General features: G+C 40.7%; 1 protein-coding gene and 1 pseudogene across 1 annotated transcript; one reads left to right on the top strand and one right to left on the bottom strand.

Moving 5' to 3' along the window:
* The first annotated feature begins 33,380 nt into the window (after positions 1–33,380).
* Positions 33,381–34,118, top strand: LOC132651563 (uncharacterized; annotated as a pseudogene).
* Positions 34,119–34,353: 235 nt separating this feature from the next.
* LOC110542587 (transcription initiation factor TFIID subunit 1-like) lies at positions 34,354–70,462 on the bottom strand. Its single transcript, XM_060376811.1, is given in 27 exon segments — positions 34,354–34,410; positions 39,868–40,033; positions 40,528–40,738; positions 41,057–41,235; positions 41,886–42,061; positions 42,304–42,423; positions 42,595–42,744; positions 44,175–44,252; positions 45,527–45,657; positions 45,992–46,133; positions 46,268–46,468; positions 52,487–52,591; positions 53,116–53,289; positions 54,127–54,300; positions 54,397–54,504; positions 54,605–54,732; positions 55,604–55,780; positions 58,074–58,281; positions 58,818–59,036; positions 59,439–59,474; positions 59,476–59,658; positions 61,221–61,462; positions 62,917–63,039; positions 67,621–67,734; positions 67,873–67,987; positions 68,588–68,819; positions 70,308–70,462. Coding segments are annotated over 27 exon segments (4,104 nt in total).
* Positions 70,463–72,089: the final 1,627 nt, after the last annotated feature.

Here is a 72,089-nt window from a genome sequence, read left to right as displayed (position 1 = left end):
AATGACAGCTGGGTCAGAGAAGAAATATAGAAAGAAACTAAAATCTTCTAGAAATGAATGAAAATGAAGACACAACATACCCAAACTTTTAGGACACAATGAAGGCAGTGCTAAGAGGAAAGTTCATAGCATTAAGTGTCTTCAAGAAGAAATTTGAGAGAGTGCATTCAAGAAACTTAATGGCTCACTTAAAAACCCTAGAAGAAGAAGAAGTAGACACACCAAGAAGGAGCAGACGGCTGGAAATAATCAAACTCAGGGCTGAAATCAATCAATTACAAACAAATAAAACAATTCAAAGAATCAATGAAACCAAGAGCTGGTTCTTTGAGAAAATCAACAAGATCGACAAGCCCTTAGCCAAGCTAACTAAAAGGCAGGGAGACACCACCCAAATCAACAAAATCAGAAATGAAAAGGGGGACATAACTACAGACACTGAGGAAATCCAAGCAATCATTAGGACTTACTTCAAAAGTCTATATGCCACAAAATTTGAAAATTTAAATGAAATGGACAATTTTCGTGATCAATTCCACTTACCAAAGCTAAATCAGGACCAGGTAAATCAATTAAATAGTCCTATATCCCCCAAGGAAATAGAAGCAGTCATCGAAAGTCTCACATCCAAAAAAAGAACAGGACCTGATGGTTTCAGCGCAGAATTTTACCAGACATTCAAAAAAGAGCTAACTCCAATTCTCTTCAAACTACTCCACAAAATCAACAGAGAAGCAACATTACCAAACTCATTCTAGGAAGCCACAGTCACCTTGGTACCTAAACCTCACAAAGACCCAAACAAAAAAGAGAACTTCAGGCCAATCTCCCTTATGAACATTAATGCAAAAATACTCAACAAAATACTCGCAAACCGAATACAAGAACACATCAAAGATATCATCCACCATGACCAAGTAGGCTTCATCCCAGGTATGCAGGGGTGGTTCAATACACGGAAATCCATCAATGTGATCCAGCATATTAACAAACTGAAAGAAAAAAACCACATTATAATCTCCCTAGATGCTGAAAAAGCATTTGACAAAATCCAACATCCATTCATGTTTAAAATATTGGAGAAAACAGGGGTAAAAGGTACATATCTAAATATAGTAAAGGCAATATACAGCAAACCTATAGCCAACATCAAACTGAACGGAGAGAAACTTAAATCAATCCCACTGAAATCAGGGACAAGACAAGGCTGCCCACTCTCTCCATATCTCTTCAACATAGCTCTGGAAGGCCTTGCTAGAGCAATAAGACAGTTGAAGGAGATCAAGGGGATACAAATTGGAAAGGAAGAAGTCAAATTATCACTATCTGAAGATGACATGATAGTATACATGAGTGACCCCAAAAACTCTACCAGGGAACTCCTACAGATGATAAACACCTTCAGCAAAGTGGCCGGATACAAAATTAACTCAAATAAATCAGTAGCCCTCCTGTATACACAAGACAAAAGGACTGAGAAAGAAATTAGGGAAACAACACCCTTCACAATAGCCACAAATGACATAAGGTACCTTGGAGTAACCCTAACCAAGGAAGTTCAAAGAGTTGTATGAAAAAAATTTCAAATCTCTGAAGAAAGAATTAGAATAAGATATGAGAAGACGGAAAAATCTCCCATGCTCATGGCTTGGCAAGATTAACATATTAAAAATGGCCATCTTACCAAAAGCAATCTACAGATTCAATGCAATGCCCATCAAACTACCAACACAATTCTTTACAGACCTGGAAAGGAAAATTCTCAACTTCATATGGAATAACAAGAAACCCAGAATTGCTAAAACAATCCTCTACAATAAAAGATCTTCTGGAGGTATCTCCATCCCTGATCTTAAGTTGTACTATAGAGCAACATTTTTAAAAGCTGCATGGTGGAGGGGCAAGATGGTGGCGCCCGGAGGACTCATTCTGAGCAGCAGCACAGTAGGATCAGCACAGTGAACAGCAATCAGAACTCTCAGCCATAAAACACAGTCATTGTGTTTCCCAGGTGAGAGGAAACCCCACGGTGGGGGATTCAATCAGCTTTTAACTCACCCAGCTAATCCGCAGAAGAGATCCTGGTTCGGCCAGAGGCTTGGCTGCCTGCCACCAGCCCCAGCCCCAGCCCAGAGCCACAAGCCAGTGTCTCTGGTCACGGTCCCAGACTGAACCTTGGGCACCACACTATCAGAGACTGGAATTTTCAGTCAAGAGATAACCCCAGGGTACAGGAAACGATTGGGACCAGCCTTAGGTCACCCAGACATCCCCTGGAAAAGACTCGGGCGGGTTCCATGGGCACCCCAGGAGCCAGCCCGGAGCCAGAGCCGGGGACCCAGGTTCCGGCACAGAGCCCTGCCTGCCTGCGCGCCTGATTCGCCAGCGGAGATAGAAACGGCAGGTCTGATCTCAGAGCACTCAGCTCACCCCCAACCTGAAAAGGTCCCCGGAAAATTACCCAGCTTAGGGAGCCACTCAGGCTCCCAAAAGCCGCAAAGGCAGACACAGGCAGTTTCTGCGCACCAAAGAGCTGGCAGAGACTGAGCCGCCATCACACAGCTGTACTCCAGGCACAGGCAAATTTCTGTGGCCAGCCAGCTGGCGGACACTGAGCAGTGTGCACCGGGGCAAAAAAAGACACTAGGAGTCCGTGTCTCCAGAGAATCCACGGGGAAGGAAGGAAACTGTACTGATCTAAATCATCCAATCCTTCCCTAGAAAAAGTCTAGCAGTCTAGTGGGGCCGAGGCGCCAGCACTCAGCTGTGCTCCAGACACAGGCACAAACAGTTGATGCGCGCCTGATGTCCAACTGGGTCACAGCAGCTGACCATTAAATTTACAACAAGAAACCCAGAAACAGGGCAGCTGCCCTCAGGACTTCCCTGGGTGAGAGGAGAACCCTCTCGACTAACAAAGACCACAGTTACCACTCAGGTCTATATCCCTGAGGTGAGCAACTCCTGAAAAAACACCAGCCATCCAGGGACTATACCCAAAAAGCTGAGAAGACATCCTTCAGGAAAAATCAGCTTTCTGCAAAGGGGATTCTCTCCACCACAGGATCCCCAGGAACCACCAGAAAATAACCCCAAACTCCTAAGATAACACAATGGGTAGAGGCCAGCGTAAAAGCTCAAGCAACAAAAGACAGAGCAATATGGCATCTCCAGAACCCAGTTACCCAGGGGCAAGTAGCCCTGGGCACCCCACCATAACTGAAATCCAAGAAGATGACCTAACAAGTATGCTCATGCTGATGATAACAGAGGAAACAAATGAGATTCGTAAGACATAGAGGAAGATAAACTCAAACAGAATATTGCCATCCATAAAGAAATAGAGGAAGCTGCAGCCAAACAGTTTATGGCCTTTAGAAAGGAAATGCTTAAAACACTGAATGAAATGATAGAAACAGAGTTGAAGGAACTAAAAGAAAAACAGGAAAGTACAATCAGACAGGTGAAGGAAGTAAACAAAACAACTCAAGACCTGAAGATAGAATTGGAAAAATTAAAGAAAACACAAATGGAAGAAATAATGGAAAGGAAGAATCTAGGGAACAAAACAGGAACTACAGAGGTAAGCATAACCAACAGACTAAAAGAGATGGAAGAAAGAATCACAGGTGTAGAAGATACAATGGAAGAAATCGATGTATCTGTCAAAGAAAATGTTAAATACGAAAAATTCCTGACACAGACCGTCCAAGAAATGCAAGACAATATGAAAAGACAAAACCTAAGAATAATAGGTATAGAGGAAAAAGAAGACTCCCTTCTCCAAGGCCCAGAAAATATTTTCAACAAAATCATTGAAGAAAATTTCCCCAAGCTAAAGGAGAGGCCAATTAGAATACATGAGGCCTACAGAACACCCAACAAATTTGACCAGAAAAGAAAATACTCCCGCCACATAATAATCAAAACAGTAAGTATACAGAACAAAGAAAAAATACTAAAAGCTGCAAGGGAAAAAGGCCAAGTAACATATAATGGCAAACCCATTAGAATCACACCTGACTTTTCAACAGAGACTATGAAAGCCAGAAGGGCCTGGACGGATATCATGCAGACCCTAAGAGAACACAGATGTCAGCCCAGACTACTATACGCAGCAAAACTCTCAGTCCTCATAGATGGAGAAAACAAGATATTCAATGACAAAAACAAATTTCAACAATACCTACAAACAAATCCAGAATTACAGAAGACACTGGAAGGGAAAATACAACCCAAGAAAGCTAGCTGCATTCAAGAAAACACAGGAAATAAATAACCTCACTTCAGTAAAACAAAAAGCAACCAAGCACACAACCTGATGACCACAGCCAACATCAAAATCAAGAGATCTAACAGCCACTGGTCATTAATCTCTCTCAACATCAATGGACTCAACTCTCCAATAAAAAGACACAGATTAAGAGAATGGATACGTAAACAAAACCCAGCAATCTGTTGCATACAAGAAACACACCTAAGACACAAAGATAGACATTACCTGAGGGTAAAGGGTTGGAAGACGACTTTCCAAGCAAACGGACCCCACAAGCAAGCAGGAGTAGCCATTCTAATATCTAATAAAATAGACTTTCAACCAAAATTAATCAAAAGACATGGGGAAGGACACTTCATACTCATCAAGGGAAAATTTCACCAGGAAGACATCACAATCCTGAACATCTATGCCCCAAATACAAGGGCACCCACATTTGTGAAAGAAACATTGATAAAATTTAAAGCACATATAGATCCACACACATTAATAGTGGGAGACTTCAACACCCCACTCTCAACAAAGGACAGGTCAACCAAACAGAAATTATACAAAGAAAAAGGGCTCTGACAGAGGTCATGAATCAAATGGACCTAACAGTCATTTACAGAACTTTACACCCAAACACAAAAGAATTTACCTTCTTCTCAGCACCTCATGGAACCTTCTCCAAAATAGACCATAGAGTGGGTCACAAAGCAAGCCTCAACAGATACAAGAAGATTGAAATAATCTCTTGTATCTTGTCTGATCACCATGGAATAAAGCTGGACCTCAACAATAACAGAAATAGCAAAAAGCCTACACACACATGGAAACTGAACAACTTGTTACTAAATGACAGCTGGGTCAGGGAAGAAATAAAGAAAGAAATTAAAGTCTTTCTAGAAATCAATGAAAATGAAGACACAACATACCCAAACTTGTGGGACACAATGAAAGCAGTGCTAAGAGGAAAGTTCATAGCACTAAGTGCCTTAAAGAAGAAATTCGAGACAGCTCATTCAAGCACCCTAATGGCTCACTTAAAAACCCTAGAAAAAGAAGAAGCAGACACACCAAGAAGGAGTAGACGGCTGGAAATAATCAAACTCAGGGCTGAAATCAATCAATTGGAAACAAATAAAACAATTCAAAAAATCAATGAAACCAAGAGCTGGTTCTTTGAGAAAATCAACTATATCGACAAACCCTTAGCCAGGCTAACTAAAAGGCAGAGAGACACCACCCAAATCAACAAAATCAGAAATGAAAAGGGGGACATAACTACAGACACTGAGGAAATCCAAACAATCATTAGGACTTACTTCAAAAGTCTATATGCCACAAAATTTGAAAATCTAAATGAAATGGACAATTTTCTTGATCGATTTGACTTACCAAAGCTGAACCAGGACCATGTAAATCAACTAAATAGACCTATATCCCCCAAAGAAATAGAAGCGGTCATCAAAAGTCTCCCATTCAAAAAATGCCCAGGACCAGATGGCTTCAGCACAGAATTCTACCAGACCTTCAAAGAAGAGCTAACACCAATTCTCCTCAAACTATTCCACAAAATAGAAACAGAAGGAATATTACCAAATTCATTCTATGATGCCACAGTCACCTTGGTACCTAAACCTCACAAAGACTCAACAAAGAAAGAGAATTTCCGGCCAATCTCCCTTATGAACATTGATGCAAAAATACTTAATAAAATACTTGCAAACCGAATCCAAGAACACATCAAAGATATTATCCACTATGACCAAGTAGGCTTCATCCCAGGTATGCAGGGGTCATTCAATATACGGAAATCCATCAATGTGATCCACCATATTAACAAACTGATAGAAAAAAACCACATGATAATCTCCCTAGATGCTGAAAAAGCCTTTGACAAAATACAACATCTATTCATGTTCAAAGTATTGGAGAGATCAGGGATACAAGGCACATATCTAAACATAGTAAAGGCGATATACAGCAAGCCTATAGCCAACATCAAACTGAATGGAGAGAAACTTAAAGCAATCCCACTGAAATCAGGGACAAGACAAGGCTGCCCACTCTCTCCATATCTCTTCAACTAGTGTTGGAAGTCCTTGCTAGAGCAATAAGACAGTTGAAGGAGATCAAGGGGATACAAATTGGAAAGGAAGAAGTCAAGTTATCACTCTTTGCAGATGATATGATAGTATACGTGAGTGACCCCAAAAACTCTACCAGGGAACTCCTACAGCTGATAAACACCTTCAGCAAAGTGGCAGGATACAAAATTAACTCAAAAAAATCAGTAGCCCTCCTGTATACAAAAGACAAAAGGGCTGAGAAAGAAATTAAGGAAACAACACCCTTCACAATAGCCACAAATGACATAAGGTACCTCGGAGTAACCCTAACCAAGGAAGTCAAAGAGTTGTATGAAAAAAAATTCAAATCTCTGAAGAAAGAATTAGAAGAAGATATGAGAAGATGGAAAGATCTCCCATGCTCATGGCTTGGCAGGATTAACATAGTAAAAATGGCCATCCTACCAAAAGCAATCTACAGATTCAATGCAATTCCCATCAAATTACCAACACAATTCTTTACAGACCTGGAAAGAAAAATTCTCAACTTCATATGGAATAACAAGAAACCCAGAATTGCTAAAACAATCCTCTACAATAAAAGATCTTCTGGAGGTATCTCCATCCCTGATCTTAAGTTGTACTATAGAGCAACAGTTTTAAAAACTGCATGGTACTGGCATAGAAACAGAATGGTGGATCAATGGAACCGAACAGAGGACCCAGAAATAAACCCACACACTTATGGACACCTGATCTTTGACAAAGACGCCAAAACCATACAATGGAAAAAAGATAGCATCTTCAACAAATGGTGCTGGTCTAACTGGATGTCTACATGTAGAAAAATGAAAATAGATCCATACTTGTCACCCTGCACAAAACTGAAGTCCAAGTGGATCAAAGACCTCAACATAAAACCAGACACATTAAATCGGCTTGAAAAAAAAGTGGGAAATACCCTAGAACTCATTGGTACAGGGGGAAACTTCCTGAACAGAACACCAACAGCACAGGCTCTAAGAGCAACAACCAATAAATGGGACCTCATGAAACTGAAAAGCTTCTGTAAAGCAAAGGACACATTCATCAAAACAAAGCGACCACCTACAGATTGGGAAAGAATCTTCACCAACCCTTTATCAGACAGAGGACTCATATCCAGTATATATAAAGAACTAAAGAAGCTGAAAAGCAGCAAACCAAGTAATCCACTTAAAAAATGGGGAACAGAGCTAAACAGAGAATTCTCTGTAGAGGAAAATAGTAAGAGGGAAATAGTAAGAGCTGGAGAGGAAAGGGTCTCCACAAGGAGAGCAACAGAACAAGAAAATTTGAACATAGGGAACTTCCCAGAGACTCATACTCCAACCAAGGACTATTCATGGAGATAACCTAGAACCCCTGCACAGATGTAGCCCAGGGCAGTTCAGAGTCCAATTGGGTTACATAGTAATGTGAAGAGGGACTGCCTCTGACATAATCTGATTGGCCTGCTCTTTGATCACCTCCCTCTGGGGGGGGGGGGGAGCAGCCTTACCAGGCCACAGTAGAGGACAATACAGCCACTTTTGATGTGAACTGACAGACTAAGATCAGAAAGGAGAGGAGAACCTCCCCTATTAGTGGACTTGGGGAGTGGCATGGAAGCAGAGGGAGGAGGGAGGGTGGGATTGGGATGGGAGGAGGGAGGGGCTTATGGGGGGATGCAGAATGAATAAAGTGTAATTGATGAAAAATTTAAGAAAAAAGGGAAAAAAATAATTTAAGAACTTTAAATGACTTTCAAAATTGGAGGAAAACATGGAGTTAGTCAATTGGCATGGAGCACGTCTCGCCCTTGGGGGCAATGGTCTCCTGAACCTACTCAGACCTCGGACACCACCACTGCTAGTTCTAGAACTGACGCAGGATGTTCCAACGAGGGGTTAAGGCTTCTCATAATATTTCCTATAAGCCCACACCTGGCTGTCTATATCCCCCATTTTTATTCATTATTAGCCAGATAGAGCCAAGTAATTGTGGTAATGATACTTGCTTTTTTTTAAGCCTCAATGCTAGTAAAGTTAGGTATGCCCTGGTTACTCGCATGCCTCACTGGGTGCCTATGCCCATTGATGCCCCTCACGCTATGACTCTCTTCAGACAGAAAAGGGATCTTGGAACTACAGCCACCATTGTTACTACCATCTCATTGACGGCTGTTGGAGCTACCACCAGAGCATTAGCCATGAGTCATACTGGGCAGACTGCTCAGACCCTGAATAATCATTTAGCCAATGTAGCTCATACCTTAGTTGTACATAAAGGAATTAATGCTCAACTAAAAGGAAGCTTGAAGGTGTTCAATCAGAGGATTGACCTCTTGCAGGAGCAAATTGATACCCTATGGCAAATCGCTCAACCTGGCTGTCAATGAAAGTATGCTGGACTTTGTGTCACTAGCATACAACATGAGAATTTTTCCTGTGCTGCAAATCTGTCTAAACAATTGTCGAGCTATATTTTAGGTAATTGGACTGGAGAATTCGATACTACGATGGAGCAGCTGAGAGTGGCCATTGTCACAGTAAATTCTACCGGAGTGGACGCAGGACTAGCCACAGGATTATCAACATGGATTGCTGCAGCCATGAATCATCTGAAGGAATGGGCGGGCATGGGAGTGTTAGCAGGCCTTCTGGTGTTGGCCTCCTTGGTTTGCCTGTGGTATATATGCAAGATTAGAGTCTCACAACACTGTGATGCAGCCATGATCATTCAGGCCTTTACAGCCATTGAAGCAGGACATTCTCCCCAAGCATGGTTGGATACCATAAAAAGCTAAAATGATACGCTCAGGATGTGAGGCTAAGCACTGCACTGAGGGTCATCCGCTTTGGACCCAGAGAAGAGCATGTCTGATTGCATGCGGGTTGATGCCCCAGGTCCCGCCTCTGGAAAAAGGTATCGGACGGGTCCGATGCTCTTTGGGTGGATGACACCTAAATGAACATTTGTACAAAGTCCCAATTTATTTCTAATATCAGAGATCAGACCTCTACTCTTGCCTGATGCGTCTAAAACAAAAAGGGGGAACTGTAGAGAGCTGCGGAATGCTATGCCTTAAAGATGGAGCTGGTTTCCGCCTTCCACCTTCCCGATGGTGAGTGCTCTCTGTCACGAACAACTCCACATTTGGCTAAGGCCGAGGATCTGGCTTGCTTCCATGTATGTGGACCTATCTGCATTGCCCCCGTGGCACGCCTGGGTTGGCTACCCAGAGGCTATTTAAGCTGTGGGCTGGCTTTCCCCGGGGTCCGAGGATTGTTCAATGTTCCTGAATAAACTGCATTGAAAAAAAAAAAAAAAAAAAAAGAATCTTCACCAACCCTTTATCTGACAGAGGACTCATATCCAGTATATATAAAGAACTAAAGAAGCTGAAAAGCAGCAAACCAAGTAATCCACTTAAAAAATGGGGAACAGAGCTAAACAGAGAATTCTCTGTAGAGGAATACCGAATGGCAGAGAAGCACTTAAAGAAATGCTCAACCTCACTAGCCATTAGGGAAATGCAAATCAAAACAACCCTGAGATTTCACCTTACACCCATGAGAATGGCCAAGATCAAAAACTCAAGTGACAGCACATGCTGGAGAGGTTGTGGAGAAAAAGGAACCCTTCCCCACTGCTGGTGGGAATGTAAACTTGTACAACCACTCTGGAAATCAATCTGGCGCTTTCTCAGACAACTAGGAATAGTGCTTCCTCAAGATCCAGCCATACCACTAATGGGCATATATCCAAAAGTGGCTCAAGTACACAAAAAGGACATTTGCTCAACCATGTTTGTAGCAGCTTTATTTGTAATAGCCAGAAGCTGGAAACAACCCAGATGCCCCTCAACTGAAGAATGGATGCAGAAATTGTGGTACAGCTACACAATGGAATATTACTCAGCAATGAAAAATAAGGAAATCATGAAATTTGCAGGTAAATGGTGGGATCTGGAAAGGATCATCCTGAGTGAGTTGTCCCAGAAGCAAAATGACAAACATGGTATATACTCACTCATATAGACATACAACATAGGACAAACCCACTAAAACCTGTGCATCTAAAGAAACTAAGCAAGAGAGAGGACCCTAACTAAAACGTCCAATCCCCATCCAGAAAGGCAAAGAGGATGGACATCAGAAGAAGAAGAAAACAGGAAACAACCTAGGAACCTACCACAGAGGGCCTCTGAAAGCCTCTGCCCTACAGACTATCAAAGCAGATGCTGAGTCTGATGGGCAACTGTTGGGCAGAATGAATGGAATTTTATGTAAGTAGTGGGAAATAATAAGAGCTGGAGAGGACAGGGTCTCCACAAGGAGAGCAACAGAACAAGAAAATTTGAACATAGGGAACTTCCCAGAGACTCATACTCCAACCAAGGACTATTCATGGAGATAACCTAGAACCCCTGCACAGATGTAGCCCAGGGCAGTTCAGAGTCCAATTGGGTTACATAGTAATGTGAAGAGGGACTGCCTCTGACATAATCTGATTGGCCTGCTCTTTGATCACCTCCCTCTGGGAGGGGAGCAGCCTTACCAGGCCACAGTAGAGGACAATACAGCCACTTTTGATTTGAACTGACAGACTAAGATCAGAAAGGAGAGGAGAACCTCCCCTATTAGTGGACTTGGGGAGTGGCATGCAAGCAGAGGGAGGAGGGAGCGTGGGATTGGGAGGGGAGGAGGGAGGGGCTTATGGGGGGATGCAGAATGAATAAAGTGTAATTGATGAAAAATTTAAGAAAAAAGTGAAAAAAATAATTTAAGAACCTTAAATGACTTTCAAAATTGGAGGAAAACATGGAGTTAGTCAATTGGCATGGAGCACATCTCGCCCCTGGGGGCAATGGTCTCCTGAACCTACTCAGACCTCGGACACCACCACTGCTAGTTCTAGAACTGACGCAGGATGTTCCAACGAGGGTTTAAGGCTTCTCATAATATTTCCTATAAGCCCACACCTGTTTGTCTATATCCCCCATTTTTATTCATTATTAGCCAGATAGAGCCAAGTAATTGTGGTAATGATACTTGCTTTTTTGCCCAATGCTGGAATGCTAGTAAATTTAGGTATGCCCTGGTTACTCGCATGCCTCACTGGGTGCCTGTGCCCATTGATGGCCCTCACGCTATGACTCTCTTCAGACAGAAAAGGGATCTTGGAACTACAGCCACCATTGTTACTACCATCTCATTGACGGCTGTTGGAGCTACCACCAGGGCATTAGCCATGAGTCATACTGGGCAGACTGCTCAGACCCTGAATAATCATTTAGCCAATATAGCTCATGCCTTAGTTGTACATAAAGGAATTAATGCTCAACTAAAAGGAAGCTTGATGGTGTTCAATCAGAGGATTGACCTCTTGCAGGAGCAAATTGATACCCTATGGCAAATCGCTCAACCTGGCTGTCAATGAAAGTATGCTGGACTTTGTGTCACTAGCTTACAACATGAAAATTTTTCCTGTGCTGCAAATCTGTCTAAACAATTGTCGAGCTATATTTTAGGTAATTGGACTGGAGAATTCGATACTACGATGGAGCAGCTGAGAGTGGCCATTGTCACAGTAAATTCTACCGGAATGGACGCAGGACTAGCCACAGGATTATCAACATGGATTGCTGCAGCCATGAATCATCTGAAGGAATGGGCGGGCATGGGAGTGTTAGCAGGCCTTCTGGTGTTGGTCTCCTTGGTTTGCCTGTGGTATATATGCAAGATTAGAGTCTCACAACACTGTGATGCAGCCATGATCATTCAGGCCTTTACAGCCATTGAAGCAGGACATTCTCCCGAAGCATGGTTGGATACCATAAAAAGCTAAAATGTTACGCTCAGGATGCGAGGCTAAGCACTGCACTCAGGGTCATCTGCTTTGGACCCAGAGAAGAGCATGTCTGATTGCATGCGGGTTGATGCCCCAGGTCCCGCCTCTTAGAAAAAGGTATCGGACGGGTCTGATGCTCTTTGGGTGGATGACACCTAAATGAACATCGGTACAAAGTCCCAATTTATTTCTAATATCAGAGATCAGACCTCTACTCTTGCCTGATGCATCTAAAACAAAAAGGGGGAACTGTAGAGAGCTGCGGAATGCTATGCCTTAAAGATGGAGCTGGTTTCCGTCTTCCACCTTCCCGATCGTGAGTGCTCTCTGTCATGAACAATTCCACATTTGGCTGAGGATCTGGCTTGCTTCCATGTATGTGGACCTATCTGCATTGCCCCCGTGGCACGCCTGGGTTGGCTACCCAGAGGCTATTTAAACTGTGGGCTAGCTTTCCCTGGGGTCCGAGGATTGTTCAATGTTCCTGAATAAACTGCATTGAAAAAAAAAAAAAAGAAAACCAAACACACAAGATAGCCAAAATTACCCAGAGGAGTAATTATTAAAAATGCTGGGAGTGTGGCTCCATCCCAGATTTCAATTTGTACTATAGAGCTAATTATAGTAACACCAGCATAAAAACAGACTCATTCATCAATGGAATAGGACTGAGGACGCACACATGAGCCCGCCCTCCTACAGCCACCTGAGTTTTGACAAAGACCAACAATACACATTGGAGAAGTGACAGGATCTTCAACAAATGGTGCTGGTCAGACTAGATAGCTGCATGTAGAGGAATGAGCCTCCGTCCTTATCTCACATCCCGCATAAAACTCAACTCAAAATGAATCAAGAACTTCAACGTGAAATCTGATACCCTGAATCTGATAGAGAAGTACTAAATGACTATGTTCAAAATCATTGGCACAAGAAAGGGATTTTCTGAACAGGGCCCTGATATCACAGGCATTGACCAACAAGTAATAAATGGGAGCTCACGAAACTAAACAACAAAAGCACTTTTTTCTATAGCATCATTAGAACTAGAAGAACACTGTTTCCAGCGAAGAGGCAGCCTACAGAATGGGAGAGCGTCTTTACCAGCTACACACCTGGCTTAAGAAACACTGGGGAGAGTGAACACTTAGTCACCACTAGTACAAATAAAAAGTGGTGTGCTCACCACACCAGAGTGGGGGTTCCTCACAAAGCTGGAAATAGATCTGCTCTATGATCCAGCTATGGCATATACCCAAAGAACTCTCTGTATTACATATTATCATGGAGATGCCTGGTCATCCATGTTTATTGCTGCTCTATTGGCAATAATCAGGAAATGGAAACGGCCAAGATGTCCATCAAGTGATGAATGGATAATATGGCATATTTATTTACACAATGGAATGTTGATCTGCTGTTAGGAAAACAAAATTATGGAATTCTCGGTTCATTGAATGGAGCTGAAAATAATTGTCCTGAGTAAGATAATCCAGACAAATACTGCATGTTTTCTATCCTTTGTGAATGTTAGCTTTGAATCTTCTGATATATACGGTTCGTTTGGAATACCCACAGAGGTCAAGAAATTAGTGAGGGGCTGTGGAAGTACTTTCAAGGAAGGAGAGAGAGAACGAAGTGGTTTGAATACTTAAAGGGGATCGATGAAACAAGGAGGGTAAATTGTGCCAAGGGTCCAAAGGGCAGCATAAAGGAGAGACTATGTGGGGAGACAACAAATACTAAAGTTCAGCTGTACATATACAGTCATAGCGACTGTGACAGCATGTACAAACCCAGCTCAAGCTCAAACCAGACCAAATTCCTATAAGACGAGGGGGTGTGGGGACAATGTCCTACCCTTAACTGAGGAGCTATTGATGATTGACAGCTTCTGGGAGAGGAAGAGCCCGTTTTCTTTAAGTGTTGGCCCAGGTAAGTCCGTAACACTCCAATAGAAGGCCATACATTCAAAATATATGGGCAGTTAAATTGGATTTGGTTGGTTAAAAAAAAAAAGTTATGTGGGTAAGGAACAGAGATGTGGCTCTGGGAGAAGAGGGGACAGTGAATGTTATCAAAATGCATCGTAGGAAATTCTGGAAGAATTAATTTAAAAAGAAATTATATTAAAGTTTTCTTTATATTGAAAAAAAAAAATAAAAACTGCATGGTACTGGCATACAAACAGAATGGTAGATCAATGCAACCAAACAGAGGACCCAGAAATAAACCCACGCACTTATGGACACTTGATCTTTGACAAAGATGCCAAAACCATACAATGGAAAAAAGATAGCATCTTCAACAAATGGTGCTGGTCCAACTGGAGGTCAACCTGTAGAAAAATGAAAATAGATCCATACTTATCACCCTGCACAAAACTGAAGTCCAAGTGGATCAAAGACCTCAACATAAAACCAGACACATTAAATCGGCTTGAAAAAAGAGTGGGAAATACCCTAGAACTCATTGGTAAAGGAGAAAACTTCCTGAACAGAACACCAACAGCACAGGCTCTAAGAGCAACAATCAATAAATGGGACCTCATGAAACTGAAAAGCTTCTGCAAAGCAAAGGACACTGTCATCAAAACAAAGCGACCACCTACAGATTGGGAAAGAACCTTCACCAACCCTTTATCTGACAGAGGACTCACATCCAGTATATATAAAGAGCTAAAGAAGCTGAAAAGCAGCAAACCAAGTAATCCACTTAAAAAATGGGGAACAGAGCTAAACAGAGAATTCTCTGTAGAGGAATATCGAATGGCAGAGAAGCACTTAAAGAAATGCTCAACCTCATGAGCCATTAGATAAATGCAAATCAAAACAACCCTGAGATTTCACCTTACACCCATCAGAATGGCCAAGATGACAAACTCAAGTGACAACACATGCTGAAGAGGTTGTGGAGGAAAGGGAACCCTTCTCCACTGCTGGTGGAAATGTAAACTTGTACAACCACTCTGGAAATCAATCTGGCGCTTTCTCAGATAACTAGGAATAGCGCTTCCTCAAGATCCAGCCATACCACTCCTGGGCATATATCCAAAAGAGGCACAAGTACACAAAAAAGACATTTGCTCAACCATGTTTGTAGCAGCCTCATTTGTAACAGCCAGAAGCAGGAAACAGCCCAGATGCTACTCAACTGAAGAAATGATGCACAAATTATGGTATATCTACACAATGGAATATTACTCAGCAATAAAAAACAAGAAAAAAATGAACTTTTCAGGTAAATGGTGGGATCTGGAAAAGATCATCCTGAGTGAGCTATCCCAGAAGCAGAAAGATGCACATGGTATATACTCGCTCATATACACATATAATATAGGATAAACCTATTACAATCTGTATTAAAGAAACTAATCAAGCAAGATGGTGGCGGCTAGTGTGCAGCTTAGCTGAAGGGGAGAGGACCCGCAACACAGAAATTGGTGAGTGAAGTGGATGATCAACCCAGAACAGAGTTATCTAGACATCCAAGAAAAAAGAGACTAACCATGATCTGAGTCCCATCTAGAATCAGGTCACGGCAGACTCCTCAGGGAGGAGACACCCTGAGAGGTGATCCCCAGACACTTCCCATCACCCAAAACCTTTTCGGAGGAGGCAGGAGGCATCCAGCAGGATCTACTGCAGACCACACTGTCTGTAGCCAAGCCCCAGCAAGAGCTGCAGCTCCCACCAAAAAAAAAAAAAAAAAAAAAACGAGATCAGGGCTGAAAAAAAAACCCAATCCTTTTGGGCACTCCTCCGAGAACCAGAATGCCACCATAACCCTGCCATGGAAGAATGGAGGGATAGAAAGGCACACATCAGCTTCACAGCGCCCGGACCCCAGTGCTGCCAGCTGCTCCTAGCAAACAAACTTCTGGGACTGTGGTCAATCAACACATCCTGAGAATCTCCCTGGTCCACTGCAATAAGGTCTAGCACCAAGTCCTAACACCAGTGTCCACCCCACCCCCCTGCCCCAACCTCTGGCAGGGTCAGGCTCAGGATCGGGACTGAGAAGTCTCAACCCCTTCTACCACTCCCCTGAGAGTCCTGCCATAAGCTTGCCCAAGCGGAGGAGAAGGTCAGGGTAAGGACAGAGAGGCAGCCTGCCACAGGACACAGCACTCCCTCTCCAGCTCACCCAGCAGCCCCTGGCAGAGAAACCCACACTCTGGATCTGAGGACACTCAACCATAAGTGGTACTCTCTCAGAATCAGGAAACATAGGTTCCAGGCTGCTTCTGGCAGAGAGATCTGGGCCCAGGATCTGGATTGAGAACACTCAACCTAACTCATTCCCGCGCTACCCCAGAAACAGTCAACATAACCCCTCCTGGCAGAAGGAAAGGACAGAGAGGCAGCAATCAGGAAAGGTGGACATGGAGTCATGCAGCCACAGTGCCACAGAGCTGACTGTTAGTCTACCCCCACATTTTCCGCAGCAGGGCCAAATCAGAGAGTAGAGAGCAAGGGGAACCCCTGTGCATTCCAACTGGTCCTGCAAGAGAATGAGTGAGCCTTCTAGGGAGAGATGCCCCAGACCAAGGGCCTCTCCACAGAAGCAACCAGACAAGATCCCTGCTACCCACAACCCTAGAGTGGGCATCATAGGGATTCTTGGGATAGCGACCCCATCGTTGAAGCCTCTGCCTTGTGGGTCCACCAGTGTAATCCAGGCAAACAATCCCTGGATCTCAGACAGAATTGCATAATAGTGGCTTGCAGGCCACTGCAATAGCTAGAGAATCCACGCATGCACACTGCGCCCTCTAAAAGCGCACACGAATAGCACCAGTGTCACATTCCTTACTTAGGCAAAGCTGAAACCACAGTGCACACTCCCAAACCAGTGAACCTCTCTCATCTTCCTGAAAAAACAGTCCAGAAAACAGAAAGAGAAGATCATGGCCCGAACTACAAACTCGAGAAACAAACAGTGAGGGTTATAAATAACCAGATGGCTAGAGGCAGACATAAGAACACACCCAACAAAAATCAGGACATAATGACCTCACCAGCAACCCCACGAAACAATGGACACTTTAATTCACTAGATATACAAGAAAACGACCTCAAAACTATGTTTCTCCAGCTATTAGAGGCCCATAAAGATGAAATGAACAAAGCCCTCAAAGAAATAGCCAAAGAAATTGAGACGAACCAAGAGGAAACAAATGGAGCTCTCACAGAAATGACCATGAAAAATTAAGGCAAACAAGAAAGGAAGAAAGCTCTCAAAGAAATGTCCACACAAATGAAGGCAAATAAAGAAGAAATAAACAAAGCTCTCATAGAAATACAGGTAATTATAGCCAAAGAAGTAGAGGCACAATTACTGATACATAGAGAGGAAACTGACAAAAAAAAAAAAAATAGAAGCTGTCATTGAAAAGCAGGACTCCACATTCAAACAGATGAAGGAAATGGTGCAAGACATGAATTAGAATCAATACAGAATTAGAATCAATAAAAAAACACAATTAGAGAAAAACCTGGAGCTGGAAACATAGAGAAAATATCAGGAACTACAAAGGTAAGCATCACCAACAGAATACAAGAGATGGAAGAAACAATCTCAGGAGCCGATGATACACTTACGGAAATTGACACATCTCTCAAGGAAAAAAATAAAATCGCAAAAAGTTCCAAACACAAAACATCCAAGAAATCAAGGACACCATGAAAAGACAAAATCTAAGAATAATAGGAGTAGAAGAAAAAGAAGACATTAGGCTCAAAGGTCAGGAAAACATATTCAAGAAAATTCTAGAATAAATTTTCCCAACTTAAGAAGGAGATGTCCATAAACATACAAGAGGTCTACAGAACACCAAGTAGACTAGACCAGAAAAGAAATTCTTCATGTCACATCATAGTCAAAACACTGAATCTACAGAACAAAGAAAAAATTCTAAAAGCAGCAAGGGAAAAAGGCCAAGTAACATATGAAGGTAGACCTATCAGAATCACAAGAGATTTCTCAACAGAAACTATGAAAGCCAGAAGGGCCTGGACAAAGATCATACAGTCTTTAAGGGACCACAGATTCCAACACAGACTACAATACCCAGCAAAACTTTCAATCAACATAGATGGAGAATTCAAAATAGTCCATGACAAAACCAAATTTAAACAACATCTACATAGTAACCCAACTTTACAGAAGTTACTAGAAGGGAAATTCCAAACCAAAGAAAACTACCTCTAAGGAAACAGAGGAAATAGATAACTACACAACAAAAAAACCAAAAGAATACAAACAATGAAACTCAGTGACACCACCAACCCACATCAAAAGTAAGTAACAATTGTTGGTCACTAGTATCTATCAACATCAAAGGATTCAACTCCCCAATAAAAAGACACAGACTAACAGAATGATTGGGGAAACAGGATCCAAAATTCTGTTGCATCCCAGAAACACACCTATGCAACAAAGATAAACACTACCTCAGAGTAAAAGGCTGAAAAATGTTTTTCAAGAAAATGGTTCCAGAAAACAAGCTGGAGTAGCCATCCTAATAGCTATAAAAAATAGACTTTCAACCCAAGTTAATCAAAAAATATAAGGAGGGCCACTATATTCTCATCAAGGAAAAATAAACCAAGAGGACATCACAATTTTGAATATCTATACCCCAAATACAAAAGCACCTACATTCGTAAAGGAAACAATATCAAAGCTTAAATCACACATGGATCCTAATACCTTAATAGTGGGAGACTTCAACACTCCACTCTCGCCAAGGGACAGATCAACTAAACAGAAAACAAATAGGGAAATAAAAACACAGAGTCCCTAAATCAAATGGACCTAATAGACGTATACAGATCTTTTCATCCAAACTCAAAAGAGTATACCTTCTTTTCAGCACTGCATGGAACCTTCTCCAAAATAGACCATATAGTTGGTCACAAAGCAAGCCTCAACAGATACAAGAAGATTGAAATAATCCCTTGTATTCTATCTGACCACCATGGACTAAAGCTGGACCTCAACAACAACAGAAATAAGAAACAGCCTAGACGCTCATGGAAACTAAACAACATGTTACTCAATGACAGCTGGATTAAGGAAGAAATAAAGAAAGAAATTAAAGACTTTCTAGAATTCAGTGAAAATGAATGCATAACATACCCAAATTTATGGGACACATTAAAAGCAGTGCTCAGAGGGAAATTTATAGCACTAAGTGCCTTCAAGAAGAAATTTGTAACATCACATACAAACACCTTCATGGCCCAACTGAAAAATCTAGAAAAAAAAAAAAAAAGAGCAGATACACCCAAAAGGAGCAGAAAGCTGGAAATAATCAAACTCAGGGCTGAAATTAATCAATTAGAAACAAATAAAACTATTCAATGAATCAATGAAACAAAAGCTGGTTCTTTGAGAAAATCAACAAGATAGACAAACCCTTAGCCAAGCTAACTAAAAGGCAGAGAGAAACTATCCAAATCAGCAAAATCAGAAATGAAAAGGGTAACATAACTACAGACACTGAGGATATTCAATCATTAGGTTATACTACAAAAGCCTATATGCCACAAAATTTGAAAACCTAAATGAAATGGACAATTTTCTTGATAGAGTCCATCTTCCAACACTAAGTCAAGATCAGGAAGAAAGACTGAATAGCCCTATATCCCCCAATGAAATTGAAGCAGACATTCACAGTCTCCCCTCCAAAAAAAGCCCTGGGCCAGACGGTTTCAGCACAGAATTCTACAAGACCTTCAAAGAAGTGCTAACACCAATTCTTCTCAAACTATTCCACAAAATAGAAACAGAAGGTACATTACCAAACTCATTCTATGAAGCCACAGTCACCGTGATACCTAAACCACAAAAAGACCCAACAAAACAAAGAGAACTTCAGACCTATCTCTCCTATGAACATTGATGCAAAAATACTCAATAAAATACTTACAAACCAAATCCAAGAACACATCAAATATATCATTCACCATGACCAAGTAGGCCTCATCCCAGGCATGCAACTGTGGTTCAACATATAAAAATCCATCAATGTAATCCATCACATAAAAAAGTGAAGGAGAAAAACCACATGATCATCTCCTTAGATGCTGAAAAAGCATTTGACAAAGTCCGACACCCATTCATGTTTAAAGCCTTGGAGAGATCAGGGATACAATGCACATACCTAAACATAGTAAAGGCAATATATAGCAAGCCTATAGCCAACATCAAACTCAATGGAGAGAAACTGAAATCAATCCAACTGAAATCAGGGACAAGACAAGGCTGCCCACTCTCTCCATACCTCTTCAACATAGTACTTGAAGTCCTAGCCAGAGCAATAAGACAACTAAAGGAGCTCAAGGGGATACAAATTGGAAAGGAAGAGGTCAAAGTGTCACTATTTGCAGATGATATGATAGTATATATGAGCGACAGCAAAAATTCAACCAGAGAACTCCTCCAGCTGATAAACACCTTCAGCAAAGTGGCAGTATACAAAATCAACTCAAAAAAATCAGAAGCCCTCTTGTATACCAAAGACAAAAGGGCCGAGAAAGAAATTAGGGAAACAACACCCTTCACAATAGCCACTAATAATATAAAGTACACTAATAAAAAAACAAAAATAAAATAAAAATAAAATAAAGTGACACTAATCAAGCAAGTGAAAGACCTGTTTGAGAAAAACTTCAAGTCTCTGAAGAAAGATATTGAAGAAGATATCAGAAGTTGGAAAGATCTCCCCTGCTCATTGATTGGTAGAATTAACATTGCGAAAATGGCCATTCTGCCAAAAGCAATCTATAGATTCAATGCAATTCCCATCAAAATACCAATTCAATTCTTTACAGACCTTGAAAAAAAGATTCTCAGCTTCATATGGAGAAACAAAAAACCCAGAATCTCCAAAATAATCCTGTACAACAACAGAACATCTGGAGGTATCTCAAGCTGTACAGAACATCTGGAGGTATCTCAAGCAATGGTAATAAAAACTAAATGGTATTGGCATAAAAACAGAAAGGAGAATCAATGGAACCAAATAGAAGACCAAGAAATAAACCCACATACCTATCAATACTCGATTTTTGACAAAGATGCCAAAACCATTCAATGGAAAAAAGACAGCATCTTCAACAAATGGTGCTGGTACAACTGGATGTCTACTTGCAGAAAAATGAAACTGGATCCATATTTATCACCCTGCACAAAACTTAAGTCCATGTGGATCAAAGACCTCAACATAAAAGCAGATACTCTAAATCTGTTACAAGAAAACTTAGGGAACAGCCTAGAACTCATTGGCACAGGAGACAACTTCCTGAACAGAATACCAACAGCACAGGCTCTAAGAGCAACAATCAATAAATGGGACCTCATGAAACTGAAAAGCTTCTGTAAAGCAAAGGACACTGTCATCAAAACAAAATGACTGTCTCTGCTTGGATGTAGCCCGTGGTAGCTCAGTAACCAATTGATTTCCCCTAGTAAGGGAAACAAGGACTATTTCTAACAGGAACTCAATGGCAGGCTCTTTGACCTCCCCACCCCCCAAGGGAGGAGCCATCCTGTTAGGCCACAGAGGAGGACTTTGCAGCCAGTGGTGAAGATACCTGATAAAACAGGATCATATGAATGGGGAGGAGGTCCCCCACATCAGTGGACTTGGAAAGGGGCAGGGGGGAGATGAGGAAGGTAGGGGGGGATTGGGAGGAAATGAGGGAGCAGGATACATCTGGGATACAGAGTTAATAAAATGTAACTGATAAGAAAAAAATAAAATTATAAAAAAAAGAAACTCATCAAGAGGGAGGACTCTTGCTAAAATGCTCAATTCCTATCCAGAAAGGCATAGAAGCTGGACATCAGAGAAAAAGAGAAAACAAGTCGGGAGCCTGACGCAGAAGACCTCTGAAAAGCTCTGCTCTGCAGACTATCAATGTAAATGCTGAGACTTATGGGCAGAGTGCAGGGAATCTTATGAAAGACTTGGGAAACAGTAAGATCTGGAGAGGACAGGAACTACACAAGGAGAGCAACAGAACCAAAAAATATGAGCACAGGGGTCTTTCCTGAGACTGCTATTCCAACCAAGGACTATGCATGGAGATAACCTAAGACCCCTGCACAGATGTAGCCCATGGCAGTTCGGTATCCAAGTGGGTTCCATTGTAATAGGAACAGGGACTGTGTCTGACAAACTGTTTGGCCTGCTCTTTAATTACCTCCCCCTGAGGGGGAGCATTACCAGGCCACAGAAGAGGACAATGCACCCACTCCTGATGAGACCTAATTAACTAGGATCAGAAGGAAGGAAAAGAAGTACTCCCCTATCAGTGGACTTGGGGAGGGGCATGCATGCAGAGGGTGGAGGAAGGGAGTGATTGGGATGGGAGGAGATTGAAGGGGATACAAAGTGAATAAAATGTAATTAATAAAGAAAAAATAAATATCATTAAGTATCTACCTTAACATATGCTTAAATCAGTATGTGTGCATATGTATGTGACTTTTTATTTACTAGTAACAGGAATCCTTTCTCTCCTTACTGACTAAACTTCTAGAGTCAACAACAAGCCTATCTCATTTTTAAGAACTAGTTCGAAAAATAAAAACAAAGAACTGTACAAAGAAAAGGGAGGACCTTTTTCACTTTGGCCCCAAAACAACCCTGTGATTGCTTTCACCTCTCACCACCCAGGAGAATACCTGTACTGGTGGAAGCTGAGCTAAATAGAAACAGTCCTGCTGTAAATTATCGTCATCACACATTTTGGTGGTTGGCAGCTGAGCTAACCAGGAACTGTCCTGCTGTAAATTATCATCATCACACATTGAACCAACATTCCTTATTCCATAATGTTCCCAACAAATTGTGTGGGCCACCTTACCATAAGAATCATCAACATCCTTCTGGGACCAGATGCTGCTTTTCTTCAAATTCTGTGCACACCTGGGTCCCTGCTAAGGGTTTGGTCCTTACTAGGACTAAACCTCCCAGTGCCTACAAGCTTGGGATAATTCAACTGTGCCTCCTTGCAAAATAGGATCCCAACTGACAATTTAAGATCCTCATGCCTAAATGAAATAGGCATCTGAAGTAGATGGAGGGATGGAACTGGCTTCGAGAGATAGTAGGGAGGGATCAAATGTAGGGGATGGTTATCAGGAATTAGGAGAGGAAGGGACCTGAGAATGAAAATCAGTGGGGTTGCATCTCTGGGACATGTTAGGCTACTGTGGATCTATGAAGGTGACTAAAGTGAGATACCTAGAAGCAGGGGATATGGAGCCTGAAGTGGCCACCTCCAAAATGCCCGTGGGACTTCAAATGAAAGGAGGGGACAACAAACCATCCACAAATCCTACGACCCAAAATTTGTCTTGCCTATAAGATGTGTAGGGACAAAGATGAGGCAAAGATTGAGGAATTGGCCAACCAATAATTGACCCAACATGTGACCCATCCCATGGGAGAGAACCAACCTTGACACTGTTAATAATATTCTGCTATGGTTGCAGAGATGAGCCTAGCCTAACTGTCATCTAAGAGGCTTTACCCAGCAGCTGATGGAAATGGATAGAGACCCACAGCCAAACATTAGGCAGAACTCAGGAAGTCTTCGGAAACTGTGGGGGAACAACTTACAGAGCCAAAATGGTAAAGAAATGCACAAGAAGACCTCAGAGTAAACTGACCTGGAACCACGGTGGTTCACAGAGACTGAACCACCAACCAAAGAACATAGGCCCTCAGCAACATGTACTATATATGCAGCATTTTCTTCATGTGCATCCCCCAACAACTGCATCAGGGACACTCTCTCTCTCTGATGCCTTCATTTGGATCCCATTCCCCTAACCAGGTATCCTTGTTTAACCTCAGTATGAGAGGATGAGCTAGTTCTGCTATGACTTAGTGTGCCAGAGCACATTGGTACCCATGGGAGATCTCCTCCTTCTCTGAGGAGAAGAAGGGAGAATGGAGGGAAAGGTGTGTGAAGGAATGACTGGGAGGAAGGGAGTTGGACTGCAATCAGGTTGTAAAGTAAATCAATTAAAATTTCAAAAAGAAACAGTAATGATAGATTAATTGAATAATAAACAGCAATAGAATATTAAACAATAAGAGAAATAACAATAATAAGGCACAAAGAGATTGGAACAGCAATCATGGAGCTGATATGGATTTGAGCTAGCTTCTCTAAATATATGTTATCAATGTGTAGCTTGGCGTTCTTGTGATAATCCAAAGAGTGGGTTATCATGACTCTTTTCCTGCCTTTGAGACCTATTTCCTACTCTGTGCCTTGTTCAGCTTTGATGTAAGTTTATTTGGCTAGTCGCATTGTAAGCTGTTATGACATATTTGGCTAAAATCCCTGGAAGGTCTGTCACTTTCTGAAGGGAAATTTTGGAGGATTGATTTCAGGAAGAGGAGAGGGGGCAGGAAGAGAATAGGAGGAGTGGAGGTAGAAACTGAATTTAAAATGTAATATATTAAAGAATAATAATAATAAAGGACACAAACCAAGATAATATATGTGAAAAAAGAGGATCCATTCTTCTGTAGCATACTCAAAATAAACCTCAACATCAAAGATACCCTAACCTCAGAGTAAAGGGTGGGAAAAAAGTATCAACATTCTTCTGGGACCAAATGTTCCTTTTTTTTTATTTCTGGGCCCACCAAAAAAAAAAAAAAAAATGGACCTAAGAAGTAAGCTGGTGTTGCACTCTACTATCTAACAAAATAGACTTTATCAAAATTAATCACAAAATGGAAAAGGAGACTTCATACTCAAAAAGAAAAAAATGCATAAAGACGTTTCAATTCATAATATTTGTATCCCAAATGCAAGGCAACCTACTTTCATAAATGAAATGTTAGTAAATTTATATCACTCATTGACTTTTACATATGGATATTGGGAGAATTTAGTACCCAATTCTCAACAACAAACAGCTTTATTAAATATTGAAGAGAAATACTTGAGCCATCAGGCTTATAAACCAAATGGACATAAAAAGCTACAGATGATTTCATCCAAACTACAAAAGAATATACCTCCTCAATACCTCATGGAACATTTTCCAAAACTGATCACATACTCAGTCACAACACAAGTCTTAATACACATAAAAAATTGAAATAATCCCCTATATCCTATCAGACCACCATGGACTTAGGCTGGATTTCAACAACAGAAACAGCAGAAAGCCTTTGAAGTAATGGAAACTGAAAAACTCTCTACTGAATGAATGAAGAAATAAATAAATTAAGGACTTCCTAGATTTCAATGAGAATGAATCCACCACATAACCAAACTTGTAAGACACAATGAAAATGATACTAAAAGGAAAGTTTATAGCATTAAGCACTTACACTAAACAAATAAAGATATTTCATATTAGTAATATAACCAAGAGGAATAGATGGCAAACTGAAGCCTGAAATCAATAAAACAGAAACAAAAATAAATATATAAAGAATCAATGGAAAAGTGTTTCTTTGAGAACAGCAGCAATACAGAGAAACCTTTAGCCAAATAACTAAAAGACACAGGAGAAGACTACACTGAGGCACATGCCTGCAATGCCAGCCTACTGGAAGGCAAATGCAGGTGGATCTCTATGAGTTCAAGACCAGCCTGGTCTACAAATTATGTCCAGAACAGCCAAGGCTACACAGAGAAACCCTATCTTGAAAAAACCAAATAAATAAATAAAGAGATCCATTTATTTAAAACAAGACAGAGAGACTATGCAAATGATTATGGAGTCCCTGTATATGTGTGCAACCTTTCTGTCCTTGGAGGCCACAGATATTCACATTTAGCCCCATGCTGACTCCAAAGGTTCACACTGCAAAGAGGGAGCTATAATTCTAACATCTCCCCTAAAGAATATATCATACTTGATGGAGAAGAGGAAGGGAGAGTGGGATTGGAAGGGGAAGAGGGCGAGAGCTTCAGGTGGAATACAAATTTAAAAAAATATATAATTAATAAAAATAAAAATAAAATACACCTTATTTTTTTATTAATTACAGTTTATTCACTTCGTATTCCCCCATAAGGCCAAGCTGGTCAGACTAAAAAGTTTTGATACATTCTCATTGTTTGTTTGTTTATAGTCTGACCAGCTTGGCCTCACATATTTGTATTCTCACTAAAGAGACATCCAACAAACAAAAACTGCTGAAAGAAGCCTGGCAAAGTATGCAACAAGCTAACCACACTTGTCAGTAAAATAGCATCTTCACCCATATCCTCAATTTTATACTTTCCGTGTATGAGCTGCTACATGACCTTTCAAAGAATCAATTTGGCTAATTGTTTCACAAATCAATCTGTACAGCTATGCTACAGCTGCATCATTGTAATGAAAGTGAATAGTCCATGCAGAACTCCCAATATGAGCCATTAGCCATACTATGCCTTCAAGAGAATTACATGACCTTCCAGAAGCAAATCCAAATATATAAAAATTATAGGGACCCAATAAACATACCACAACACTCAAAGCAATTGCTTAGGGCCATAGGGGCTACATTCAGGAGTCAACCATGTTTGTGTTCTGAATCTGGGGACTTAAGCAATAAAAGTACTTGAAAAACAACTTGCATCTGTTCTATAAGGAGATTATTGTTTTGTCATTGTTCTCTGAACAATACATATGGTAAGTATTTACATAAGGATAACACTGCAGTAAGTCTTATTAAGAAATCTAGAGATGTCTTTCTGCATAGAGGAAGGCATAAGCCCTTCACAGAATTTGTCACAAATTTACTCAGGAAATTCTAGGTCAAGCATAACATACAGAATATCATTTTTAATATCAATTCCATGTATCTTTTGCTCTATTGAAACCTTATTCCTTCTTTTTTTTTCCCCAGGAACAGTAAGGAACTGATAGCCTAATGGCCAGTCTCTAAGATATTTGGATATGGGTCAGCCTTTCTCTTTTAGTTAGGAGGTTCCACTGCAACACTGCTGATGGCCTCTTGAGAGCTTATCCTGTTCTGGTTGAAAAGGAACTTTAGAGCATAATCTCCTAAGCACCCCTTGCAGTTCCCAGGCCTGTTGCTCCTTCTCGGCCTGTGACCATGGGCACCAGATTAGCTGGCTATCTTGACTCTAAGTGTGTCATCAGCATCCCTCCTCATACAGATAGCTGGGTGTTTGTCCTGCTGTGGCATGCAGAACTGCCAGGTTAGGCAGCTCAGAACTGGTCTGTGCAGGCCAGAGGACAGAATTTCCAAGTGTCTCCCTTGAGCTTTACTTGACTTTTGAGGCCAACAGTCACTAGAGTTTCAGACATGTTCACAGATCTCAAAAAGTAGAGACCCTTAATCAGCAACTACTGCTTTCCACTAGGCTCCTTTGGGAAGTACATTAGCTGCTACTTGTGAGTGGTACAAGCCCATCCCCCTATTTCTTTCTCAATTAACTTTTTTGATTTTTTTTTATTTACATTTTTATTTACTCATTTTACGTCCTACTTGTAACCACTTCCCTCCTCTCATCCCACCATCTCACATTCTTTCCCCTATCCTCCTTCCCCTATTCTTCAGGGAAGGGAAGCCTCCCCCACATTTATCCACCAACCCCAGCATAGCAACTGGCAACAAGATTGATCACTCAAATTACTTTATTGACTAAATAGACAGATGTGCGGGGACAGGCCAGCAAGCCTCTGTCCAGAGGTTATCCTCTGTTCTTCGACTGCAGTATAACCAGCCTCCACTGCCTGAGACCTCCTTCAGTTGTCACCCAGCCTCCATGGCCTGGGACACCCTTCAATGCCCCCCAGCCTGAGTATAACTCCTCACTCCAATAGGGAAAGTACTTGACCAGCACCAAAAACCCAGACTTTGCACTTTTGGGGCTCCTTCTATCAACTAGGCACAAGTTCAGGTGCTCCAAGCCTTATGAAGTACAGAGACGCAAAAGTCCTGACTCTCTTTTTGCAGATAGGTTGCAGTGTTTCAAAGCTCTCATAAAGACTTCAGCCTTCAACCCAGACTTCATGCAGGAAATGAAATATATCAAGGAAAAAGAACTTCTAATTCCTATCAAGGTTCCAAAGTGCAAGAGTAAGCCACTGAGCAGAAAAACCAGACCATCTGCACTGGAGCCTATTACCAAAAATTAAAAAGATTGACCTGATATTTATTGCCCATGCCTGAGAAGGTGAAAAGAAGGCTGACTATGTCTACTGTGTTAGAAAAACCTATTGCTGCTACAGGGGCTGTGCCATTTTCTGCTAACTCTTCTGAAGACCAACATGGACTGGTAATCTCCCCACATATTCAAGGGTCGCTAATGCCTTCCCTACCTAGCCAAAGGAATGTGGGATACTCCAATTCTTCTGAGATGCTCAGAGACTGTTCCTACATACCAAATGAGTTATGGGACTAACACAATATGTTCAACAGATTATAGGACATTTCACATCTGCCCCCAGAAATTCCAAAGAACTTCCACTTGTGTTAGAGTGAAATTCAGACATTCCTCCTTTCCAGGACGGGTTTCAAGTTAATCCTCTATCCAAAAGGTCTTCAATCTTTCCAATTCTTCCTCAAATGGTTTTAGATAAGGCCCTTCTGATCAAGGGCTCACTTAAAAACCCTAGAAAAAGAAAAAGCAGACACAACAAAAAGGAGTAGACGGCTGGAAATAATCAAACTCAGAGCTGAAATCAATCAATTATAAACAAATGAAACTATTCAAAGAATCAATGAAATGAAGAGCTGGTTCTTTGAGAAAATCAACAAGATAGACAAACCCTTAGCAAAGCTAACTAAAAGGCAGAGAGACACCATCCAAATCAACAAAATCAGAAATGAAAAGGAGGATATAACTACAGACACTGAGGACTTACTTCAAAAGTCTATACGCAACAAAATTTGAAAATCCAAATGAATTGGAAAATTTGGTTAATCAATTCCACTTACCAAAGCTGAATCAAGACCAGGTAAATCAATTAAATAGTCATATATCCCCTAAGGAAATAGAAGCAGTCATGAAAAGTATCCCGTCCAAAAAAAGCCCAGGACCAGATAGTTTCAGCACAGAATTCTACCAGACTTTCAAAGAAGAGCTAACGCCAATACTCTTCAGACTATTGCACAAAATAGGAACATTACCAAACTCATTCTATGAAGCCACAGTCACCTTGGTACCTAAACCTCACAAAGACCCAACAAAGAAAGAATTCCAGGCCAGTCACACTTATGAACACTGATGCAAAAATACTCAACAAATTACTTACAAATTGACTACAAGAACGCATCAAAGATATCATCCACAATGACCAAAGTAGGATTCATCCCAGGTATGCAGGGGTCATTCAATATACGGAAATCCATCAATGTGATCCACCATATTAACAAATTGAAAGAAAAAAAACCCCACATGATTATCTCCTTAGATGCCGAAAAATCATTATCAAAATCCAACATCTATTCATGTTTAAAATACTGGAGAGATCAGGGATACAAGGCACATATCTAAACATAGTAAAGGCAATATACAGCAAGCATAAAGCCGACATCAAATTAAATGGACAGAAACTTAAATCAATCCCACCGAAATCATGGTCAAAGAAAGGATGCCTACTCTCTCCATATCTCTTTAACATAGTTCTTGAAGCCCCTGCTACAGCAATAAGACAATTGAAGGAGATGAAGCGGATACCAATCGAAAAGGAAGAAGTCAAAGTATCACTATATGCAGATGATATATGATAGTATACTTAAGTGACCCCAAAAATTCTACCAGGGAACTCCTACAGCAAAGTGGCTGGATATAAAATAAACTCAAAAAAATCAGTATCACTCCTGTATACAAAAGACAAAAGGGCAGAGAAAAAAATTAGGAAAGAAACACCCTTCACAAAAGCCACAAAGGACATAAACTACTTTGGTTAGCCCCTAACCAAGCAAGTCAAAGATTTGTATGAAAAAAAACTTTCAAGACTCTGAAGGAAGAATTAGAAGACTATATCAGAAGATGGAAAGATCTCACATGCTCATGGCGTGGCAGGATTAACATAGTAAAAATGGCCATCTTACCTAAACCAATCTACAGATTCAATGCAATTCCCATCAAATTACCAACACAATTCTTTACAGACCTGGAAAGAAAAATTCTCAACTTCATATGGAATAACAAGAAACCCAGAATTGCTAAAACAATCCTCTACAATAAAAGATCTTCTGAAGGTATCTCCATCCCTGATCTCAAGCTGTACTATACAGCAACAGTAATAAAAACTGCATGGTACTGGCACAGAAACAGAATGGTGGATCAATGTAATCTGATAGAAGAACCATACATAATACCACACAATTATGGACAACTAATTTTTGACAAACATGCCAAAACCATACAATGGATAAAAGACAGCATCTTCAAAAACTGGTGCTGGTCCAACTGGATGAGTACATGCAGAAAAAAATGCAAATAGATCCATACTTATCACCTTGCACAAAACTAAAGTCCAAGTGGATCAAAGGCCTCAACATAAAACCAGACAAGCTATATCAGTTAGAAGTAAAAATGGGGAAAAGCCTTGAAGTCATTGGCACAGGATACAACTTCCTGAACAGAACACCAACAGCACAGGCTCTAAGAACAACAATCAATAAATGGCACCTCATGAAACTGAAAATCTTCTGTAAAGCAAAGAACACTGTCATCAGAATACAATGACTACCTGCAGATTGGGAAAGGATCTTCACCAACCCTATCTGACAAAGGGCTAATATCCAAGTTTATGAAAAACTACAGAAGTTTAAAAGCAACAAATTAAGTAATCCAATTAAAAAATGGGAAACAGGACTAAACAGAGAATTCCTGATAGAGGAATACTGAATGGTAAAGACACTTAAAGAAATGGTCAACGTCATTTGTCATCAGGGAAATGCAAATCAAAATGACCCTAAGGTTTCACCTTACACCCATCAGAATGGCCAAGATGAAAACCTAAAGTGACAATGCATGCTGAGAGGCTGTGGAGAAAGGGGAATCCTCCTCCACTGCTTGTGGGATTGTAAACTATTACAACCACTCTGAAAAATCAGTTGGGTGCTTTCTCAGACAATTAGGAATAGCGCTTCCTCAAGACCCAGCCATACCACTCCTAGGCATATATCCAAAGAGGCTCAAGTACACAATAAGGATATTTGCTCAACCATGTTTGCAGTAGCTTTATTTGTAATAGCCAGAAGCTGGAAACAACCAAGATGCCAATCCAACTGAGGAATGGATATAGAAATTTTGGCACATCTATACAATGGAATAGTACTCAGCAATATAAAAAAACAAGGAAATCATGAAATGTGCAGGTAAATGGTGGGAACTGGAAAAGATTATCCTGAGTGAGTTGTCCCAGAAGCAGAAAGTTGCACACGGTATATACCGACTCATATAGACATATAAGGTAAGATAAACTTACTAAAATCTGTACACCTAAAGAAATTAATCAAGAAGGAGAACTCTGCATGTTGGTCTCCTTGGTTTGCCTGTGGTATATATGCAAGTTTAGAGTCTCACAACAGTGTGATGCAGCCTTGATCATTCAGGCCTTTACAGCCATTGAAGCAGGACATTCTCCCCAAGCATGGTTGGATACCATAAAAAGCTAAAATGTTACGCTCAGGATGCGAGGCTAAGCACTGCACTCAGGGTCAGCCGCTTTGGACCCAGAGAAGAGCATGTCTGGTTGCATGCGGGTTGATGCCCCAGGTCCCGCCTCTGAGAAAAAGGTATCAGACGGGTCTGATGCTCTTTGGGTGGATGACACCTAAATGAACATCAGTACAAAGTCTCAATTTATTTCTAATAATCAGAGATCAGACCTCTACTCTTGCCTGATGCATCTAAAACAAAAAGGGGGGACTGTAGAGAGCTGCAGAATGCTATGCCTTAAAGATGGAGCTGGTTTCTGCCTTCCACCTTCCCGATGGTGAGTGCTCTCTGTCACGAACAATTCCACATTTGGCTAAGGCTGAGGATCTGGCTTGCTTCCATGTATGTGGACCTATCTGCATTGCCCACGTGGCACGCCTGGGTTGGCTACCCAGAGGCTATTTAAGCTGTGGGCTGGCTTTCCCCAGGGTCCGAGGATTGTTCAAGGTTTCTGAATAAACTGCATTGAAAAAAATAAAGAAATAAAATCAAAGCCACATTAAAAAAAAAAAAAAAAAAGGAGAACTCTGGCTAAAATACTCAATCCCCATCCAGAAAGGCAAACAGGGTGACTATCAGGAGAAAGAGAAAACTGGGAACAAGTTAGAAGCCTGCCACAAAGGGCCTCTGAATGGCTCTATCAAAGCAGATGCTGAGACTTATGGCCAACCTTTGAGGAGATTGCAAGGAATCTTATGAAAGAAGTTGGAGTTGGTAACACCTGGAGGGGATAGGAGCTCCACAAGGAGAGCAAAAGATCCAAAAAATCTGGGTACATGAGACTGATAGTCAAACCAAGTAGCAAAGGCTCTAAGAGTCCAACCAAGTAGCATGGAGATAAGCCAGAACCCCTGCACAGATGTAGCCCATGACAGTTCAGTCTCCTAGTGGGTTCCATAGTAATGGCAACAGGGACTGTCTCTGACAGGAACTGATTGGCCTCCTCTTTGACCATCTCCCCCTGATGGGGGAGCAGCCTTAACAGGCCACAGAGGAAGGCAATGCAGCCACTCCTGACGAGACCTAACAGACTAAAAGTAGAAGGAAGGAAAGAAGACCTTCCCTACCAGTGGACTTGGAGAGGAGTATGCATGGAAAAGGAGGAGGAAAGGAGGAAATGGAAGAAGAGGAGTGAGGGAAATACAGGGAGGATACAAAGTAAATAAAGTGTAATTAATAAAAAAATAAAATAAAAAATTCCCAGAAACTTAGAGCAACTCTATATTAACAAAAGTTATTATTTAACTTCAAGATATTATTAAAGTGCTGTAATTGTGAAAAAAATCTCTGGAACATTCACCATATGCTCAAGGGAATCCAGATCCTTCCTTGTCATATTAAGAGGCCCCAGGTCCTCTTTGAATCAAGAGGTTTTTAGGACTTTCATCTTCTAATTCAAGAGATCTTGAACCTTCTGAATCTTCCCATGGGACACTAAAAACATTGCCAAAGCACCCTAAGAACATCCCAAAGCACTCTATCTATGAGATTATGGAATATTCACCTTCTGCCCAAGATTATCTTGGACTGCCACTTCCTTCAGTGTGGACTCTGCAACCTTCACCACTTACTCCAGAAACATCAGAACCTTAGTCATCTACCCAAGCCACTGTTAAGACTTCAGAATCTGTGTCAGGGTCATTAGAACCTTTACAAACTCTGCCAGGACCTCTGGTACATTTGAAATCAAATACAGGTGTACTAGATGCTTCAGCATCCAACTAAGGCATTCTGCAAACATCAGCACATCTCCAAGAAACCCTGGAATTTTGTGAACCATCTCAAGAGCCTTTAGAACCAAGGTCATCTACCTAAAAGACTGTGGAACCTTCCATTTTAACAGAGTTTCTGAGACTGCTCATTTGTACACAGGGAGACTTTATCCATATCACTCCTCATGAAGATTGCCAAGGATATTACCCTAATTACAAAATAAACCCTAGACTTTCTAATTCTACCAAAAGGATATTGAGATTTATGTCATTTTCTGAAGGAAATATCAGATATTCCCTTTCAGAACTTAGTGGCTTAAAATCTATTTGTTTTGACAAAAGTATACTCACATCTTCTAAGTATGACTCAAGGTTTACCTCTACTCTTCAAAGGAGTACCCCCTACGTCTTAAACCCAACATCATCAGAATTGAGCTACAAATCTAGTACACCTCCTAAAGAAGATCTCAGACATTCACTCAGTCTCCATGAGGTGACTCCAGATATCCTAGGTTGAAGAAGAAAACAAGATCAAAACATGCCTCTGTAGACCAAACAGGCCTCAAATCTGTGCCATCAGATTTAGGCTCAAAGCTCTGCCATTCTTCCAAAAAGGTTAGAAGAGCTTCTATTTCTTATGAATCTAGTACAAGGCTTAAAACTGGTATCAGTGAGTGTCTCGACTTCTGCTACTACCACAGGAGGCTGCATATACTCATGATTTCATATTGACTGCCTCAGAATTCTACATCTCACCAAGGCATCCCTAGATGGTCCAAATTTACCAAAGCCAAATCTACCAAAGCCCCCTTTGAACAAGCAGATTTTCAAGATTCCTATTCAGTATGTGAGAGTTACAAACCATCCCCTTCATCAAAATGAAGGCTCAGTCATTCTTCATCAGACAAAAGTGGCCAGAAACAAAAAGAGCATAGGACCTTCCATCTCTACAACAGGCAATGGGAACTGCTCCCACTCATCAAGAGTACCTTTAGACATTCCACGTCTCCCCATGGGGTCCTCAGACATATTACTTCTACCAGGAGAAAAACAAGGATGATGGTTATACCCATTCAAACTTCTCCTGCAGAACAAGAAGACTTCAAGACCTTGCCACTGGAGTCAGTCCACATAGGGTTGTCAAACCTTGCATATCCACCTTAAGGAATAAAAGACACCCGGATTCTAATGAAGAAGGCTTGAAACATGCGCTTTTTGTCAAGGAGGGAGAGAAAACATGTGCCAAAGTGTAGGCCAGGGCTCTGCTCCCTGTCTGTTGGAAATTCATATAAGCACCAATTCCAAAAGGGAAGGCCAAATCATTCCCTACTATCCAAAGAAAAGTCAGCACTAGCAATTGTTCCATAACCCAGATTCAATTACCAGGACTCACATGACAACTTAACATGGGCTTCAACTCCAGTTCCAGAGACTCTGATATATGCTAGGATTAAATGAGCTCACCACCACCTTCCAGTGAACAGACACCATTTTATAAAAACTGGTTTGGAAAGGTTAAGGTCACAAAACTATTAAGTAGCAGAACCAGATCTTCTGTATCCAGGTTCACAGTTCTTTCTAATTGCAACAGATAACTTTATTTCATTGTGTACATTATGTACAGTACTTTGAATCTTTCACCTAAGTGATGAAAAACAATCTGGATGCTATGTATTCTTGTACTTTTCTAACTCTGTTCTTAAGGCATGTTTTATATGTAGGTGAAGTACATAGACATAAAACATAGTATATGCTTTATATGTATGTGTGTATAGGTGTGTGCATAAGCCTGTGCATAGGTAACTACTGAGGAAAGAAGGGAGGTTTTAGATCCCTTGAAGCTGAAGTTACAGGTGTTCATCAGCCACACACAGAGCTCTGTGCTAAGATCTGAAAGGGCTAGGCTAACTTTGTAACCTATATGTCTTTAAAGCCTATAGTTTTGAGTTTTAGGTCCAGGTTAAGCTAAAGCCTCATAGTACTCCTCCATTTTCAGAGAATGGAGGAATGTGACCCTATCTGTGAGGACAGATAAAAAAAAAAAGCAAGCAAGCAATGACCTTCATTCAGCAAAAAGAATACTAGACCATGTCTTCAAGATAGTGTTTCTTAGCAACGAACCCAGATGGCCTCTATCCTTCTTCTGAGTAGCTCCTAACCTCCAGCCAAATCTTCAAGTATTAAGGATCCACCTTAAATTGAAGCTGCATCCACACTTGGCAGGACTGGCCAAGCTTGAGCACCTAAGACTAACCAATTATCTTACTTTATAGTTTCCTCATCCAATCCTAAATTGCAAAAACTGCAACTTCAAATTTCCTGCAATTTTTCTTTTAAAAAGCTAAAGGCCTTTCTCTCACGTTGCCACTCTTTGCTGACTGGCAGGGGTGACATGATTGCACAATGGTTAATAAACCTCCTGCTTTTGCAATGAGTCTTGGTCTGGGGGAGTTTCTGGGAAATTCACGATCTTAAACTCCTGAGCTGTGAGACCCCAGGTCTTACAGATCCAACACCAGTCCTTTATACAGTAAGCACTCTTAACTCTGAGCCCTCTCTCCAGCCCCTTCTTTTAGTAGGCTACCATGTTAGAAAAGGATTGTGAGGTTGGGGAAACAGCTAACCAATAGAGCACTTGGCTAATACACATCATGTCCTGGGTCTGACGTTCAATAACAAAAGTATATAGATATAAATAAAATATACCAAAGATAGTCAAATCCTACAGTAAAGTGAGTATGTGTTTGTTTATGTATCTTCTTCCCAAGGGTCTCATGTAGCCCAGAGGAGCTCGGACTTGCTATGCTGCTCTGTTCCTGAATCCTCCTGCTTCAGCTTCCCTAGTGCTGGGAAGGCAGATGTCGTGACAGGTATATTATCAAATAATATAATCCAGCACCCCACAATGTTGCTTTCATTTCTGGTCGGCAATTATGACAAAAGCTGAGGGAAAATGTATACTTTCTCCCTTTGCTTTGTTAGCTGTGGTCATATCACAAAACATTTCTCTACTTGCCTTTTCTTTTTGAGGCAGAGACTCTCTGTGTTTCAAACTCACAATCTTTCCTCTGCCTATCAAGTGCTAGGATTACAGGGAGTCCCACCACACCTGGCTAGACTATACTAACATTTGTTGTGGCTGTTTTCAAGAAAGGGGTTTCTCAGTAAAACTGCACTGGTCTTCCAGGAACTTGCTTTGGAAATCAGGCTGGCCTCAAACTCAGAGATCTGCCTGATTCTGACAAGTGCTGAGACCAAAGATATGTGCCAAAAGTCTGCTCACTCTCTCCTTAACTCTTCAACATAGTACTTGAAGTTCTAGCTAAATCATTAAGTCAACCAAAAGAGATATAAATCAGAAAGGAAGAAGTCAAAAGTATCACTATTCGAAGATGATATGATAGCATATATGAGCAACCCCAAAATTCAACCAGAGAACTCCTTCACTGATAAACACCTTCCGCAAAGTGGCTGGATACAAAATTAACTCAAAACAAAACAAAACAAAGAAACCAAAAACAGAAGCACTCCTGTATACCAAGGACAAAAGGGCCAATAAGTAAATTAGGGAAACAAAACCCTTCACCATAGCCACTAATAAAAAAAAAAAAAAAGACTTTGGTGTGAGTCTAACCAAGCAAGTGAAAGTTCTAGTCAAGGAAAACTTCATGTCTCTGAAGAAAGAAATTGCAGATATCAGAAGATGGAAAGATCTCCCTTGCTCATGGATCAGTGGGATTAACATAGTGAAAATGGCCATCCTGCCAAAGCAATCTACAGATTCAATGCAATTCCCATCAAATTACCAATGCAATTCTTTACAGGACTTGAAAGAAAAATTCTCAACTTCATATAGAAAAACAAAACCACAGAATTTCCAAAATGATCCTGTACAGTAACAGATTGTCTGGAGGTATCTCCATCCATGATCTCCAACTGTACTACAAAGCAGTAATAATAAAATATAGTCCCAATTTATTTCTAATATCAGAGATCAGACCTCTACTCTTGCCTGATGCGTCTAAAACAAAAAGGGGGAACTGTAGAGAGCTTCGGAATGCTATGCCTTAAAGATGGAGCTGGTTTCCGCCTTCCACCTTCCCGATGGTGAGTGCTCTCTGTCACGAACAACTCCACATTTGGCTAAGGCCGAGGACCTGGCTTGCTTCCATGTATGTGGACCTATCTGCATTGCCCCCGTGGCACGCCTGGGTTGGCTACCCAGAGGCTATTTAAGCTGTGGGCTGGCTTTCCCCAGGGTCCGAGGATTGTTCAATGTTCCTGAATAAACTGCATTGAAAAAATAAAAAAATAATAAAAAAAAAAAAACAAAAAAAAAAACCCCAGCATGGTACTAGCATAGAAACAGAACCATGGATCAATGAACCTGAAGAAGGCTAAGAAATAAATACACATACCTACAGACATGTAATTTGTGAACAAAGAAACTAAAACCATACAATGGAAAGCAGACAGCATCTCCAACAAATGGTGCTGGTCTACCTGGATGTCTACAAGCAGAAAATGAAAATAGATCCATATTTATCACCCTGCACAAAACTAAAGTCCAAGTGGATCAAAGGCCTCAACATGAAACCAGGCAAGATAAATTGGTTAGAAGAAAAAGTCTAAGAGTAAGAGTCTAGAACTCATTGGCAGAGAAGAAAACTTCCTGCACAGAACACCAACAGCACAGACTCTAAGACCAACAATCAATAAATGGGACCACATTAAACAGAAAAGCTTCTATAAAGAAAAGGATACTGTCCTCAGAACAAAACGACAGCCTACTGACTGAAAAAGTACTTTTAAAAACCCAATTCTGACAAAGGGTTAAGATCCAGAATATATAAAGAACTCAAGAAGATAGACAGCAACAAATCAAGTATTCAAACTTAAAAAAAAGGGCTACATAGCTATGCAGAGAATTCTCCTTAGAGGAATATCAAATGATAGAGAAACACTTAAAGAACCACTCAACGTCCTTAGTAATCAGGGAGATGAAAATCAAAACGACCCTGAGATTTCACCTTACACTCACCAAAATGACTAAGATCAAAAACTCAAGTGACAATATATACTGGAGAGGTTGTAGAGAAAAGGGAATCTTCTTCCATTGCTGGTGGGAATAAAAACTTGAACAACCACTTTGAAAATCAATCTGGCACTTTCTCAGCTAATTAGCAATAACACTACCTCAAGATCAAGCTTTACCATTCCTAGGAGTATATCCAAAATATGCTCAAGTACACAACAAGGACCTTTGTTCAACCATGTTCGTAGAAGCTTTATTCGTAATAGCCAGAACCTGGAAACAACCCAGATGTCCCTCAGTTGAAGAATGGAAGCAGAAACTGGGGAATGTTTATACAACGGAATACGACTTACTAATTAAAAACAAGAAAATTATGAAATTTGCCAACAAATGGTGGGATCTAGCAAAGATCATTCTGAGTGAGTTATCCCAGAAGCAAAAAGACACACGGAACATACTCATTCATAAGTGGAAACTAGACATACAATATAGGATAATCATATTAAAATCTGTATACCTAAAGATTCCAAGAAAGGAGGTCTCTGGGTAAGATGATCAATCGTCACTCAGAAGGACAAACAAGAAAACAGGCAACAGGATAGGAGCCTACCACAGAAGATCTCTGTGGTAAAAGACACTACCCAGCATTGTATCAAAGCAGATCTGAGACTCCTAACCAAACTTTGGGTAGAGTGCAGGGAATCCTCTGAAAGAAGGGGGAGATAGTGGGACCTGGAAAAGCCAGGAGCTCCTTAAGGAGAGCAACCAAACCAAAATATCTGGGCATAAGGGTCTTTTCTGAATCTGATACTCCAATCAAGGACCATTCATGGATACAACCTAGAACCCTTGGACTGATATAGCCCATGGCAGCTTGGCATCCAAGTGGGCTCCCTCATAAGGGGAACAGGGACAGTCTCTGACATGAATGCAGTGGCAGGCTCTATGACCACAACCCCCTGAGAGGGGAGCAGCCTTGCTAGGCCAGAGAGGAGGGCAATGCAGACAGTCCTGATGAGACCTGATTAACTAGTGTCAGATGGAAGGGGAAGAGGTGCTCCCCTCTCAGTGGACTTGGAGAGAGGTTGGGAGGAGATGAGGGAGGAAGGGTAGACTTGGAAGGGAATGAGGGAGTGGGCTACAGCTGGGATACAAAGTGAATAAACTGTAACTCATATAAAAATTAATTTAAAAAGGTATGTGCCAACCATGCCCAGCTTACTCTACTTACTTTTAAGTCAGGACGTTCCTTCATTTTTGGGGGCTTTTTCAAAGGAGGACCCTTCAGCTTCTCCTTTTCCTGGTTTCGTTTAATTCTTCTCAATTGCTCTTGAATTCTGCGACGTTCTTTTCGCATCTCTTCTCGATGTTGCTCATCAAAAAGGGCAAATTTCTGACTGAAGAACAGGAAAAATACAGGACCTTAAGCAACCTAAATTAAGATGAGTATCCTGAAAGCTTCTATCACAGAATGTATGTAATTCACCCACTACGGTGAGATAAACTTCCTCTTCCTTGGTAGTCAGTCCCCCACATATATTGAGTAACATTTCTCAGTCCAAGTCCTGAATAATAGGTAATATTTTGCTGGTGATTTTTGAGACACTGTTTTGCAATCCAGACTGGTCTACAATCCCTGCTCCTTCTGTCAAATCCCCCATTGTAGGAATGACTTTTGCAAGACAGCCACAATCCAAACGTAGCCAACCTGGATATTTTCCCAGTAATCTGGCTCTGGTCAAATCCAAAGATCTAAAGACAAGAAGGTCCTACTTAACAGCAGATTTCCAGGAATAACTGTGTATATTCCTATCACTACAGCTCACATACATAGTGTGTCTCCATCATCATTTTCCATGCCACACTCAAAAGCAACACAACAAAAACTCACACGAATTCTTCATCTTTTGTGTTCCGTATGTGCATATAAGTATCAATAACAGCTGGTTTTCGGACTGTCTCACAACGAACATACTCTTTCCCCTCTTCATCTCGAAATGTTCGATAAATCTTGAGACAGCGGCCAGTGGCAGAAGGGTTAACGTTAGCTACAGAAGCTGTATCATCATCTCTGTGATTATTTCTTGCTGCTGTTGAACCTGCTGATGCAAGGTGAAAAAGAAAATGTTTTTGAAATATTCCCCATAACACCCAAATGACCTCTTCTTGGGGTTGAATGGAGACATTCAGCATGCCATAAAACTACAGTTCTATTAAAAGCAGGGTTGTTACTACCTGTAAAAACACACACCTGGACTTATTCCCCACAGACTGCAGTCTAGTTTGTAGAAATGTAGCCACATCATTTCCAGGTTTCTCTACAATCATTCTCTAATTTGCCTCCAGCTTGGACTCAGTTATACCCTGCAGGTACCCAAGCCCCGTTTTTGATCCTCTTCTTGTCTTAGGAGCCCCCTTACCCAGTAGCATCTGCTGGAGTTCCTTCCGTTCCTGCTCCTCCTGCTCCTGAGATATCTGAGAGCTTGTTTTCTTGTTCTGCAGCATGTTCTCTATGTTCCTTCCCATTTCCTCAAAGTCACTGTCTTCAGCTGAGCTGCTGTCTGTGTCTGTGGATAAGACTTCAGTTGATGACAAAACCCTAGCAAGAGAGGAAAAAAGTTAAAGACCAGGGGAAATATGAGTGTACAAAGAAGTAGGCTTGAGTAGTAAACTGAGAAATCAACTGTAAAAAATACTCAAAAGTATGGACATATCTACAAACATATGGAACCATAACAGAAAACTACATCTTTCTATACATTTCACAGATTTGCAGAATTGCAGAAAAGCTAGCACACAGTCCACTTTTGTTAATTTTCTTGAAAGAGACTCTCACTCTTTGCTCTTCCTCCCTCTACCCCAAGAATGACTTAAATTGGATTATCCTCCCTGTCTCAGCCTCCCAAGCACTGCTCAGTTCTCCAGCATACCACAACATTTACATTCATGGATCACGTTAATAGCACATTACTATTCTGTCACACAACTATTAAGTCACCAGAGGACACAATATACTCATCACCACACTTAAAACAAATAGATACAGGAGGCCAGCCTATCCTACATAGCAGGAAGTTCCAGATCAGCATGGCTACATAGCAAGACCTCATCTCAAAACAGAAATATAGTACCTGGGAGCTGGAGACAGAGTTTAGTGATAAAGTATTTGTCTTAGTAGTTCAAAAGAAAACACGTACAGGAAACCACCCATTTCCAGCTTAAAATTCCTAAACTACTGAATCAACATACTTGTTCTGCAGGTCAAAGATGCGCTGACATTCCTCTTTGTAACGTTCTTGCTGCTGGGCCATAGAAAACCTTGATCCACGGGCAAATTTGCTCATGGGGCTTTCTCCAGAGCGAGCCTGTTCTGTTGACATTGTGCGTACTACATCAATAACTTCCCAGCGGGACAACTTTTTAATCTGAGAAAAACACAGAGCTACACATAAATAACTCATTCAGGGACATAAAATTACAAACCAGGACCACAGTAGGGACACATAGACAAGAACACAAAACCTAAATGAAGTTAAGAAAGATTTGGTAAAGTATTTAGAATGATATGTGTGACATAAAGACCCCAGATGGTTCCTTTCAATACCTTCTTACCGTTTCTCTATCTATAGAAAGCCTCATACTCGGAGTTCCCCTTGTCTATACTCACCTGATCCTCAGGCACACCAAATTTACGAAGAAGTTGATTGGCGTTTTTCAGAGACAGGCAACGAAGGTCTGCATCTGTTCCTGTAACTGTCTTTTTCACAGGCTGAAGCTCCTTATCACCCTATCTCAAACAAAAACAAGTGAGAATATGAAACTGATCTCCTAAGAGTAGAAATGTAGTATATATGCTATTCAGGGAAATGAACCATTTCCAGGACCTCCACTCTATTCATCTGTATTTCCCAACCCTCATCCCTTCCTCTGTGATTTAAAGAAATTCAAAGACCCTCACCTTCTGCTGTGTTGGTTTGTTTGGAATCTTCACATAGGAGAACCCCTCACCACAGCCTGTGGGATCTGCTACTCCAGTCACCTCCAGAAGACATTTGCCCTTCATGGCAGCAATGAAAGCCACTGTAGTATTCCAAGGAGCTGTACGAACCTGAGATAAAGAAAAGGATTCTCAGGGTTGAGGAAAATATTGGTTGATGCCTAGCCACTATCTAAAATGGGTAGAATAACTACCCTGATCCCATTCACAGTTTCCTAAATTATCCAAACATCAACTTAAATATAGCAGCTATCCAATGCTCAGCTCTCTTCTCTGGTACCTGAATCATGGTATTAAAAAGAGTCAGAGTGCAACCTGGATAAGAACTATGTGGAACAGCGATGTTCTTCAGTCCATTATCCCTAGAACTTCAGTTTTTAGTGTTGTACCCATATACATAATGCTCATAGTTATAAGGACAACTGCATTTGATTGTCCAGTTACACAAATGGCTTACTTATTCTCATTTATTTTATAGTAGGGTCTCTACCCCAGGTTGGTCAGAAACTCCCTATGAATTAGAGCTCAAACTTGAATATTTGATCCTCCTGCTTCCAGAGTGAGAGGATTACAGATGTGTGCTTTCTCACCAGCCCTAAACCTTCATTTTGAAAGGGATAACGAGAAGCACTAATAAAAGCAAGAGTTGAGGGCCATAGAGATGGCTCAGTGATTTAAAGCATTTGCTCATAAGGGCGGAACAGTGCATCCAAACACACACATAACAAGCCCTATGTTCTCAAAAGCCTGTAAACACAGCTGTAAGAGATCTATATGATCCCCTCTTAAGATAATGTACACAGGCACACATAAATAAATAAATCTTTAAAAGTCTTCTTTAAATTAAGAAAGCCACAGGGCCAGGTATAGTGACACCTTTAATCCCAGCACTTGGAATCCAGAGGCAAGCAGATCTCTGTGAATCCTAGGCCAGTCTGGTCTACATAGTGAGTTCCAAAATGACAAGGACAACAAAAAAGGGACCCTGTTGAAAGAAAAATGAAAAACAAAACAAAACAAACAAAAAAAAAAAACACAAAAAAAGAAGGAAAGGAAGGAAGAAAGGAAGGAAGGAAAGAAAGAGAGTGAAAGAAAAAAGAAAAAGAGAGGAACAGACACACACACACAGGAAGAGAGAGAGAGAAAGAGCGAGAGAGAGAGAGAGAGAGAGAGAGAGAGAGAGAGAGAGAGAGAGAGAAGACAGGCTGGAGAGATGGCTTAGGGATTAGAAAGCTTGCTGATCTTTCAGAGGACCTGGGTTCAGTTCCCAATGCTCATGTCAGGTAGCTTACAACCAACTCCACATACAGAGGAACCAATGTCTTTGGTCTTCTATAAGCACCTACATTCACTTACTTATGTGCACACACCCACACACAGACACACATTCATACAATCAAGATTAAAAAAGTGTTTCTGGGCATGGTGGTGTGTCTATACTCTTAACACTTGGGAGACAGTGGTAGGAAGAGTTAAAGTTTCTGGTCAGACTGCATCACAAAGCAAGATTTTGTATCAGAAAAAAAATAGTAAAGTCTCACTTCATCGTCAATCTTCATCTGGAAATCTTCACTTTCTCGCTCAGGCACAAAAAAGGACTTCGCACCATAGCCAGCATCCTGAAAGAGGACAATTCTATGCATAAATAAAGTAAACTGAAGAACTCATTTTTTTTTCTTCTGAAAACAGTTTTACTGAATATCAAATGTATATATATATATATATATATATATATATAAAACAGACCATCTTCATGGAAAATGGATACTGTAATTGCTAATGTATGTGTTACTGTTATACATCCTTGAGATCCTTGAGCTACTAGAAGATATGCCAAATTCCAAGGAATTTTGATGCACTAGGGAAACAGTTCAATGGTAGAATGCTTGCCTGGCATGTGCAAGGACCTGGGCTCAAACAACAAGTTTGGTTTTTTGGAATTTCGTTTTAAATGATCTATTTTTTTTTTTCATTTTATGTGAATTGGTGTTTTACCTGCACATATGTCTGTGTGAAGGTGTTGGATCCTATGGAACTGGAGTTACAGAGAGTTGTGAGCTGCCATGTGGGTCCTGGGTATTGAACCTGGGTACTCTGGGAAAGCAGCCAGTGCTCTTAACCACTGAGCCATCTCTCCAGGTCTCCCCCCACGACAAAAGTTTCAAAGAAACTTATGTGGACATGTGGATAGTTAGGGCCCATTTAAAAAGTAAACAACCTAAAATCCTAACTACAGAAATTTTCAGTTGCCCTTTTTCTGTTTTGGCTTTGCAGTGATTTCAATGAAAATGTCCTCCATAGGATCGCTATTGGGGGATGTGGCCTTGTTGGAAGAAGTGTGTCAGTGTGGGTGGCCTTGGAGGTCTCAAATGCTCTCTTCCTGTGGCCTGTCAATCTGGATTTGGAACTTCCTTCCATCTCTGTAGCACCAATCTGGCTGCATGCCACTGTGCTTCCTGTCATTGATGATAATGGATTAAACCTCTAAAACTGTAAGATAACCCCAATGTTTTCCTGTGTAAGACAGCAATACAAACCCTAATTAAGACAGATTTATATGATGTGCATCTCTAAACCACACTTCCAGCTATCTTCTCTGCCAACCTGGGAATCAGAGAAGACAGGTCCCGGCTTGTTTTACAGAAGAGATACAACTCAAATGAATAGACTATCATTTTTAAGACAAGGCAGTTAACTCCTTCACTGAGCCTCCCACTGACACTTAGCTACACTGTAGCTTTCCTTAGAGTCCATGCTCACAGAAAGTACCTCATGCAGTTTAAATTGTTGACTAACTGGAACTAATCTAGTAGCTATCATGACTACAGTATTCTCTTTTATCTCTTTGAAAAGAAATATGAACATGAGCAGTTCCTATCAGGAACAGCCTCACCTTTAGTCTCTGCTCTGCAGCTCTCATGCTATAATAAGCACAGCACTGTTCTGGTGATACCATAGCTCTGATCTCCTCTTCCATTGGTAAACGAAAATCAGACTTCAGCACCCACCAGTTTGAATTCATCCCTGGAAAAGATACAGGGAAACTGTTCTGAATACTAAAGACCCAAAAGCAATAGTAGAGTAAACAGACACTGAACCAAGAAGTGCCCTAGATATGCCTAGTCAACAAACATCCTGCTTATATCTTATGTAAGACATACAGATATAAAAATGGACTTTATTAGTAACCAATTAGCATCAAATTATCAAAAAAAAAATCAAGGCCTCCAGTGACAAGATTTGGCACCTTCTCATTTTGACAGCCAGCAATTTCTATTCTATTAGCAATGACTTATTTTAACTGAAAGTCTTTGGGATTATGAGAGCATTGGAGAAGACAAGTAGTCACACTGATGACCTGTACGTTTGAAGTCAGCACAGAGCTTTAGTCTCTTCCGGATGCTGCTTTCTGGATGTGAAGGAAAGGCTTTCTTTATATCTTCCATCCGGATCCTCCGTGGACTATCTTTACTCTTCCAAAAGAGGCGGTAAATAAAAACCTGTCCAGTGAGCCAAATACATTTTACTAGATAAAGGACAAAAGTCCTTACCGGGTTCCCTTCCCCCCAACTAAGCACAGATGTGTTTTCATCTTCCTATTAGCACATGCCTCTTAGCACAACTCCCACCTTACCTGCAGAAACTCTCGCATGTGTGTATTGGCCCGTTTGGAGTTAGGACCAGGAACTTCCAACAAGGGACACTGCTGGCCCACCACAAAAATATCCATTACTTCTCGAATATAATAGCCCTGCCTTGTTTGAATGATCAGGAAGTCAGTCTCTGGCATCTCATGAAGATAAATTGGGGCACGAAAAAGGTTGTTCTCAAATGCCTAATGAAAGTAAACCACAAAACTCATTTACAGAGAAGCTCTAGAAAATTCAGCCAACTATTGAAAATGGAGAGAATTTGCTTCTATATAGATCATTGATCTAAAGTCTATACAATAAATTAAGCAAAATACATGGGATATATAAAACAAGATTATTTTTAATATTTTTGACTTACCGTTTATTTTTTGTTATGTTTTTTTTTTGTTTGTTTGTGTTTTTTGTTTTAGAATCTAACAGACAAAAAGAAAGAAAACCTTTTTAAAAATAGCGCCAGAAATGGCAATGGATGCTGGAAATCCAACATTCTGGAGTGGGAGGCAGGAGGTTCAGGGCCATCCTGGGCTACATTGTAAATTCCAGGCAGGAGATTGTCTCTCAAGAAAAAAAAAAATGAGTCAAAGCTAGGCACAGTGGGATATTCTGTAATGCTAGATTTAGGTAAAATGTAACTGATAAGAAAAGAACAAAATTAAATATATATATATATATATTCACTGAAATTCATAGTCATAAATTGAGCTGAATTTGATGGATACTGTGTTCAAGTTGCTTAGGATAAAAATGTCTATGCTTTGTTTTAAAATTCTTTGTAAATCAGTTTTGAGATTATAAAACAATAGGCTTAGGGATAATTATGAAGAGGTGGCAGAAAGATTGTAAAAGTCAGAATAGGAAGTTTGCTCTGAGAGTTGGTCTCCTAAAAATGTGAAAAACCATATCCATAAACCATGACTTTTTAATTTTGTTTCTTTTTTTAAAGAAAAGCTTTGTAAATGAATTTTCACAATTTATTATTTTACAGTTTATTATTACTGTAAATTCTTTACAATTTTTTATTCTGTTTTTGTGGGGCTGAGTACCATTGCTAGTATGTCTTTGATGTTTTGTCAGTTACTGATAGCCTAATGTCTGCTGTTTCTGTCTTTGTCCCTAGTTCTTGGACTTCTTTTCTCTGTCTTTCATCAAAATTATGGAAAAATTTACTTTCTTGCATATGTAATACAAATAATAGTAATAAATTGTCACTATTCTAATTATAACAACAACAACAACAAAAGAAATCCAGAAAGATTATGCTTCAAAGCCAGCTTTGACTACATTAGTAAATTTGAGACTAGCATGGTTGAATGAGGAAAACAAAAAAGAAAAAAAATGTGGCAGAGAGATAGTTCAGTGGGTCAAGTGCTTGTTGTACAAGTGTAAGAACATGAGTTTACATCCCCAGCTCTCACATAAAAAAAAGCTAGCACAGAGGCATAAGCCTATTATCCCAGTGGTGGAAGGAAGAGGAACAGTGGAGACAAGAAGGTCCTCTAATCCTGCTAGCCTGCCAGCTTAGGAAGAGCTATGAACCCTGAGATCTATGAGAGTTGATGTCATCTCAAAAAATAAGATAGTAGGTAATACAGGAATGCAACCAACACTGACCTCCGGCTCTGGCTTCCACACGTGCAGATAGCGCAAACACACACACACTCACACAAATTAATTAATTAATTAATGGTGCTAGAGAAAAGGCATTATAACCCATACCCATAATCCCAGCTCTTGCAATAGTATCAGAAGTTCAAGGTCATCCTTGATGGCTACATAGCAAGTCTGAGGCAACACAGGCTATATGAGAGAGTTCTTGACTCAAAAAAGGTATTCAGATTCAGAAGAAACAGCCTTTGCTGGACACTGTATGAAGTCACACAAGTCAAAGTTTCTGAGCTTAAGTTTTCCTAGCTGCAAAATGCAGGACACTCAAAATGCGTATATTCCACAGGTCTGCTTTGAAGAGCTTCATAATTAACATGGTAATATTCTCCTATCCTACAGCCTCACTCACAAGATGTGATGACAAAATAACTTAGGAGGATATGGTCTCACAGAAGCCAAAAAAGACTTAAAAACAAGGCAATTTTCCTGTATCACTCCGACTGTTGAATAGGATTACAGCATGCTAACACCATAACTGGCTTCAGAAGATTTTCTCATACATTAGTTAATTAATTAAAAAAACAATGAAGCAAAGTATGTCTGCTAAGAGGGCACAACAAACAAAAACACAAAAGTGCAATTGTACAGAAATATTTGACAGAGACACAGAAACTAGATGCTCTGTCTTGAGGCCTGGAGTTCTAATCTCAACATGCACATCTGACAGCTTGAAAATACCCATAATTTTAGATGCAAGGAATCAGACACATCCTCTTCTATCTGCACAGGTGAACTCCTATGCGTGCATACACAGATACTACTTTTTGTTTGTCTGGTTTTATTTTTTTTGTTTTTTTGTTTTGTTTTGTTTTTTTTTTTTTTTTTTTTTTTTTTTTTTGCTTTTTATCAAAACAGGATTTTCCTGTGTAACAGTGCTGGGCATCCTGGAATTTACTCTGTAGACCAAGCTCAAAGTCACAGAGATCCACCTGCCTCCTCCTTCTGAATGACCGGATTAAGTTGTGATCACCACCACACAGCATAAAATTAAATTGTTTTAAAGTCCTAATAATGAGGGTTGGAGGGATGGCTCAGTGGTTAAGAGCACTTGCTGATTTTCCAGAGGACCCAAGTTCAATTACCAACACCCACACAGCAGCTCACAACTTTCTGTAACTCCAGTTCCAGGGGGTCTGACACCCTCGCACAGATACAACAACAAAAACTAATAAAAAAAAAAAAAATCCTACTAATGAACACTAAAAAGGGAGATTTTTACATTAGTGGACATTTGTAATTCTTTTTTGGCAGGGAGGTTTTGAGACAAAGTTTCTGTGTGTATTCCTGTCTATCCCAGAACTAGCTCTGTAGAACAGACTGGCCTCCAACTCACAGATCCACCTGCCTCTGCCTCTTAAGTTCCATCATTCAAGGCATGCGCCACCACCACGTGACTGAGAAATTAAAATAAACATTCATTGTAGAGAGAATTACAAAAGATAGTAAATCATCTTCCAATTTTTAATTACATTTTTCATTCCTTTAGAGAGTATAGGTATGTGTACATGTACAGATGTGTGGGCACATGTATGTTAGCACAGTACATGTATAAGTCAAGTAGACCACTTGCATGATTCAGTTCTCTCTTTTCACCATGTAAATACTGGTATGTCATGGTACTCTATCACAGAAATCTTGAGACAGAACCTGGCACCAGGATCATAAGCTATTGCTGTGAAATACCTGACTCTTGTGTGTTTTGGGGAAGTTGGAACATTGGACTGGGAAAGCTATTCAGTGCACAGAGTCTAAGTAGCTGTTCTATGGAAACTATGAAGATGATGCTGAGAACGGTGCAGATGATGGAGACGTGGATTCTGAAATTTTAGACAGAGGTTTACAAATCCCTCAAAGTCAGTCCATCAGGGCCATTTGTGTGATATTTTGAAGAAACACAAAAGCAAAAGATCCAGCTGACCTCTGCATGCACATGTATCCATACACTCACACACATACCCACACACTACAAAAGTAAGTTAGGCATTGTAGTGATGGAACACACCTATAATCCCAGCACTTGGGAAGTACTGGAAAAGGTAGCAGGAGTTGAAGGCCAGCCTGTTCTCATAAGACTCTCATCTCCTCGTCCTCCTCCTCCTTCTCTTGTTTTTCAAGACCGTTTCTCTGTGTAGCCTTTTATGTCCTGGACTCGCTTTGTAGACCAGGATGGTCTCAAACTCACAGAGATCCGCTTGCCTCTGCCTCCCTGAGTGCTAGGATTACATAGTGTGTGCCACTGTGCCCGATGAGACTCTCATCTCAAAGGAATGAAAAAATAAATAAACAAAAGGAGCCATCAAGTATTCAGCAGGTAATAGCCCTTGCCAACAAAATTAAACCTGAATTCAATCCTTAAGACCCAGATGGTAGAACCATATGATAAGACTCCTGCGGGTTGTCCTCCAACTTCCATCACACAAACAAATAAAGAGTGCAAAAAAAGAAATTATAAATATAGTCACTTAAGAGTAGGGTTGTTTAAAAACCAACAAAGAAAAGTACAGTAATAGGAAAGCCAACAATAATCAGAATCTGCTGAGAGGGGCTAAGGGTGTGACTCGGTAGTAGATAAATTGCTTTGCATACACAAGGCTCCAGGTTTAATCCTCCAGCACAGTCTGGCCCCACTAACCTAGAAGGAAATGATTAAAAAGGAACTTTACAGGCCCACACGCGCTAGCAATAGTAACAGTGAAATAAATAAGTAAGATGCAAGGAAAAAGGAATGCCCCATTGAGATTGCTGTGGACACTGCCACACACCTAAATCCTATCACACCTGTAATCAATCCTATCACTTGGGAGACTGAACTAGGGGCACTGCTACAAGTATAAGGCCAGATTTGTCTATATGCCAAGTTCGTGGCCACTTCTAAACCACAGAATAAATCTCTGTCTCAAAAAAAGAAAGAGAGAGAAAAAAAGAAAGGAAAAGATTGGCATGAGAAATGAAACGGGGGGCAGTTCTGGAGACTGTCCCACATAATTTGTGGACCTCCATCATGCTTTTTCAAAGCCATTACCAAAGGACCTCACTATAATCTTCAGTAGAAAGCACAGAAAGTAGCACTTTACTTAGGCAAGTCCATAACATTCAAGTATGGCTCAGTATTAACAATGTCCATAATTATTTATCACCAAAACGTGCCAGTGGTAGGCACAAACCCTCGAATGGTAGGCCTCGAATAAGCTAGGTAAACATTCTACCACTGAGCAACATCCCTAGTCCCTCAATCAAACTAATTTCACACAAAGAATTTAAAACTGCTATCACCTACATTAATTCTATATATACTTGCTGGTGTGATTTTGGCTTTTGATTTTTTATTTTATTTTTTTCATTTTGGGGACATGGTCTTGCTCTATAGCCAAGGCTCGACTGAAACTCTTTGTCCTCATGCCTGTGACATACTAGTACTGGGATTACAAACAGGCACCACTAGCAGCAGCCCTGATTACCCTGGAACTCGCTCTGTAGACCAGCCAGTGTGACCTCAAACTCGGAGATTAGCCCACTTTTGCCTCCCGAGTGCTGGAGTTAAAGGACTGTGCCACCACTACCACCGTTACCACCCTGGCCAGTGTGTATTTCCAAAATTGTTTTATATTAGCCCACATGCAATCCCAGCACTCACATGGCTGAGGATTGCCTGAAGCTTGAGGCCATTCCAGGCTACAGGATAAATTTCAGGTCAGCCTGTGCTAGACAGTAAGATACTAGGTCAAAAAAGCCACACACACAGACACAGACACAGACACAGACACAGACACAGACACAGACACACAGAAAACAGAAAACCCCCACAAATCAAACAATAAAAATCCTCACCATTATATATTTAGACTAAAAATCTAAAACAACACAGAGAGCTACTTTCAAGAAAAAAAGTTTGTCTTAATTTTTAAGTCATACTAATATTTCTATTTTGCTGGTTTTGTTTTTTGAGACAAAGTTTCCTATATACCAGACTGCCTTCAGACTTGCTACACAGTCAAGGATGATCCCCTGAACTTCTGATCCTCCTGTCCTTTATGTCCAGTCTATTACACTAATATTTTACTTTTAAATCTTTTAAAAATTTTTAAAAATGTATGGGTGTTTTGTCTTCATCCATGTCTGCACCACATGGATAAAGTAGCCAAGGAGACTAGCAGAAGGGTCAGATCTCCTGAAAGTAGAGTTAAAATTGTTTGTGAGCTGCCTTGTAGGTGCTGGGAAATCAAACTTCATGAGAAGCCAATGCTCTTATCTGCTTAGTCATCTCTCCAGACCCCTCCACTTTTGGGGGCATGGCCCTGGATGACCTGGAACTCAATATGTGGACCACACTTGTCTCACATTCTGCCTCGCACGCAAGTGCTGAGATTAAGGGTGCGTAACTTCATACCCACAATCACCTCCAGTGGATAATACTACCTTATATGTAATACATAAACATTATTTCAGTCGAGCAATATCTTTTCTCTTTCAGTATACTTGCTGAAATAATCTGTCAATTCTTTAGGAGAGAATAAAGACAGGAAAGAATTCTTCACCTGCAGTAAGTGGCCAGGATGAAGGGAGCCCAGGAAAGGAGATGTGTGGCAATAAACAGTTTCTCCATATTTGCAACATGGGGCTCCAGGATCTTTTCCAGGTTTCTAGAAGAAACATAGAAACTCAGTTAGACTCACATAATAAAATTAATAAAGGTTCATGTAATCTTCCAAAAGGGTAGCATTGGCTATTAACAAGACATACCCCTCCTTTCTCCCCAAAATATATATACAGCAAAATATATGTTCACAGATTATCACTACAAACCTAATTAGGTATATTGATAACAAACATTCAGGGCTTGGAGGGATGGCTCCAAGTTGAGGAACACTTGTTCTTGGAGAGGCCCCAGGTGTGGTTCTCAGCACTCAAATGGTTGCTTATAACCATCTACACTTCCAGTTCCAGGGGACTGACATACTCTTCTGGCCTCCCAAGGCCCCGGGCACACATATGTAGTGCACATACATACATTTGTGCAGCAAAACACTCACGCACATAAAATAAATGAGTATTTTTAAACATACACCCACAAAAATCATAAATATATATATATATATACATACATATATATGTATGTATATATATATATATATATATATATATATATATAGGAATAAAGTCTCACTCGTTTATAGTAGTTTTTTATCTTGGTTGCCATGCCAACTTGCATCATTAATGGTCCATTTTCCTCACTGTATTCTGCAAGTATAAGGTCACCATCTTTGCCTGTGAGGTCCTGAGGTGTGCGCATAAAAAACATCTCTCCACCACCTGAGGCTTGCCTCTCTTTTTCTCTCATCTGTATAGAATGAAGACAAAACAGCCTATTCTCACAGGAAGATAAACTACACACACTGTTATCATCCAATCTGAGATAATACCAAAACATTCTCATTTTAAAATTATTTTTTATATTAATTACTCTCACTCACTTTATATCCCAGCTGTAGCCTCCTCCCTTATTACCTCCCAATCCCACCCTCCCTCCGTCATCCCCTGCCATGCCCCTCCTCAAGTCTGCTGATAGGGGAGGTGCTCCTACCCTTCAATCTGATCCTAGCTTTCATCTCATCAGGACTGTCTGCATTGTCTTCATTTGTGTCCTTGCAAGGCTGCTACCCTCTCAGGGGATATGGTAAAAGAGCCAGCCACTAAGTTCTTGTCAGAGACAGTCTCTGTTCCCCTTACTATGGAGCTCACTTGGATACTGAGGAACTATGGCCAACATCTGAGCAGAGTGAATAGTCCTTCAGTGGAGTAACTGTCAGTCTTCTCCAAAACATTCTTTGTATGACATTTTTTACAATTTCATTGTGGAAACTTTTAAACATACCACTAAAACTCGAAGACTAGTACTCTGAATATCTTTTATTTCACTCCTTAAACATTTTTCCTCTTTATCTGAAAATTTTCTACAGAATTTGCTAAATCAGTTTTGAACGCTGATATATTTTGTCCTTAAGTATAACCATATGTATCTTCTAAGAATAAGCATATTCTTCTGCATAACCAAAACGAAACTATCACATCTGAGAAGACAAACAATTCCCTAATATAATCCAATATCCATTATAGCCCCCCATCTGTACCCCAATTATCTTGTAGACCTTTTCTTCTAACCAGGAGTCAATTATACCTTTGCCTTCTTTTTGATGTGCTTCAGCAAAGACTGGACTGAGTGTGGACCAGGCTGAGATAATGCCCCAAAGGAGTACTTTTTTAGAGGTGGGCGATGGAACTGCCGGAGTTTGACGGCTCCCATGTGGGTGGGAAAGAAGGGCTGCTGTAATTCTAGAGCTGGAATTGAGTGCTAAACAGGAAACATGAGAGTTAAAAGCAAATACTAACTCCTTCCCAAGCAGTATTTACCCATATCCTCCATCAAAACCAAAGCAGCTTTTTGTACCTGGATAATATTCCCTCCAAAAGTGCCCTGAAGACCTTGTTGCTTGGGATAGTAATATTCATCATTGGAGAGATTCCATGGATCTTTCACTTCTGGCTGAGACATGTTCTAATGACAGATCAAATAAGCATCATCAGACTACCCTTTCCTAATACCTTTCTTTGTTCTTCTAAATACCAAGTCTTTTTTTTTTTTTTTTTCCACCAACCTGCTGTGGCTCTTCCTTAGTGACTTTTGATTTTCCTAAGATTCTTCGACTCTTCTTCAGAGGTGATTCTTTCTTACTTGCCTTGGAACAGGAATTAGAAGTAGCATCTTGCTTCTCATCGGGGATTTCTGAGGTTATAACAAGAAATTACTTTGGAATTACTATCCCAAAAGGCTCATTTTCTTTTCTCCTCTTCCTTGCTTTCCTAAATGCTCATTTTCTTTCTTTCCTCCTCTTCCTTTACCTCTTTTTCTTCCCTTTTTTGATGCCCTTTCCTTCATTCTTATGAGCTATACTAAGGAATGAAACTAAGGTATTATACAGGCTGGGCAAGGACTCTTTAAATGATCTGTATCTTCAACTCTCTTGACCTCTTTTTGCAAAAGTTTAAGACAGAATCTCACTAAGTTGCCAATTCTGCCCTGGAACACACTCTGTAGCCTCGAACTTACAGTCTTCTTGCCTTGGCTTCTTAAATAACTGGATCCATGCTACCGGGTCCCAGTTCATCTTTCCCACTGATAGCTGTGGATTTTCTAAGAGATCTCTAACTCCACTTCCAGACTACTTAAACACGGAAATTCACTCCAGTGAAAGTAAATGTCTGATGGTTTTTGTTTGTTTGGTTGGTTGGTTTTGAGACAGTTTACCTATGTAGTCCTGGCTGTCCTGGAACTCACTATGTAGACCAGGCTGGCCTTGAACTCGGGGATTCACCTGCATCTCTGCTCCCAAGTGCTGGCATTTAGGATGCTTGCCACCACTGCCCAGCCATGGCTGATGATATCTTAAAAGATACAATTTTCAACATTCCTGTTTTTCCTAAACAATACTCATACACTAGAAACTGGCAGCTACAACTCTTCTTTCTAAAAAACCATCACCTAACAGTTCCCAGTTTTTGTCTTCTCTCAGTTTTTTTTATTTCTTCTTGCCCTTTGACATTAATTAAGTACAATGTCAAATATAACAGAACACTGGCTTCTAACATCAACATACCCAAAATCAAGTTCTCATCATTGGGATCAAGTGTCAAGACAGGAGGCTCCAAAATCCTTGGCATGGCCTGAGCATCCCAAATGATATTGTCCTCCCAACGTCCATATACTAAATCTTCATTATCAGTGGGGAAAATGGAGTACCAAGGTTTATCATCATCCACTGTGGCTGCAAAACCTGGCCAAAACAAGAAGATAAAACAGTTCACAGACAAAACACAGTCAACAAACAAAACATTACTGCTTCTTTCAGTCATGATCCTAGAAAACAGAAAAAGGACTAATTAGTGCATTTATTCATATAGCTAATCAAGATGAATCTATCAGAGATCATGTATATCTCACTGACAGAAACCAGTGCAGATAAAATATTCATTGCAATATTATTTATAATAATTAAACAGCCTACTTACTAAGGGGCTATCTAAATAATTATGGTGAGGAGCTGGAGTTAAGAACACTGGCTGCTTTTCCAGAGGACCTAGGATCAATTCCCAGCCCCCATATGATAGCTTTAAATACTATTACTCCAGTTCCAGGGGATCTGACACCCTATTATACAAACATTCATATACAGGCAAAACTCAAATGCACAAAAATAAATTATTAAAAATTATGGTGATAAATACTGTTTTTAAACTATATTAGCAAATAAAGCAATTATTGGTAAGTAAAAAAATTCATTTCTAAGAATTTTATGCACAAAATACAAATACTATGCCCACAGAGACTGAGAAAATGTGAGCTTGAGGCATGACTGGCTACACATCAAGATCTTGTATCAAAAATACAATGTAGCTGTCTTGGGGTGGTAGCACTCTCCTCTGATCCTAGAATTTGGGAAGCAGAGATAGAGTGAGGTCAAGCAGTGAATCATGGCAAGACTTTGTCTCAAGGAAAGAGAGAGAAAGAGAGAGGGGGGGGAGAGAGAAAGAGAAAGTGACAGACAGAGAGATCACAGGTGCAATGGTGTATGCCTGTGATCCCATTACTCTGGGAAGCAGAGGCAGGTAGATTTCTGTGTGTTAGAGGCCATCCTGGTCTTCAGAGTGAGCTCCAGGAAAGCTATGGCTACACAAATAAACCCTGTCCCCAAAACACAACAAAAAAGTAGAGTAAGTATACTATGTAACTGACTTGGGTGTGGCAGAATTCTCACTTTATCTCAGAACATAGGAAGCAGAGATGGGGGAAAGAAGGGCAGCCAGGGATCCACAGCAAGACTTGATGTCTCAAGTATATATGCAACCCATAAAGTATTTAAATAGAACTGGAGAGAATCACCGTTCCACAATATTTTAAAATTTAAGGTGGCATACAACTTTAATCCCAACCCTTGGGAGGCAGTGGCAGGCAGATCTCTCTAAGTTACAGGCCAGCCTATTCTACACATATAAGGTTCCGGGACAGCCAGGACTACACCAACAACAACCAAAAATAAATAAATAAATAAATAAATAAATAAATAAAATGAAAAATAAAAAGCAAGAGAAAAACCACAGAATATATAGCTGGATGTGGTGGCTTACACATGTATTCCCAGCACTTGTGAGGCCGAGGCAGGAAGAATGCAGCAAATCTGATACTAATCTGGGATACAAGATAGGCAAGACCCTGTCTCCAAAAACAACACCACCACAGCACTCAGGAGACAGAGTCAGATGGATCTCTGGTAGTTCTTGGTCTATACAGCAACCCTATCAAAAACAACACAAAAACAAAAAACAAAACAACCAAACAGCATTATAACACTGACTCACAACAGGCATGACAACAAACACCTGTAATCATAGTACTTGGGAAGTGTGAACTGGAAAGATGGTGAGGTTAAAGACAACAGCCTGGGCTACACAGTGTCAGCTTCAGTTAAAAAAGAAAGACGTCATCTCAACATGAATCAAGTAATTAAAGTTAACCATATACATGCAGAAAACAAAATATAAAAAAAAAAAATTAACGTAACTAATAATCTTTAGAACACCAGACTTTTCCTTTCTGACACTGCTTTCATACTGTTCAGCACATTTGTGAGTGTGTGTGTCTGTGTGTGCATGGGCAATGGAGGGTTGCTTTTGTCTGGCTTTTTTTTTTTGTTTTGTTTTGTTTTGTTTTGTTTTGTTTTTTTTTTTTGGTTGGTTGGTTTTTCCGTGTAGCCCTGGTTATCCCAGAACTCACTCTGTAGCCCAGGCTGACCTCAACTTACAGAGTTCAACCTGCCTCTGCCTCCCTAGTGCTGGGATCAACAGCATGTGCCAGTAACTGCCCAACTAAAAAAGTATTCTTTATTTTAACCGGGTTGAGAAAAAAATTATAAAATGATAAATTGCCTTCCTGAACGATTATTTTTAAAATCAGGCATGAGATTTCAAGCATTTCACTATCCCTCAGCAGCCTAAAAGTGTTTAACAAACACTTTTATGATGACTGAGATGAAGAACTGTGTGGTAGATAGTGCCAGCACAGAAACACACCTTGCTGAACATTGTAAGCCATCATATTCCTGGTCTTTCTGGAAGGAATCCAGCCTGCCATACTTGCACGCTGAGGTTTTGTTCCTTTGTGTTTGACATCCTCCCCATCCCAGATGATATCATCTTCCCAATGCAGTTGTGTCACCATTAGGAAGTTTTCATCTGCCAGGAGATCAATGCCATCGCTTTCATCAAGTGTCCTTAATTTCTGTACAAGTAGAAAGAAAAATAAATCAACCAGTACTGATCAAAGTTCACAACCAGATCCTAAATGATTCATGAGATGTTACAAGTGGTGCTTTTCCAGGGTTAGTGTCCAATACCTGCACTCCTGGCACTTGGAAAACTAAAAGGAGAATTCCAAATCTGAGGTCAGTCCAGGATACACAGTGAAACCTTGTTTCAAAAGCCAAGGACTGGGAATAGCCCAGTGGTAGAGCACTTGTCTGGCATGTGCAAGACCCTGGGATCAATCTCCAGCACAGAACAAAAAAAGAGGTTTTACTTGTGCAAATTACTTTATACAGAAAAATTATATCTGCCCCCTCTCCAACTGCTACTTTGGAACAGCACCCATTTCAAAAAGATAATCCTTAAAATCGGGCCTAGTTATAAGATCATATGCCCTACTGTGTAAATCTTCTACTAAAGACTCTACCATAGAAGTTCCCAGCTGAGAAGTTTGTAGAAATGATAAAACCCTTGTGAACACACTGAATCCTCTCATATACCGGAGTTGATTACCTTCATCTGGTTGCCTTTTGTTGTAGCTTCATATTCAATCTTCCTCATTTTGAAGCCATAGTCAAACCCACTGCCATCTTCAGGGACACCTAGCATATCGTACCACAGCCGGGCAGGTCCATAACGCCATTCTGCCACTCTTGGTTTGGTATCCATCACTTTATCAGTGTCTCCAGTTGACTGTGAAAGCTTGGACTTCACAGGAGCCATCATTGTGATCTGTAACAGAGTCAAAGATGTTGAGGTGGGGGTTTCCTGTACCAAAGGACCTAAGTCTACAGAGAATTAATAATTATAAGGAGACTTAGAAGAACCACAAGGATGATCCCTGGCGCAAGAATTTTACCTGATTAGACTGTGAGGTACATCCTGGCATGTTCTGTCCATGAGTCATAGTTTTGTATTTAGCAAAGTATCATCATCTATCCTGCCTTTCCTTACTCACCAAATATTTTGTTACAACAGGGAAGGTGAGACCACTGGATTTAACTCATAATTACTCACTGATAATTAGCAAAAAAGCCCTCTTAATGCTAAAGTGTTAGTTCCAACTTTGACATAAATGAGAGAGCTTTCTACATATTCCCTTGTGCACTTTAATCCCATGTCTGCTTTGCCTACTTCATCATCAGAGAGACATTGCTCTGCAAGGGAGGGGTGGAGCGTAGTCCTATTTCCAGAGAGGTTTCTGGTTGACTTCTAATTCTACTGAGCACTCCTCCTGGATCTGCTCTTTCTGTCTTATAAGTTCTCGGTGCTTCCTTTTCCTCTTTCTCTGTGCATGCCTCCAAACAGATGGGACATTATTCCCTGGTCCAAAAAGCGGTAAAAAGCGTAACACCTAGAACACAGAATATACTAGCATGTCCGAGATTCAGTATCTGAAAAACTCTCAAGTGGCCTATTCAGTTGCAGGACAGAAAAATGAAGGAGGGCTAAGTTCAGACCACAAAACATGTTGTCCCTGAAAAGGACAGTTTTTCCTTCTTTTTCTTTTTCCTTTTTCTTGATGAGGGTGGGACTGGTGGTACTGGGATTTGATCCTAGGGACTTGCTTTCTACCACTAAGCTACATTCCCAATCTTTAGCTTTGTTTTATTTTTGTTTTCTAAGACAGGGTCTCTCTATGCAGCGTTGGCCTGGAATTTCTATGTAGAACAGGCTGGCCTCAAACTTAGAGATCTACTTGCCTCTGCCTATGTTTAAAGGCATGTACCACCTTACCTGGCTAGTCTTCAGCTTTTTGAGACAGAGTCTCACTAAGCTGCTCAGTTGTTCTCAAACTCACTCTGAAGCCCAGGAAGCCTTGAACTTATGATCCTCCTGTCTGAGCGTCCTAGTAGCTGGGGTCAAAGGTCTACACGGCTCAGTTTGATGTGATGGTTGAAAGAGAATAGAACCCACAGTCTCAAACATTTGAATGTTGTGTTCCTAGTTAGTGAATCTTTTGGGGAAGGATTAAAGGGTGGGCCTCATTGGAGAAAGTGTATCACTGGGGGTGGACTTTGAGGTTTCTGAAGTCCAGGCGAGACCCAGTCTCAAGCTCTCTCTGCCTGCAGATCCAGACATAGGCTCTCAGCTACTGCTTAGATGCCATTGTACTCCCTGACATAATGGTCATGGATTAACCCTCTGAAACTGGAAGCAAGCATCCAATTAAGCACCTTCTGTTATGAGTTGCATTGCTCATTATGTCTCTTCTTAGCAACAGAACAATAACTATGACACTTGGTATACTTTTTGTTCTATCAGGAAATTTATTTTAATAGCCATGAATTAATGTGTGTGTGTGTGTGTGTGTGCGCGCGCGCGCGCGCGCGGGCAGGTGTCCATGCCATAATACACGTGTGGTGGTCAAGAGTTGGTTCTCTCTGAAAAATTTTTGGGATCTAAGGAGACCCTCAGACATGCATGCAAGTATCTTTAACCAATGAACCATGTCACCAGCCACTAACAGGCCAACTTTGTTGTTGTTGTTGTTGTTGTTTGAGACAGGCGTTAGCTGTCCTGGAACTCTCTACATAGAACAATCTGGCCTACATGTCATGGAGACCCACTGGCCTCTACCTCTCAAGTTGGGATTAAAGGCATTCACAGTCACATTTGGCAACAGGACGTGCTTGTTGTTTTTTTTGTTTGTTTGTTTTTGTTTTTTGTTTCTTTTTTTCTTTTTTTCTTTTTGCTGGATGGTAAATGCAAACATTCTAACTCACATTTCCTATGAATACCTACAATTTCAAAAAATGACCTATTATAGCATAAGAAGTTCCTATTTAAATAATTAGCTGCCACTGAGTAAGAATATCATTAAATCTCATTCACTGTATATTCAGCATTATAACTACAGAACTTGGACTCTGAAAAAAGTCAGTTTTCACTATGGACTTTCTCCATGCAAAGTACCTTTCCAGGCTTAAACTCGGGGAAAATTTCTGTGACACGTGGCAACAGCTTGGTGGCATCATGCTGCATAATCTCAGCCAAAGGTAGAGTCAGCTTTCCATCCTCAGATTCTGCCTGTGTTGTTTCCTGAGCTCCCATCTCATATCCTGAGTCAGAGGAACTACTGAAGTGCACACTCTCTGAGGCCAAAGAGGAAGGGGCAATGATGGAGGGCAAGATAATGTCTTCTCCACCTTCAGACACTGCAAAAAGGAAGAGAAACTCCTTTGGCATGTACCTGTGAACACAGTTCTTCAAAATCAGCCAACAACCACTTCTAAGCTACTAGGCATGGCTCTGTGACAGGGGATATAGTTCCAAGGACCCTGATTGCTATTATGCAGGCCAGGAAACACATCCAACTTGTCATTTCCCACCATCCCCAACTCACCTAGGACCTGGTACCCTAGACTTGTGATGAGAGGAAACAAACAGTATCGCTACATTTACTACTTTCCACTAATGACCAATACTGTGCCCAATATTGTGATTAATTGTGAAATTATATTGATACTTCACATTAAGCAGGCCCTGTTATGTTCATTTCAGAGATCTATCAGATGGAGAACATTAAACCCCACATAATAACAAAAAAATAAAGGCTATACATGAAGTTAAATAACATTTACTCTGAATTATCTACTAAATTTACTGAAGAAAATGGCTCAAAGTTCCAACTAGAGGAATTTAGGTTAATCTAAGCTCAAAATACAAAAGACCAATGCTGGGCATCAGGGCATAAACTTTTGATCCCAGCACTCAGGACAGAGGCAAGTAAATCTCTGTGAGTTCAAGGCCAGCCACCAATACACAGTGAGGCTCTGTTTCAAAACCAAACCAAACCAAACCAAACAAAACAACCCAAAAACCAAAAGAACAACAAAAAAGAAGTGGTTCTTTTTCTATTGTCTCCCCTATGACAGAAATAACACCGTTACAGGGATAAGAATGGTGAAATGACAGCTCAATACCATGACAATCTTTGAAAATTCTGAATATGAGTGATTCTGCATTCCAGAAGCTTGATTTTTGAGACAGTGCTTTGTTACATAGTCCTAGGAAGCCTCAAAATAGCAGTCATCCTCCTGCCTTCAGAGTACAGGAACATAAGTGTACACTATACACTACCATGCCCAGATTTAAAGTTGTTGTTGTTGTTTTGTTTTGTTTTGTTTTTTCAAAACATGTAAGTTCCAAATACAAGTGCATAATTCAGTGGCATTAGAAAGACTTGGTGGAACAAAGAAGGTGGTAGCTCAGACGTGTAATCCCAGCACTAAGAAACACGTTGCTACTATAGGTTTGAAGGCAGTATGGCCTACTATACAAATATCAATGAGGGGCTTCATAGTAAGAACCAGTCTAAAAATAAGATTCTTTGGAAACACTTCTGAATCAAACACTGCAGAAGAACCAGGTATCTAGGTAACTGTGATGAGCAGCTTAACTTGAGAAGCAGCAGGTTAATTTACTTGACTGTCTGTTACTGAACGTTTTAAAAGGAAAACTTCTATTCAATATCATCATTTGACAATATATAATTATTCTCTAAGCCCCATCCTTCCATAATGTATTTTAAGCCCCTTAAACATGCCAAAAGCCTGATTTTATGAACAGAAACTCTTTCCTAAAAGGAAAGTAGACCATTTTTATTTACCACCAGTACTACCATCTTGGTCCTTCTCTGTCATCACTGGTCCTGGGGGTGGAGGAGGCAGACGCATCAACTTGCCATCAATATCTTCACAGTCAGCATCATAGTCATCTTCTTCATAATCTGCTAAAACGAAGGTGGAAGAATGCTATATAATACCCTGGAGCTCCCTTCAACCCTCAAGAATTTAAAACGTCACAGAAGTATTATGAACCCTTTAAGAATACACAAATAGTTGTGTGTGTGTGTGTGTGTGTGCCACTTGCCTTTATCCTCAGCACAAAGGAGGCAGAAGCAGGTAGATCTCAGTTTGAGGCCAAAAAGGGTCACATAGTAAAAACGCATCTCAAAAATCAAACCAACAAAACATAAAAACAATAGAGAAGATATAGCCTCTGTTTTGAGGAAGATATTGTATAGCCAAATATTCATTTTTACATAGGGTATGAGAGCTTCCAGGAACTGTCTGAAACTGTTTCCTTTTAATACTAGGTTTTGTTTTCCATTGTTCAATCTAGTTGAATATTCTCTCCCAGTTTAAAAAAAAATAAAAACAAAAAACAAACAAAAAACTAGATTTTCTTCGCAGTTCCCAAGTCCTTGATACATTTTTTTTTTTTTTCATTTTGTCTATCAGTCGTAGCTGATCATTCTTTTCACTGTTTTAACTACTGGCAATATTCAATAATTGGTGGTGAACAACATGTTTTGTTTTTCTTTTCTATTTAAATAATTAACTTAATTCTACATGCCTTGGAATGAACATGACAGAAAACATGGGACTGGAGTTACAGACAGCTGTGAGCTGCCATGTGTTTGCTAGGAATTGAACTCAGGTCCATTTGGAAGCTAGTGTTCTTAACCACTGAGGCATCTCTCCAGCTCCCTTGTTTTGGTTTTTCAAGACAAGGATTCTAATTAGTCCTGGTTGTCTTGGAACTTGCTCTGTACATGAGGTGGGCCTTGAACAAAAAAAGACGTGCCGAGGACCGGGCCCCTCGGGTGCCCCGTGACCGCGGGAAAATCAGAGAATTCGGCTATCAGGAAGGCACAGAGAGGCGAAATGACAGTCAGACCCACATCAGGTGGTATTGGTTTGGATCTTCTGTGCTTTACTGAAGTCAAGCCAACACTTTTATAGTAATCTTACAAAGAAGCACCTTAAAGTTGACATATCCCCCGGAACATTTACAAAGTTTATATTTTAACTGAAAGAGTAACCTGGTAGAAGCAGTGTCTGCCAAAAATCTTGGCCTAACAGCCTCATAAGCGGAGCAAACATAGAACTAGTGGCTTGTTTGCCAATTTAGTGAGTAGAGGGCCAGGGGCTTGTTAAACTTGTGGTCTGTTTACGTAGTTTATTGTTAGTTACTTAGGGGTTGTTAATAATCATCCGAACTAGGTCAGCTAAAGATTTACAACCTTTCCTTAGATAAGATGCTTGAACTAGCCTGTCCGTAAAACTTTATAGTATAATACAAAACTTTTTGACCTCCTATGTTTGCCTATTTTCTTTCTGCCTCATCATAAATACCTGTGGTAGGTAATGGTTTTGTAGTAGCTTTACTGCAGCGGGAATATCCAGAGCATTTATCCTATCAGATCCTGATTAAACATTTTCTTTAGAAAGCCCTAAAACTCTTGTCCTTTTACCACCTACAATGTTTGGTTTATTCCACAAGCAATTCCCGATGCTGAATCTGATTTATTACCTCTCCTAAAATTTTATTTTCCTTCTACTCTTATTTGCTAAAGCTTTTAGTGATCTATTAGAAATGTTTCCTTGAATAGTTAATTGTACTGTTTCAAGAATCATAGAGAAACAGCAAAAAAGGAGCTCATCAATTCCAGTCATGTAACCAAATAAGCGTGGGACTTAAAATATGTCTTTTGGCTTAGATGGCCATGTTAGGGTTCTTGCTAGGGACTTCCAGGAAGCTGATTCCCATAGGAAACGTGTCTTCTTGTCTGTTTGCATAGTTTTATGCCTGCATAACACATTTTTATGCTATACAGACGGTTCTGGAGTTAGTGTAGCAGAGATGCACTTGCCTCTGCCTCCCAACTGCTGGGATGATTAAAGGTGAGCACTACCACAACTGGGTAAAGGTCTGTTAATATATTTTATACATATGGGTGCTTTGTCTGCATGTACATCTGTACACCAGAAGAGGGCATTGGACCCCATTATAGCTGGTCGTAAATTAACATATGGTTACTGGAAGTTAAACTTAGAACCCCTGGAAGAGAGCTCTTAACTCCTGAGTCCTCTCTCCAGCCCCCCACATTCTGTATTTAATGTTTTGACATAAAGTCACCTGTAGCCTAAGTATTGGGATTACAAGCATCCACTACCTCACCTGCCCAAATATTCTTTTATTCTAAATATTTCCCTTCTCCAACCATCACCCTTACTAGCCAGTACGGTGGAACATGCCTGTAATCTCAACACTTGGGAGTGAGAGGCTGGATGGTTAGGTGTTCAAGACCATCCTTAACTACATACCAGTCTAAATTATATGACATCCTCCCTCAAGACAGCAACCAAAAAGCTCCAAAGGGAGCTGGCAGGATGGCTCAGTGGGTAAAGGTGCCTACCACTAATCCTAAAACTAATCCTGAGGTTGATAACCAGGGCCCACATGACAGAAGAACTGATTCTTTTAAGCTGTACATGTGTTGGCTCATTTGCTTCCATACAGACACACACACACACACACACACACACACACACAAAATTAAAATATAAAATAACAAAAAATAGAGGCTGAGCCAAATCCACCTCCTCTGCTTCCCACCCCACTAATTTTAATCTAAAAAGATGTATTTTGCCCTGACTTACCTTATTTCTATAATTTTTCCACAACGTGGCTACCTAAGAGGACCTTTCCAGTCAGGTTATCAAGGCTCTTTTTTATGGGGTGGGCTGGGGATGGCGGAGGTTACTAGATGCTTTTCCATCATGTCAACAAAAGTTTAAATTTCCCAAAGCATTAACAATTTTATTGGTTGCAGAAGAAAACTTACTCCAAGTGAAAAATTCAAATGTCATATAATAATTGAAATACGGAGTTAGGATTAGAATCTTTAGCGTTCTGAATCTGAAATATATTCTTTTCATTCTACTACAGTATTTAACAATCATGTTAGCCAGCAACTTATTATGGCACCAAGTCTCAAATAATATATATACATAAAGAAGCTACAAAATGTTTGACTCTTGGTTTTTCCCACTTAGCAGTATGTTTCTCATTTCTTAAAACAAAACAAAAACAAATAAACAAAAAAAGCCTGCTGAGGCCTGATACTCACATATCTTTAATCCCAACACATGGGAGGCTGAAGCAAATAAAACACTGTGAATTCCAGGCCAGTCTGTCTACCTAGTAAGTTCCAGGCCTGCCAGCTGCACAATGTGACCAGACCCTGTCTCAAAACAGCAAACGCTACCTGCTAATTCTTACGTGTTTGATTGGGACAGGGTTTCACTAAGTAGCTCTGACTAACCTGGAACTCAGTATGTAGACCACCAGGTTGGTGTCAGACTTACAGAGATCCATCCTCCTCTGCCTCTGCCTCTGCCTCTGCCTCTCTCTCCTCTCTCTGCCTCTCTGCCTCTGCCTTTAGGGTGCTGGTTAGAGTCACCACATCTGGATTCACCATTACTTTCTTATTTCTCATCCTCTCAAATCTCTAGACAAGTCATATCTTTACAACAAATGTCTGAGTCACTAAGTCTTTAATCCCAACATAAAGGGCACAGGAGCAGGAGAACCAACCCCTGAAGTCATTCTCAGCTATATAGGAAGCTTGAGGCCAGCTTGTGAAACATAACACCCTATCCCAAAACAAAAGAAAACAGAAATGCTGGGTGGTCTCCGCTGAAAGTGTTTTTCCTTTCAAAAATCTGCTCAATAGCAGGGCATAGTGGCACATGCCACTTTGATCCCATCACTCAAGGAGGCAGGGGGAGCTTTGTAACTTCAAGGACAGCCTGGTCTACAGAGCAAGTTCCAGGACAGCCAGGGATACACAGGGAATTCCTGTCTTGGAAACAAACAAACAAACAAACAAACAAACAACAACAACAAAAAAAAAACAGAATTAGTAGCAGAATGATTTGAGCCAAAATACATTTTCTCACTGACATGAGATTGCAAACTCAATCCTTCTTAATCTACAAACTCTTTAATGACAAAGAATGGGGTTGTTTTAATCTCTAACTTTGAAGAGAATCTAAGAATAGTATCTCAAACCTACAGGGACTTAAACATATTAGAAGAAAAATGCTTTGATTTGTGCTAGAGGTAGGATTGCTACGTACTTATTCTGAATTTACATTAAATCCTCATCATCCTTGTCATTAATCAACAATTTGAGACTGAACATTACAAAAAGAAAGGCCTGAGTTTGGTGAAAGCGGATACCTACTACCTGGAACTGAACTGACAATGGCAACAGCAGACAGAGCACATGTATAGGAGTCAAGTACAATGACAGAAATCAAGTATAGAAGTTAGAGCCCAAAACAGACTTATACAGGAGAAAAATGCACTACACCACCAATTTCACAACATTAAAGAATGCTGGGAATCTTTAATCCCAGCACTTAGGAAACAAAGGCAGGTGGAACTCTACCACCCCAGGACCATATGGCAATATATATAGTAAGTTCCAGAACAAGCAGGGCTATCTATGTTGAGAGACCTTGGCAAAGGCGTTGCAAGCTCCTCGTTGTATGCTGGTATCTTTGGCTTTCATCTACTGCCACCTCATTGATGTCTGAATAGTCCACAGCATCTTCTCTACTCCTATTACACCCTATGGATAAAAAACAGAGAATACTCAAGAAAAAGCAACTAGTTATCACTTTCTTAGCTGGTCCCCACTTAAAAGGGAGTGTACAATAGCTAGCCTCCTCCCAGACTCACACAATACTCCCCACAATCCACACTTCACCTTCATCATTTACCAAGGCACCGTCAGTCTCAGCCAATTCTTCATTCACCGTGAGTTCAGTGATGTGGCTGCCCAGGCCCAAAGCCCCCAAGCCTGCCACATGTTTCTGACACTCCTGAAAAAGGGACAGCCCAAGAGTCAAAATTAACAATAAACCTGAAGGTCCTACATGAGATCTATTTCCCTTGCTTATAACAAAGTCACAAATCCATTTGAGAAATTATTCCACAACGTGCCCAAGAAACATCATGTTCAAAAACTGTGTAGGAAATCCATGAATTCCAAACATTCCAGATCCAAACAAGATAGGTTCCATCCATAGTCCTGGCTTTGTAATAATTCCAGATCAGCAAAAGGCAGAAAAACATAGTTCTAACCGTCTTCAAGGAGGATCTTACCCAGTAGCGGTTCTGAGAGGTCTACTAGGTTTATCTATTAATTTTCCAACCAGGCAAGCAGACCGTTAGGTTCAAACAAAACCTCAGCGGCAATGAAAGGCACTTAACTGTTACCCTCTTTTCTCCCTGTTTTTCCTCAGAGTTGAACACCGCCTCTCCCTCCAGTGTTCCCCAAACCCAAGAGAAGGCGGATCCTCTGTGTCCCCAGAATGGGCTAAAACTCCCTCTACTACTACAGGTTCCCAACCGCCTGCACTCTTCCACCCCTAGTCTCCTGACACACTGCCCTCCGCCTCAGGCCCACGCCCAAGTCTCACATCATCCAAGAGGCTTTCACTCTCCAGCTGCCCTGATCTACTGATGTTGCCAAACGGGAAGCCTGTTAAAGTAAATGGGTCTCCTCCATCGGAATCGCCATCACCATCTGTGTCTGACATGATGGCGGCAGGTGGGCCGACACCCGTCACGTTCAGCCGCACAGCACAGCACAGCCTGGCTCCACGGGCCGGAAACAAATACTTCAGTCGCAGGAAAGTGACTCGTTCATGTCTGACGTATCATATCCTTCCGGAAAGTGAAAAGAAAAAACCGGAGTGAGCTGGCTGTCCTTCGAGATCAGAGACTAAGGTGCCCTACTTCACTGTTTGTGATTGGCCCACCCAAACTGTCGAAAACCTTCAGGTTGCTAGGGTAACAACGGCAGATTTTCCTCCAATAGGAACGAAGTTCTAACGGCTCATGACTTTTGCCCCCTGGAAACTTCGGGTCATAGGTTACAAGACCCGGAAGGAAGGATTCGAAACAGGATTTTCTGGATCGGGCCATTTTTCCAAAGGAAAAATGCTTTGATTTGTGCTAGAGGTAGGATTGCTACGTACTTATTCTGAATTTACATTTTTCCAGAGAAAAATGTGGAGCTTAGCATAGCGAGCGACCAAAGCTTCGACATTCACAACCTATAACAATTTCATACCTTTTTTTTTTTTTTTTTTTTTTTTTTTTCTGAGCATTAGTGGACAAGGTGCTAGGTTTCGTTCCTGGCACCAACCAAAACAGATAGATGATAGATATTACAAAAACTGAGAGATGATAGATATTACTCCCTCCCCCATACACTTCCTGCCATTCGCTCTCCAGCTGTTTCTATCCTATCTCCAAAACAGATAGATGATAGATATTACAAAAACTGATAGATAGATGATAGATATTATTCCCACCCCCATACACGAGAGGGAACTTCGGGTCATAGGTTACAAGACCCGGAAGGAAGGATTCGAAAAAGGATTTTCTGGATCGGGCCATTTTTCCAACCAAAACAGATAGATGATAGATATTACAAAAACTGATCCTTTTTCGAATCCTTCCTTCCGGGTCTTGTAACCTATGACCCGAAGTTCCCTCTCGTGTATGGGGGTGGGAATAATATCTATCATCTATCTATCAGTTTTTGTAATATCTATCATCTATCTGTTTTGGAGATAGGATAGAAACAGCTGGAGAGCGAATGGCAGGAAGTGTATGGGGGAGGGAGTAATATCTATCATCTCTCAGTTTTTGTAATATCTATCATCTATCTGTTTTGGTTGGTGCCAGGAACGAAACCTAGCACCTTGTCCACTAATGCTCAGAAAAAAAAAAAAAAAAAAAAAAAAAAAAGGTATGAAATTGTTATAGGTTGTGAATGTCGAAGCTTTGGTCGCTCGCTATGCTAAGCTCCACATTTTTCTCTGGAAAAATGTAAATTCAGAATAAGTACGTAGCAATCCTACCTCTAGCACAAATCAAAGCATTTTTCCTTTGGAAAAATGGCCCGATCCAGAAAATCCTGTTTCGAATCCTTCCTTCCGGGTCTTGTAACCTATGACCCGAAGTTTCCAGGGGGCAAAAGTCATGAGCCGTTAGAACTTCGTTCCTATTGGAGGAAAATCTGCCGTTGTTACCCTAGCAACCTGAAGGTTTTCGACAGTTTGGGTGGGCCAATCACAAACAGTGAAGTAGGGCACCTTAGTCTCTGATCTCGAAGGACAGCCAGCTCACTCCGGTTTTTTCTTTTCACTTTCCGGAAGGATATGATACGTCAGACATGAACGAGTCACTTTCCTGCGACTGAAGTATTTGTTTCCGGCCCGTGGAGCCAGGCTGTGCTGTGCTGTGCGGCTGAACGTGACGGGTGTCGGCCCACCTGCCGCCATCATGTCAGACACAGATGGTGATGGCGATTCCGATGGAGGAGACCCATTTACTTTAACAGGCTTCCCGTTTGGCAACATCAGTAGATCAGGGCAGCTGGAGAGTGAAAGCCTCTTGGATGATGTGAGACTTGGGCGTGGGCCTGAGGCGGAGGGCAGTGTGTCAGGAGACTAGGGGTGGAAGAGTGCAGGCGGTTGGGAACCTGTAGTAGTAGAGGGAGTTTTAGCCCATTCTGGGGACACAGAGGATCCGCCTTCTCTTGGGTTTGGGGAACACTGGAGGGAGAGGCGGTGTTCAACTCTGAGGAAAAACAGGGAGAAAAGAGGGTAACAGTTAAGTGCCTTTCATTGCCGCTGAGGTTTTGTTTGAACCTAACGGTCTGCTTGCCTGGTTGGAAAATTAATAGATAAACCTAGTAGACCTCTCAGAACCGCTACTGGGTAAGATCCTCCTTGAAGACGGTTAGAACTATGTTTTTCTGCCTTTTGCTGATCTGGAATTATTACAAAGCCAGGACTATGGATGGAACCTATCTTGTTTGGATCTGGAATGTTTGGAATTCATGGATTTCCTACACAGTTTTTGAACATGATGTTTCTTGGGCACGTTGTGGAATAATTTCTCAAATGGATTTGTGACTTTGTTATAAGCAAGGGAAATAGATCTCATGTAGGACCTTCAGGTTTATTGTTAATTTTGACTCTTGGGCTGTCCCTTTTTCAGGAGTGTCAGAAACATGTGGCAGGCTTGGGGGCTTTGGGCCTGGGCAGCCACATCACTGAACTCACGGTGAATGAAGAATTGGCTGAGACTGACGGTGCCTTGGTAAATGATGAAGGTGAAGTGTGGATTGTGGGGAGTATTGTGTGAGTCTGGGAGGAGGCTAGCTATTGTACACTCCCTTTTAAGTGGGGACCAGCTAAGAAAGTGATAACTAGTTGCTTTTTCTTGAGTATTCTCTGTTTTTTATCCATAGGGTGTAATAGGAGTAGAGAAGATGCTGTGGACTATTCAGACATCAATGAGGTGGCAGTAGATGAAAGCCAAAGATACCAGCATACAACGAGGAGCTTGCAACGCCTTTGCCAAGGTCTCTCAACATAGATAGCCCTGCTTGTTCTGGAACTTACTATATATATTGCCATATGGTCCTGGGGTGGTAGAGTTCCACCTGCCTTTGTTTCCTAAGTGCTGGGATTAAAGATTCCCAGCATTCTTTAATGTTGTGAAATTGGTGGTGTAGTGCATTTTTCTCCTGTATAAGTCTGTTTTGGGCTCTAACTTCTATACTTGATTTCTGTCATTGTACTTGACTCCTATACATGTGCTCTGTCTGCTGTTGCCATTGTCAGTTCAGTTCCAGGTAGTAGGTATCCGCTTTCACCAAACTCAGGCCTTTCTTTTTGTAATGTTCAGTCTCAAATTGTTGATTAATGACAAGGATGATGAGGATTTAATGTAAATTCAGAATAAGTACGTAGCAATCCTACCTCTAGCACAAATCAAAGCATTTTTCTTCTAATATGTTTAAGTCCCTGTAGGTTTGAGATACTATTCTTAGATTCTCTTCAAAGTTAGAGATTAAAACAACCCCATTCTTTGTCATTAAAGAGTTTGTAGATTAAGAAG

Source organism: Meriones unguiculatus (genome assembly GCF_030254825.1).
Source record: "Meriones unguiculatus strain TT.TT164.6M chromosome Y unlocalized genomic scaffold, Bangor_MerUng_6.1 ChrY_unordered_Scaffold_23, whole genome shotgun sequence".
NCBI classification, from domain to species: domain Eukaryota; kingdom Metazoa; phylum Chordata; class Mammalia; order Rodentia; family Muridae; genus Meriones; species Meriones unguiculatus.
This window is presented reverse-complemented; position numbering and strand designations above follow the sequence as displayed.